This window comes from Anopheles bellator, chromosome 1, assembly GCF_943735745.2.
Source record: "Anopheles bellator chromosome 1, idAnoBellAS_SP24_06.2, whole genome shotgun sequence".
NCBI lineage: Eukaryota > Metazoa > Arthropoda > Insecta > Diptera > Culicidae > Anopheles > Anopheles bellator.
The window spans coordinates 27,871,773-27,932,720 of record NC_071285.1 but is presented as its reverse complement, the minus strand read 5'-3'; the positions used below and the strand labels follow the sequence as shown (position 1 = coordinate 27,932,720).

The 60,948-nt window shown below is 46.4% G+C and overlaps 1 protein-coding gene across 1 annotated transcript; it reads left to right on the top strand.

Moving 5' to 3' along the window:
* Positions 1-4,694: 4,694 nt before the first annotated feature.
* LOC131216291 (tetraspanin-2A) lies at positions 4,695-48,884 on the top strand. The gene is made up of 5 exons (XM_058210743.1): positions 4,695-4,958; positions 34,837-35,034; positions 46,947-47,123; positions 48,243-48,428; positions 48,526-48,884. The coding sequence occupies exons 1-5, from the start codon at positions 4,860-4,862 to the stop codon at positions 48,598-48,600; spliced, it is 735 nt and encodes a 244-aa protein (XP_058066726.1). The 5' UTR covers positions 4,695-4,859; the 3' UTR covers positions 48,601-48,884.
* The last annotated feature ends 12,064 nt before the right edge of the window (positions 48,885-60,948 follow it).

The following is a 60,948-nucleotide window of genomic DNA, read 5'->3' as shown; positions in this document are numbered from 1 at the left end:
GCACGGGTCGGAGGGCGCCATAATGGTCCGGTAGGTTGGACACGGAGGACACGGCAACACAGGGTGCATGCACACAGTAAATTGCAGGTGCAATATATTTTCTGCCTACCCACTCTCGGTCCGGGACCGTCTTGAACACGCGGGACACGGAAGTGCCCGTGAGGGGCCTTTGACGAAGGTTTGAAAGCTTTATGGGGCCATGCCGCGTGGCAGGTTATATACTACATGGGCTCGATAATTGACGAGCCGTGCGGTGGATAGATCACGTTTTTGCGACAAAAATTCGAGTCTTTCGAATAATGGGGTCTATTATTGGGTAACACATAAGCAAGTCAACGGTCTTCGATGGTCGGTGGCTGACGTAACGAACACGAAAAGAATTTGTTAGTGGCTTCATCGATCAGTACGTTGGTCTTGTTCTAGAACTTTGCTATGTTTGAAGGGCCCCAAGAAGGTGTTCAAGTAGTGCAATTTAAGCTACTGCGGAGCTTCTTCTCTGGGATTCTTCGGAAACTAGTCTTAGGGCATCAAACTTTATAAATTCGTTTATCTCGTAACGGTTTCTTCGACAGATCTTGAGACATGTATCCATAAAGTTATGTAATGTAACAATAGAAGCCATCCCTTTTAACTAGACAATGTTGTAATTTATTAACTTTAGAGTATGTAATTTTAAGGAAAAATCCAAAAGATAACGTACAACGGGATAATTAACTGATCAACCTAACATTCGTTATGGTCTATGAAGGACTGAAGGCTGGAACTCGAGTAATACGAACCGTTAAACGGAAAATGTTTTACATGGTAGATAAAGATGCAAAAGACAGTGTGAGAACCTTACCTACTTATTGGGGTGTGGAATATGAACTCTAAAATAAGAAAAAACCAACCCAAAAGCCGCTGAAATTGGTTAGTAATCAGGAACAAAAAAAAACTGCTATCAAAATGACCAGAGAGGTACAAAACACGAGAAACATTCAAACCGTAGAAGACACCAAAAAAAGCCAAAGGTTGATCATTATTGGCCCACGTAGTGCGCGACTGGACATTTGCGTCATTGGTTGGTTGGCTTTTATTTGTTAAGCTAAATTAATTATTTTGGGCAGGAATGGAACTCTTTTTTACTAGTTTTATACATTCTAGTTATGTTTGTTACTTGACTTAGAACAAGTAGACCACTAAAAGACTTAGAACAAATGGAACAGTGGAGGGAAATTCACTTAACAAATGTTAGTCAGTAAAAAAATCAAGCAAGAAGTGAACAATGATGGGATTAATATTTATGCTTCTCTCTCTTCACTTTGCTTTATTGCAGACACTCACAGAGCGGAGCGATGGAACCAGATGTCTGTTAACTGTTTATCTACAACAATCTACCCAACAACCAACAACGCCCATCGGTCAGCCCACGATCAATGCTGCCCCAGTACGGCACGGCATAAACGAACCTCATCTTCCTGGCGTTCCACAGACAGACACCGGACGATCGGTGCCTTACCACACGCAGGACGAAACAATAGTCACGGGCATCAAACACGGGGACGGCGTGCCGTAAAAAACAGGACTCACCCAAGCCAAAGTCCGTCCGAGGGCCGCGCGGTCGAAATCCGTTTGAAAGGTTTGTTTGGCGCAGCAATGTTTTATGTTATTTGCATGTTTCGGTGGACCCACGGGCGGGCACGGGCTGTTCGTCCGCCTCATGTTTTTTTCTGCTTCTTCTGACTGGTCTTGCTCCGCCAAGGGGATCAAAGTTGACCCGTCCGAAGGAGCGAAGCGAAGCGAAAAGAAAACCCCTCAGTAAAATATTCCATTCCGTTTAGTGGGCGAAACATTTTCACCCCCGTGCGTTTTTTCTCCCTTCTTTCTGTCCCCTGACTGCCGCGCCGCGGCGGAAGGTGGATAAAATTTGCCTTAAGAATAGCATTAAATTTAACTCAAAATAGAGCACTATAAAACGTAAAAAGGGCTGCTGCGCTCTTCACCTCTCGGTCACTCCCGGGGTTCCTCGCTGCAAGGGTTTTCGGGGCCGCCAGCGGGAAAAGGATGCGCATAATTTTGCGCCACCCGTCGAACCGTGCGGAAGGTTTTTGAAGAAAACCATACCACCCCCGGTTACGAGGCGCGGAACAGAAAAAAAAGGTTTGGTGCATAGAGCTCAAGTTAAGTGCAATCGTCGAGAATTTAGAGCGCCAGAAAAGGGGAGCATAAAAGAATAAGCGTATTATCCATCCTGCCGACGTCGCATCGAATGTAATGGACGAACCCGTAAACGGATAATTTTGTAAATATTTTATACGATTATTGAACCCCGCGCATCGGCAGCAACTACGCCGTCGGCCTGTTGTTGTTGCTGATGTCGCTGGGCTTGCCGAGGAGCGCGCGCAACGCGAAAAGGATTCATCGCTTCCATATCGATGGGAGAGTCCACTTTCCGTTTTTCTTTTGTAAATATACTACTACTTTCAACTACTGCCGCCACTTCATCTACCTTCGGAAACGTTACGAAATTTATTTTATTTCCATCATTTTTCGTTTTACTATGTGTTTATCGCTTTCACTGTTTCTATTTTTTTTTCAAACTTCCATCACGAATCAATCAGTATACAAGCGATACGATATTATATTTAGTTTAATCGAAGCGACGAAGACATCAATACTCAGTATACAGTGTAGCATGGTTAGGCGCAAGCAGAGCAGAGACGGAGCATCACAACGTTCTTGTTTTCTGTGAACTATTTTTTATTCATATCGTTTATTAAACTCCTCTATACGGCCGCGTATCACTAGGCTAGGGCCAAGTAGACTTTCTTTTGTACATAAGACGATGCTACTCCGTTCCGTTCCGCTACTTTTTGTTATTTTACACTTTTCAACAATCGTGTTTTACAATGATAGCTAAACCGTACGAACTACTCGAACCGATTTTTAATAAAAATTTTAAATATATACCTACACCGATGTTGTCTTTTAGTTAAGTTCCAACCAGCCGCTAGTGCAATATTGGGAAACGAATGAGACAATACCCTCAGATTACCTGATTTAAATCCTAGATGTTTGGGTTTGTACTGCGATTGAAGAGAAATCAATGAAAGTATGTGAGAATATTAACTGGAAGGAAATTTTTAAAAGCATCTAAACATCAAAACTATTACATAAATTATTACAAAAACTAAATCGCTTGCTTGCTCACAAACTTCTTTGATGCTTAGACTATTTCATCCACTGTTATTGGTGAATTGTAGTAAATCCATTAGTTTTGGAACATTTCAGCTGATATAATGAGAATACGTTCATAGCAGATCATAAGTATAGAGCTGGGATTTGAAATCGCTTTGGACATTTTGGTTGAATCTCATTTTCAACCTTTTGCAGTCATCGGGGCATTTAAGTGAAGAGCAAATTTTGCTTGAAGCTTGAGGGTTTTGGTTTCGGTCACATCTGGCCCGTTCGTTTTGCTGGATATTAAAGCCACAAGCCAAAAGGTAAGAAACATGCTCTGAAGAATTATTCGCACGAAATTACTCGAAATACAATTCGAAAAATGTATGGCTAAAGTATACGAGTGTATTAGTGACCCTCCAAAAAGACCTATATCTACATTGTGACAATAAAGTATCCGGAAATTTGTGATTTTAAAAAAAAATGCTTTATTCGATTTTCGATTATTTTGTGGCGTTAGATTGCTACACATGTCAGTGACTTATGGTGAAAAACTCGTCCATTTTAAATTATCACTTAATCTTTGACAGCTATTTTACTGTGCTCGTGTCTTGGTACATCGGCGATTTGTTACTATTCCAAAAAATGGATGGTAAGGAATGTATATCAAATTTTGGGTAGAAAACGAAATTAAGAGCGCGGACGCATTCAAAATGTTGACAGTGGCTAATGGTGAAGCTATTAAGACCAAAAACAGTGCTTATCGGTGATTCAAAAATTTCTCAGAGGACCGAGAAGATGTAAACGTCGACAAGCAAAGTTTGGTCGAATGTGAACAAAGTACCGCTTCGTGGTCAATTTATTTAGGAGAAGGCAGAAATCACCGATGAGACAAAACTCTTTCACGCAAAAAAGCTATAAAAAATTAACTGAGCTTTAAAAATAGCCGAAATTTTCAACATAAGTGAGTGACATATGTAGCAACATTAAGCAACAAAAAATCGAAAATCAAATAAAGCATTTTTTTAAAATCACAAATTCCCGGTATTTATTTGACAGAGTGTATATTTCTTACCTCTCTTATCTCTTATGAAACTTTTCGTTTTAATAAAATAATAACTTTGTTCCAATGGCCACGGCCATGTAATTATTTGAAGTAAAGAAAATTGAATGACGCATCCAGAGTTCCCTTAAACCACGATCACACCACTTCGTCATGTTTAGTACAGGAATGATGGTAGCTTCCACTCGCTCGGAAACCTGTACTAAACCCTGAGTGGTAACTTGTGTAGTGTCCACCCCAAAGCGTGCACTCACGGTTGCGTGCGTGCACAAACACCGTAAATGTTACGAAAATCGAGTGACCCCGTATCAGCCTCAACTCGTCCGGCCCCACCCGGCCCGGGTCTTATCTTATCAGGTGTGCAGCCCCTGGGGTCCCGGTATCTATCGGGCTGTTGCTGCTCAGGTTCCTTCGAAGACACCCCAAAGGTGCGAGCTCCAACGACAGGTGTCCCATACGCAGTCCAGAATCGGTGTCACCCCGTGGGGAACGTGTTTCACTTTTCGTCGTCGGCAAATTTCTTGTGTTCAGGTTGTGCTTCGCAGGGAAAAACGTGACGTGCGTGAATCGGAGCACACAGAGGTTTGAGAGTGGCGTGAAAATTGTCGGAAAACACGAACACTGAACGAATCGAACGATGGCCCGCGGCGAAGGCAAAGGCGAAAGTGTTGCCAGACTGTCGAATCAAATCGCGTGCATCAAGTATACGCTGTTCTGCTTCAACATCGTGGCGTGGGTAAGTAGCTGACCGAACGATCATCACCATCATCATCATCGATCATCGTAGTTTAGTGAATCGTTTCTGGGGATTTGAAAAAAAAATGTAGTTCGTCCGTGGTATGTGGAGTGACGTGAGATCATCGGCATTCGTGGAACGGAAGCGGAGTTTTGCTTCTGGGAGAGTGAGAATTTGCGGAGTGATTCACGCCCCGCAGCATAACGCGACGACAATAGTGGTCTGTGTACGTGTTTGTGCGCGAACGGTTGTGTTGGTGTTGGCGAACGGTGAACGCTTATCACAATCTGCTGCTGATAAGTCGGGTTCCACCGCGAAGGGCGATTGGGAAACTTGGGACTGAAACGGAAACAGCGGACCGGACCGAGTGAGTGAGTTGTCGATCGATCGTTCCCGAAGTGTTACGCGATACGGGCAAAGGGACAGATTTGTCTGTGTTTGTTTAAGGCAATCGGATGGCGATTTTGTGGTGCAATAGCGGAGTAAGTTGGATGTTACCGCGCAAAAGGTAGCTCAGCTCTAACGATTCTATGCGTTGAGAGCAAAATCAGCGTGAAGCGTGAAGAAAAGTGCTCAGAAGCTGAACTAAATTCCATCAATAATTCAAAACTTTTATATTTATTGTTCAGTAATCAATCATTTCTGCTAATATAATTTCTTCAAAAGTGGGGTTTTCTTTCTATTTTACATATCGATTTAAAGGTTTATTGAGGATTATAGCAAATCTTCCCACAAATGGCTATATATTATATTGGCTTGGTGGTTTGACTCAAGGAAGGAATTTCGAATTTCATAGCTCAATAAAGTTATGATGAATTGGTACACTCTTCTTGATTACTTTTACTATTATTTTTAACTCACCGTAAAGTTTGAATTGAATTGAATTTTTCGCATCCCCATAAAGTGGACGAGTGTCATCGAAAAAGGTTCTGTTATTTCAAAAGGAGAAAACCCTAAAAAAGGAAAACTGATCGATGGACGGGCCCGCTCCGATACTGATGCCGGTGTCCTTTCGCCCACCACCTCCCCAGTTTTTGGAGTATCAAGAATCAAACCCGACCACAAATTTCCGCACACTTCTCAACACACGCCGATGGAGATTAAATAAAAAGCCCCGGACTGTGCCGGGCCAAACTCACAACTCATAAAAATGCCGAATTTATGGCGGAAACCATAAAATCGGCGTCCCGCCGGCTGAATGGAAAATAAATATTTCCTCCACCGCCATGTGGACCGGGCAAAACATGTCCCGGGGAAAGGGCCCCACGCTCGGTAGCCGGAAACAGAAAACAGGATGATAATTCATCCCGTTCGCCTCTTCGGCGTCAACTCGCCAACATCTTGCTGGCTGCGGATAAATCGGACGTCGGCTTACAACGGGTGTCGGTGTGGTGGCTCCCAAGAAGAAAGGCCGAAAAAAAAGGGAATCGGTTCGGTTTGTCGGAATTCCAAAAATGCCGTCTAATGATGAAGTGTGCCCTAGCGGAGGGACTTTACTACGTGTTGTGGGTAGGGAAGAAAGAGCAATCTGCCTGCATGCATGTCTGAACGGGTCATCCCGGAGCCCTGTTGGACTCTGCTCTGCTTTAGGTTTCGGAGTCTCAATTTAAAATGTTATGTTTATTGTTTCCATGACTCCAGCATTCCTTGACTCAAGGCAATCATTTGGAACTCTTGGAGAATACGTTACAGTCTACTCCACTTGAAGTTTATTGATTAGAAGTACCAGGACCTTTCTAATACAATGGCACAAGCAGCAATTTTTGAAAGGTCGGATTGAAGGCTCGATTCAAGATTTGTGGTTGACAAACAATTTCTGATGAACAATGCCTGAAATGGAAACGCAATTGCAGAACTGCTTCACATCGCTGCCCAATCCGGAATAATACCATTAATATTCACTTAGGCTGACTTCCTTTAAAATAGGCATTTCCTCCTTAATTTTTATTCCACCTTTGTTAAATCGATGTTCGGCATAATTGAACTGAAATGGAAATCTGTTTTGCTCCTTTCCACGTAGCTGATTCAGACGCATATCCTGCGGCAAGAATCGAAAACGAAAGAAAGTCCTCGTTAAAAATCCTGCAATTGATGCTGTTTCGTGTCCGCCGAAGTAATTGCTTTTTGGCAGCTTCCGGAACATGGATGCTAATGGTAATGAGCGTACCTTCGAATTGAGGGAAACTCGTGGCCCAAGTAATCTGTTGGAAGAAATTAGAGAACGCACGGCACTTTACCAATGGCCAGCTCGGCAAAGTCGTAGGAAGACGGTTCAAAATCCGTGAGCTGCATATGATGGTTCTGGATGATGAATTCAATTGGAGCTACATGTAAAAAGTCTTAAATTAAGGGTGCCTCAAAATGCAATGTTTAGCTGTTGAATAACTTATTTTAATAATTGTAATAATGGTTTTAATATATTAGTTGACATCATTTATCAAAAATGTTGACACATTTGACAAATCGGAGTTGGAATTGTAAGAAAATGCTCTTTATTGATGTTATTTAACATTTGAAACCAGTTTCGGAGATGATCCCTCGGTTTTAGTTTGCCTGCCTCGGTTGCCTTTTGAAGTATCAAACGACCACCACTAACACGTTGTAAGTGTAACAAGTAACGACATCAAGATATCAAGCGATACGGCGATATCGGTAGAAAAAATTTTCCTCGTCATTGTTACCTCGCGGAGTTTTGATAAAATCGTTTCATGTCTGTCAAAGCGCAAGCAATGGTGAACCCGACTCCCTATTAATTGAAATATTGCGATAATTTTCGACAAAATAAATACATGAAAAGCTTTCAGTTTGAATAAAAAGCATATGCACAACGACAGAAGCAGATCGAGAAATAAAGATCGTAGTGAATCGTAAAAGTCAAACCGATCAAATCGAAGACGATTGCTCGGCTGTCGACGATGCCTCGAGATGTCTAGATTAGCGCACCGATGGCCAGTGTGTTTGCCATAAACAGTGTGAAAAGCACCGACTGCTTCCCATCGATGATCGATTCGGTTCGTGGCCGAGTTATGCTGCGAACATTATCGAGGGCTTCAAGCCCACTTTCGTCCGTGTGTTTCGCTGACGCAATTCACCCGCCATGGCACGGTGCCGTGTTCCACCCGTTTTCTTCCGTTCCAAACCCAAAAAAAAAGACGAGACAACACTCCCTAAGTTTCGGGCGTGCACAAGGAAAGCACATTATTTCCACGCGTTCCCAGCGTGGCTTCTGTTTTTATCTGTCTATTTTACGACTTGTTCAACTCTCGGCCCCAGAACCCGGCCCCCGACGGCGGGTATTGGCCGGCCCAAATAAAGTGCAAAGTGTACAACCGATTTTCCGCCTCGGCCCAGCCGGGAAAATCGTCGCCAGCCGGACTCCGGCGGCCGGCCTCGCGAAGTTTTCGCCGCGAAGCCGAATGTGAGGCGCTGGGAAGCAACAGACTGATGGCAGCAGAAAAAACGGATCCACGATCCTGGTGCCGGGCTCGGTAGCATAACCGAAACCGTGTTTCATGAACCGCTTCGCGCTCGTTGTTCTTCGCTGAGCTCCCCCGGTTTTTTTACGATCGGTCTGGAGCATCCGAACCGGCGGCCGGCAGTTTCGTAGTTTCGCTGCCAGCTTGGCCCGGTTCTGTTTCCCGTTTCGTTTTTTTTTATTACATTTCTAGTTTCATGTTTCATCGTTTCTTATATTTTTATACACTTTGGCTCCACTTTTCCAGTCTCTTCTCCCCGGGTTCCAGTTCATTCTGAGCCGGGCCTGCCGGTAGTGGTTGGTTGACTTGCAGTTAGGTTGAGCTTTTTTTCTTCTTCTGAATGCTACTCTCCCCGCAGGATCGGTTTCGGAATCGTGAAACTTTCTGATTTTTTCACACCCCCTTTTTGGGTCCGCCACCGCATCCCTGCCACCGCAGCGTTTGACCCACTTACCTGGCCTGAGGTTCTGGAGGTGAAGATTATGGCCGGAATGGAGGGTCCTCTCGAGAAGTGGTTCGCCCCGTGGACCGAGCGCCCGAGAACGATTTATATGGTGTGAAAATTTATCATCCCTACGTGATCTTTGCTCATCGGCGAAGCTTTTGCTTTACGGTTCTTTTTGAGGAAAAGTTAATTTTGGATTTCCTTTTTTTTGGGTTGTTGTTGAGAACAGTGCACCACCGCATGCATCGTGGCGAATTCCGCGGCTTCCACGTTTCGGGCGAATAGCTGTTTCTGTGGCCGAAGAAGAAGTTTAAATTCAATAAACTTCCTCAACCGTCAGGCTTTTTGGCCAACCGGGCTAACAGCCGAAACGGTCGTGGAAACATTCTGTGGTAGCTGATCGGATTTAACGTGTCGTTCGGAGGTTCTGCAAAAGGGTGAAACGCAGCGATTAATTGCGGGTTATTAATAGGTGTCGCTGGACGGGAAACAGAATAAGAAAGTAGTCAGACACGTCACACGCGTTATTAGATTGTAAAGGAACTCGACTCGAAGGTTTAATGTACGGAGATGCATTAAATATCAATTAATTAAATTCAAACACTTTCTTATGTGCAACAAATCAATTTCATTCGACGATCTCAGAGAAGTTCGCCTATCGCACCGATCAGCATCTGACCACTAATCTCTAAACTAATCGCTAAACATTTTTTATGATAAAATCGTGTAGTCCGTCAAAAATGCTGCCCAACAGTAAACTTAAAACAACAATGAACAGGATTACTGAATAGGCATAAAGTTCTAAATATCGATAAAGCTTTGCTCATGAGTATTATAACACGAAACCTTAAACTTTACTTTTTTTAAAGGATTTTTTGGATCTTTATGATACATAAATGTTTGATTACGTAAGAGTACAGAGATATTCCACAATGGGATTGCAGCTATTTAATAATTCTAAAGTATCAAAATGATTGAAATGAAAATATTTTGATTAAAATCTATTTAAATTACACGTTATGCCACGTGGCATTGAGTCATTTTATCATACATATAACTAATAACTAATAACTTAAAACATCTTACAACTAGTTGACTAGTTAAGTTAAATAGTTAAGGTAACTTTAAAAACTTCAGATAATTAGGTCTTGTATTGTTGGGTGGATAGAATTATTGCATCTATTGATTAGGCCTTCTTTTAGTTTGTTAATTTAAATCGATAGTCTTTGCGTGTCAGCGAGGCTTAGAACGAGATTTGTTGGTGTTCTCCAGTGTAAATTGAGGATCATTTTGAGAATTTTATTCAGTCTGATTTGTATTGATTGGAAGTTAGTTTTGGAGCAATGTGACCACAGAGAAGAGGCATAGGTTAAAAGAGGGAGGAACATTGTTTTATATATATGGAGTTTATTTGGAAAGTTTAGTTTTGATTTTCTGTTGATTAATGGGTATAGCAGTTTGATGAGTATGTCTAGTTTTTTATGTAACATTTCTAGGTGTGGACGGTAGTTAAGTTTATTGCCCCAGTAGTAGCCCCAGGTATCTGAGGTGAGAGGACCATGATATATTTTGATTATCTATAATGATATTTTGTCCAGGTAGGGTAACAACTCGTTTGCTGAATTTATATGGGAAAAATATAGCCTGAACTTTCGATGGATTGATTTTTATCTTCCAATTATTGTAGTAATGTTTATAGGAATTAACGATTTTTTGTAGGTTCTTAATCGCTTTTTTGGTTACCTTGCTTGTTGATATAAGGGCTGTATCGTCAGCATAAATTGCCACTTCACACGTTCTTGTTTTTGGAATGTCGGACGTGAATATATTATAGAGGGAAGAACCAAGGATACTTCCTTGAGGGACACCAGCTGGAGCATTTAAGGATGCAGAGAGCGTATTGTTGACAAGTACTTGATATTTTCTATTGTTAGGATAGCTTTTTAAATTTTTTAATATGTATAGTGGGAAATTAATTTTATGCATTTTGTGTAGCAGTCCATAGTGCCATACACCGTAGAAAGCTTTTTCAATGTTTAAAAAGACTTTAAACTTTACTTAATTAACCAATGCTTACAGAGAAATCCGCGTGAAGATAAACGCGGGGTTTTGAGCGGTTTTCTCTCCGTAAAGCTATCATCCAGCTACTCTTATTTTGGTTGCATTCAGATAGCGGCTTAAAATCTTCCCTTTCAACGCAAACTTTACATCGAGCTCTCATCTGGATACGAATCAGCACGAAAAACGTAGTGCTAACCTGTCTCTTACGGAAATAGACTATCAAACAGGGCAGTAGATGGCGAAGGAACTGTAGCACAGAATTGACCGGATGTTTGTATGGTCACTTCTTGTCTGACTTCTTGTAACATGCACACATGTATCAATCAATCCAGCGTGACACAAGTATGAGCATTGCTTTGAAACGAATTTGTCAAACGTGTCGTACGCCTTCCGAATTCGGCACGCCTGAGCCTGGGGCCCGGCTAGTGGAAAGTATTTAATAAATGTCTTGATACTCGAGAGCCGTTCTACAAACACTAACTTCCGGGAACACGCCGGACCCGGTGGAACACAATTGGTTTCCAAGTTTCGTTACTCGTTAGGATTTCGGGCGACCAAATGGGCTGCCGGATTGCGTTGGACAGCCATGGACCCCTCACCCGCCGCCCCAGGCCAGTCAGGGTACCTTGGAATGCGTGAATATTAAATTCCACATTCCACAGACCGAGCGGGCGGGTGTACGAGTTATGAGCCGTTCGTGGGTGTGTTCCTGGCCTCTGGCATCTCGAGAGCGGTATAAACGAATCGCTGTGAGGTTGCAAGTATTTCATAACAGGAACATTCCTGTTGGACCACTCCATCACCGGCCCATGGGTTATGCGGGGCTCCTGTCCTGACCCTGGCGTGCGCTTCAGCTGCCTGCCTTCCCGATAGTTGCTGAACGGAAACAGAGATCCAAAAGCGGATCCTCACACGATTTGGGGGCTGATTTTAGGTGCCTTGATTGGTGAGCTGTCGGTGAGCAGCAAAAAGAGGAGGCTTAATTTAAACCTCCAACAAAAGGACCCACACCAGCGAAGGAGTTGTAAGATGACGAAAGTTTAAGTTAAAAATAATTTCTCCCAAGGAAGGAATTCCCGGATGGCACTGGCAGCAAGGAAAAAATGGAAACGGTACAAAAAACTGGTTCCGGGCCCCGTCTCCGTTGCCAGCCAACCGGTGGGGTCTGTCTCACGCCGCCAAGCGAAGAAGCGTCGCCGTCGAAGGGCCGCGACGCGAAAGGATACTAATGAGATTATTCCATTAGGAAGTCACTGAAATTGCGACGCTGACGTTGAATGGAATTTAATGAGTGAACGAGCGTGGAGAATTCCACAATCTTCTCGGGGATTTCTGGGGCGATGTAACGCGTGGTGCGCCCAGTGTTTTGGCCTAGAACGCCGGGACCGCCGCCGACAACGGCTTGGGCCACTCTCAGGCTTGGTCCGCAGAAAAAAAGGGGCGGAAAAAAGCGTTTCAAAGAATTTTAATTTCCCATCACGCGTCAGCAGGCCGCCAGACGCGTGGAGTTTGGGAGGCTCTACCTCCCGTTGGTTGCCGCCATATTGGCCTCGGTGGATGACACTTCTGGCACGCGGTGACAGGTGGCGTTCCACTCACTGCCACACACTCGGGGCGCCTATTTGTGATTTATAATTCATACGCAAATGAGGGTGTACCGTGTGAGAGGTAGTAATGAACCCCCGAGGCCCGTTGTTGACGACGCTGACGGGCTGGTGACGGCGAAGGATCCTTGATATGCGCAAGGCGTTGCCGGGCGTTGCCGGGCGTTGCGAACGGCTCGCAATGAATAATCTCGAGTTTGTCACCACCTCCGAAGTACCCGGACGCACCGAACGAACGTTTGCGCTCGACTAGTCCATTAGGATTGAATTGCGATTTCCCTCAAATGAGAAACTCATGTCGGCGGGCAGCCCGTGCGGGGCTCTGCGCAAATTAGTGAAGCTGTGCCATCTTCTTCTTGGGCTTTGCGAAAGAAGGACGACCGGCAAACCGGCGAGGTTGAGCTAAAGAAAAACGTGTGAACCACTCCAACCACTCGGAGGCTGATGAATGGTGGCGAACTGGCGAATAGGAAAATGTTCGGGGATCTTCGTCCCCGCGCGTCGCGTGTAAGCTGGCGGCAAGTTGAACTCACGTTTTTTTTTGTCTCGCTCCCTTGAGGTAATTAGCGCCCAAACCATACGTTTGACAAGGGCTTTCCATTCGATCGACACCCGGACACGGAGATGGAGCTGCGCCACGACGCGGTGTCACTTTCAGAAGCGAGCGAGAGGGACCCGCACAACCCGACCACAAACCAATGGAGCGGAGCTGGGAACAGGCCATTAGTGGTGCTGTCGCTGTCGAGCTCTATCGCTTGAGCGAGTAGCACAAATGTATTGCCACCGCTAAGCAGCTTACATCAGCCTTTGCCCGTTGTGGGATGGGAATTCTTTAGTTTTCGTCAAGAGCGCGTTTGCGATAAGACAAACGATAAGTACGGACGGAGGAGCTGCTATGTTGTCATTTAGGTTTAGCAAAGTTTTGTGGTTCCGGAAAATTCGTACGGAACGTATAAACGGCTTGAAAGTTTAAATGTGTTGTAAACATTGCATACTTTCAGGCGCCACCAATCAACTCCATGATTACGTTATGAATTGCTGTTTGCATACCTTTAGGCGCATGTGTTATAATTTCGAATGCGACCGAGGACCTGCTAGCTGGATGATGAATTTTAATGGTTGCCTCTGAATGTTTGATAAATAAACCATCAATTACATCGTTAGCTCAAATCAAACAAAATTTCAATAATATGGGGAATAGTCAAGTACAGTTGAAAGTTTATGTTTACCTTTTACGCAAAATAGCACATCCGATGTTGTAGCCGTTGAACAAACAATGGCAAACTCCCGCAAGATGCTCGACTCGCGATCGGCGATAACGAAGCTGGTGATTAGAATAATAAAAGGGAAAGGCAAACTAATGATCTCCCTGGACCGGTTGTAGCGTTGCCTAGTGTTTCATACGTTCAGCACGATGCTTCTTACGGTACGACCGACCACTTATCCTTCGTAAACATCTCGTAAAATACGCTTCGTTCACGGCGCCCCCCCTTTGATGCCCCCCTGTTCACCTGATGTCGCCAAATGGGACCTCGCGTTCCTTTCGTTTGCGGGTGAAAAATTATTATGAGTTTGAGCATCTAACCACAACACCCAGCGATCCACTTTTGGGCTCCATCGTCACCTTGGGCGTGTTACGATAATAAAGGCGGTGTGCGGTGCGAGACGCACTCCGGTGCGACTCAATCGAGCAGGACCGGGGGCACGATTGTAAACCATAACCACCGGATCCAAAGTTATCGCAAGCGTTACCCGTACGTAGCGGTGTTATCGTATCGGCCGCCCTGTCATCGGTCGGTCGGTGCGCAAACGAAACACTTTGAGCCAAGCCAAGCAGAAAGAGTCCTTATTTTTTTTTTGTGTCCCAGCCGTATCTCTTTGCAGCTATTTGTTGCGTGTCGAGGAGGCGTCCTTTGACGCACGCACCGAGGATGGCACGAAAGGTTGATAGAAATAAATGGAGCATGGGAAATATTTTGTGGCCCATTTTTAACGACCATCGACTATTAATGGGGCGCTGCAAAAGCAGATGGAGGAGGGCGATCGAAAAAGGACACTCCCGCGAGTGGTGGCTGTGGCGGCGCCCACAGATAAAGTGCCCCGGGCCGTTGAGATGAGTTCCGCGAGAATCGGCCCTTCAGCCGCAACAAGTCACCGATCGACACCGAATCCTTTCTTGGGTGAGGGTAACTTTCTTACCGGCAACAAGCAGTATCCCACTTCAGAGAGAGAGAGAGCCTCTTTTCGGTGTGGACAAAATTTACGAGCAACGAGTAGCACCTAAATCATAAGCACGGCGCTGGCCTGGGTTCGATCGAACGGGGTTTTCCCTTTTAAGGAGAGCCAATCTCCTGCCCGGATCTGGAACGAGGAACCCAAGGATGCGAATGTTTTACGGCAAACACACCGAGCCGAGCAACGATATACAGCATTTTATGCTTTATGCTGCCGTGGTCGTGACTCGGATCCCTCGGAGTCCTTTTTCTTACCGCGGGGCCCGGGTGCCCATGGTGTGGGAGCGAAGCGGGGACCGGGCACCGAAATTCAATTAGTGTAAAAGCCGTCAAAAGGATTGGAAAGTTTACTGGAAAAACTTCTTGATGGTGATGGCGCGCTGGTCATCGGCCGCCCGGGCGATGATGGTTTAGGACCCTGAGCGGTTCCGTTCCAAGCTGTGTGAAATAATTTGTGTAAATGTATCAACGGACGAACTCGGGGCGGCGGGGTAATGAAAATAATGGTTATGAGACTGAGTTTGGTTCGACCACATAAAAATTTGTTGAAAAAGATTATCAACGCTATAAACTCAATTAATAAAGCCAAAAGCAATTGTGTTTTATGCAACAACCCCAAAAAATGGACGAAATAAAATATAATTTTAGCTGCCTTTTAACTTGAATAAAACCATCAAGTCGAGCAGTTTCGAGCAGTCTATTGCAATCCTGGAGGTGAATATCTCGAAAAGAGGCTGACTAACTCGATTGGGGTCTTTATGACTACACCTGAACACCTGAAGGTTTCTGCTTTGATCGCTATGTTATAGTTACTCACCAGAAGGTTGTACACTTCATTCACGTAACCATCCTAGTTTTCGAATAATTTCGATAATTATTACGATAATTTTGAAGCATACGATTGCAAAAACGAAGGTAGAGAACACTCATTTGAAAATCACTGAATGCAATAAAGTAACGGAATTGCTAATTGAAGTTTAAGACAGAGAGTGTAACTTCCACTGCTTATCGCCTCTCCGAAGGGGAATTCGCTCATCAATTGAAACCCACCATTTATCAGCGCCGCGCGAGTGACTTATCAAAAGCCTTTCCGCGCTGGCTGATTAATCATCGGCGTGAAGTGAAACAAAATGGCACCCCTCGAACCGGTGCCCATTTGTAAGTGATTTGCCAAGCACGAGACCGCAGTGAGCCGGCGTCTTATCGTCCCGTCCCGTCCCGCCCAGCCAGTGCACTTAAACCGTGCAACGTCCCGGGCAGGATGGGAGCAAAAAACTGGGTGAACCGAAAAAGGAGCGGCGAGAAACAAAAGAACAACTACGCCAAAGTGACAGCTGCAGTCCTTTCTCTTTGAACTTTTTCTCGCCCACCCTGCGGGGGTTTGCATTGTTGGTTTGAAGATTTAGCAAACAAAATTAGCGCGAAAGTTTCGTTCCGTTTCGGGTTCGGGACCGAATGCCCTGCTTTGTTGCCCGTCGGAAACCCGTGGCGCGGACGAAAGGACGAAAGTTTTTCCCTGGCAACTTTGCTCACGCCCTTCGCGCTCGGCCATTCGAATTTCGCTGAAGCGCTGAATGACGGAAAACAATGGAAAATGTCAACCCGCACCGCGTCCAAACGGTCGGCCAACAAGGTACAGGGTTTTTCTGTAGTTCTGTGTTTTTTTTTTGGTTCGGGGCTTCGCCTCTTCACAATAAACTGGTCCGCAGGACATCGGATTTGCAAAGTGTAACCACAGAATTATACTCAACGTTCAAAGTTAAGGCGTAAAGACTGCGGCTCCGGCTGCGCTAAGCAATAATTTGATTCGGTTTCTGCCGGGCCTTTGTAGTTGTTGTTGGTGTGTGGCTGTTTACACATCTTACAGCTTACCTGTGGCTTAGCCGGGTTAACACCGCTCAAACTATCACTCCAATATTTGTAATGCTAATTGTTTGCTGAACACTTGCTGTTGGTTTTCTTTTTAATCGACTTTCACTCCACTTTTCTGCACTTGATGTTGTGCATGTTGTTCCCTTCGTGGCTTTTGCTACCGAAGTGCGTACGCCTAAAGGTATGCAAGAAAATGTATTCCAATCTACTTCTGTTCTCTTATTAATTTCGATGTACTAAAAAACACTGGTAGTGAAGAATAACCACCATACTTGAAGAGAATTATGGCGGTGCCGTTAATTGTGTTCCGTAGTGGGTTCCGCAAGAAACCACCTAGATAATTTTGATGCACCAGTTCAGCAAAGTCAAACAGTTCCTGTGCCGTTGTGTACATGTAACTAATAACGAACAGCAGTCCGTCGTGTACGGGGACTGGCTCCTGCCATGGGCTTGGATAGCTTGTCCCGTGGCCGGGAAAGCAGCTCCCATCTACTCGCAGGCAAACTAGTTCCCAAAACTTGAAGCCACGCCAAGCTGCCAGTGGCTTTGTTTTGCCCGCAGGACCCCGTTTGGAGGAAAAACAATTTCCTTTGTCTGGGCAAACATGTATGCTGATGCAGACTGCTTTCAATATGTGCACCGGATGGATGGCCCCGGATGGAAGGGCCCTCTCTGTCATCGCGAACCGCGCTGTCACGCTGGCAACCCGGCCGGGCCCGGAGGAAAACCAATAAAATAAAATTAATCGCAATACACAATCTTTTATTGCCCACCATTGCTCCGGTACCGCAACCGAGCGGCCTGGAGATCTCATTTTGATATTTATGGGTTTTCGACGACCAAAACAATATGGCGTCAACGATTCCGAGGAACGGGGAGGGGTCTTAAGGACTTTCTTGCGAACTACAAAAGCGCTTCCCAGGATCTGGAAAGGATCTGCAGTAATCTTCTGGGCAAACACCGGAAACAGCCATCAAACCTAAAGTAATAAGTCGAATGTCAAACGACGCCGATCCAAGGCGGAGATACCTGTCGTAGGGATAAATGGCCCACATTTTCCACCTTTCCCTATCTGCGCCGAGGTCGCTCTGTTTTAATACAAATTACGATGTGTGTACCGCACACACTTAGGACGGTAAGTAAATGGGCCGCAATCAATCAGCGTCCTCTGAGGGTGACAGCTTTCGATCCCCGACGTAAAGGAGTTTCCGGGAGCGCAAACCGGGCCGACAGCCAGACAGCAAAACCCAAACGTCACTCCGCAAAAGGCCCGCTGGCTTAGTCGGTCCGCAAACGCGGAATCGAATCCACGCGGTCCGCGGAGCTTCAAAGAGAATCTCGATCGGCCTGGAACCGCACCTGGCCGCAAGACAAATGGTCCTACGCAGCCCGAAATGCCGACGTGCAGGATTGTCGCAAGGCCGCTAATAGAGTCCACCCGGAGGTGGCGGCCCAGTGCATCAGAAAGCGCTGAGCGATAGATCTTCAGCGTCCCTGGCAGGTTGGTTGGTTCAATTTCGGGTCGGCCATTGTCGTAGCTGAAGTGACGCAACGCCATCGATAGCATTGACACGCCGTTGACTCGGACCAAGCCAGGTGCTCAGAGCAAAGCTTGGCAACCGTTTCACGTTGACGTCCAGCACCGAGGCAACCGAGACCGATGTCGCCGCAAGCCTTCGGTGGATCTAGCGAATTGAGCACTGTGCGAGCCGTCGGTAGAGCATCCTTCTCGGAACCACATACACTCCAAGATATCAGTCTTCCATTCATTACGGTCCGCTCTCGATTGCTGAATGGCCACCATTACATCGGTATCCACCGGACAGCTCGGTAGCAACGCGGCTGTGATGTAAATGATGCAACCACGGCCCGGCAATAACTTGTGGCACTTGCCAGCACTGGCGCTCGTTCCGGATTAACGCCGATGCGCCGTCGGAACCGGTAACCGACAACTGGAATGCATTAATCTTCTTTCATTTCCTTAACGACCGGCTCGCATTACTCGAACGCTCTGGAGATGGAGATGGTTGGCCCTTTTCGGCCTCGGACAGTACATGGTGCGTCTGCCACGCAAATATTGTCTTTGTTGGATTCACGGAACGCGCGTTCCCTTATGCTGTTCTGGCTTCATCGAAGGGAGTCCTTTCCAGGGATGAAATCATAAACGTTGAGATTTTAGCTCAACAACAACCGCAAGATGCCTGAGTGTCATATACACGCTAGAATCGAATTTAACTGAGGTTGCCAAGGTATTGATTTAGCATTTACTTTGCGGTCAACATTGCCAACCTCCGGGATGCGCTTATAGTGGGGTGTTCAATAAGTTTTGCGGTTCAGTATCAGAACGCGCTGCTACTGCCATAAATTATATTATGTTATGTTGCTACATTCTTTATATGAATAGAATTTAGTTTTCATTTTAAGAAGATTTAAAAGCAAAGCTTATGAACGATTGTTGAAAGTGTTAAAAACTCATCGTCTTCAATCAATTCAATAACAATGTGGGTAGCTGTATTTGACCGTGGTCGTACAATCCGTGAAGACGCTAAGGAAGTCCAAAAACAGCAACATTACCTATAATAATAGAACGAATACTTTTGACCGGAGTATTGCGTTTCAGGAAACTGTCGGGACATTAGATGCCGCATTCGCTAACCATGGAACCAAACCACATTCAAATGCAACTTTTTTGGAAACATAAAACGTAAACATAAATTTTTAAAGAGCATTTTCGAAGGGATGAAGTAGATTTTGTGCATTGACTCATCACTGTGGATGAGACTTGAGTCTATGGGTCTATGGGCTGCGCAAAGAATTTTGTTTCTGGATTACTTGCAAACTGATAAAACAATAAATTTCGATTATTGTTGTAACTTTTCAGATCAGCTGAAAAATAAAGTTCTTGAGAAAAGACCCGGATTGCAGTATTACAAAATCCTTTTCCACCAGAGCAAAGCACCTTGTCACAAGAGCATTTTAACAATGTCATCAACATTTTTCAACAAATGATGACGTTAGAATAGCTGTGGAAGCGTATTTTGAAGGCCCTTTCCAGATTCTCACTTCAGGGATTCAAATTATAAATTGGAACTAGTGTATTGATGTATAATGAATAATAAAGTTCGCATTTCAAACCGCAAATTTGTGGCTCTCTTATCGAACCGTAAAACTTATTGAACACCCCAGTAGCGTTCTTCGGTTTCACTATCTCGTTTGCCTGGCTTTACCAAACAACGGTATTCCTGCTGCAATATGTGTATGGAACAAGTTACACTAACCGCTACTGTTTTTAGCAAATAATGATCTTCTGTCGATTATCTTCTACTTCGATAGAAGATTTTTGGTACTTTATATCCTTATCATGCCTTTCATTGTATCCCTTTCTCCATCATTCTTCACTTGTCATAGCGGAATCCTTGTCTTATGTCTTTTTTGTCTGCTCGAAGCTACAGAACGTGGCAGAGATCCATTACCTTGGATGTAGCGAGATAATGACATCATTTTAAGCTCGCGATGGGTTACGACACGGTGCAGGAGCATCATTTGGAGCAACTCTAGAGCCACCGACTCGCAATTGTGTTCGACTTGGTAGATGGAACCATCAGTTCTGCTTTGCGATGACACATGAATCGGAAGGGACGTCTTCTCCGACGGAACAGCTCACTCCCGCCATTCCCTAGAAATCCTGCCGGCCCCCGGGGGGTTTTACAAAGCATCCTCCATTATTGGTGCTGGCAATGTCGGAGCCACCACGGCCACCTTGTCGACCGACCGACCGGCGGATGTGCTTTGATTTTCCTGCACCGAAACCGTGTCCATTGTTCTGCAGCTTCTCTCTATATCTTACCGGCCGGTCCTGGGGCCGGTTCCGGACGCGAGTACTCTTTCCGGTGGCGGTGTGCTACTAATTACCTCTGGTCAGCCGTCCGGCGAATGAAAACATCATTTCATCGCCTCGAACCGAGATGGCCGCACTCGGGCGTGCGTATCATTTGTTTCTCCCGCCAGAGGGCGTTAATTAATGTCACCGGTTCTGCAGAGCAAGAGCCAGAGAGAGAGAGAGAGAGAGAGCCTTTGTCATGGCAACGGAAGCCGGCGAGACTGGCCGGAAAAATCATTTCTCTTTCGATCATTTCGCCCGCAGCCTTCCTGCCCAGGGTCCCATAAAGTCAGCACAGAGTGACAGGATTCGGAGTTCGGCCGGAGTGTCGTTGCCATAAAAACCAAACTCTCGGGACACTAAAGCCTTAACGGGCGCGCTATCGTGGTGACGGCGGACCGGTTAACTTTTATGTTGCTCCTTCCTCTCTCAACTATGGCCGAGGGGGGGGCGATGAAGTCTCGCGTTACAATGTGACTACTTTCGTTCGCCATCATTGGTCAGATAATTTGCCGACTGAGTGTCCGGCGCGCGGTGCTGGAAGAAATGATAATCTTTTTCTTTCGAGACGACTCAAGAAAGGGGTGCTCACCCCCGGTAGCCAATCCAATCTCGGTCCGATTTAAGCTCGCAGGGCGCAGCAAACGGAGTGTGCCATCCAGCGGACCGGCGCTAAGTGGTTCCCGGGATCTCGAGGCTGTCGGGGTCGGTGGAGGACACCAATTATAAAGTCTCGTTAAATTTTACTAGCTCTCAGCTCCACTTATTTCGGATTCGGAGCACCGGTTTTTATGATCGTTAGCCTGGACACTGCCTGGACGGCCGGCCAGTGTCTTGCTGGTTGCGAGATGGGATGGGAAAATGATTTCCATTTTTGGGCGACAAACTTTCACTCCCCGGCCCGAGGATGACCCCGATCCATGGCCACGGCTGGGAACGAAAGTGGCCGCTTTTTGAACGTTGTTTTTTTTTTGGTTCAAACTCTGTTTAATTGAAACAAAATTGTCCCCGGACTTAATCGACGCTCGCTGCCGCTGTCGGATCCGGTGCTACTAGCCCCCGGCAAGATATGACTATTTTAATTGACTTTCGCTTTATTTTGCCTTATCAGAATGGGGATTTGTGAAAGTCAACAGTGAACGGAACCACGTGCATTTGTAATTGCTTTTTGTAAATATGCCGTCCACCGAAACATTTGTTGTGTTAATTTTGAATTTTTGAACAAATAATGCAACCGATTCGTTAGTTGATAACGAGTTGAATAACCCAACGTATTAACAATGTCGACTTTTTTAATACATTTTTTTACATACTTTTCCCGATCGAAATATTTGTGATAGGAACTCAATTTCAATAGGAATTGACGAGACGAGGCTACGAGATTTGTTCATCACAAAAGCCGAGTTCATCTTGACATTGGCTTGGATCATTTTTAGCAATTGTTATTACAAAAATCAATATCTATCACACACTTCTACATTTGTTCCTTCGTTCCTTACACCGCTTTATAACATGCAGTACCTTAAATTATTTGCAAGGAAGTTTATATTCATGCTTCAATCATGTCTCAATTTGTGAGTTCGATTGCATTAATTGTTTTATTGATTTAACTAGCAGTTATGTAGCTGCCGATCCGAAAATGTTTCAAAATATCTGAAAAATCGGTTTTAGTAAATTATAAAAATACTTTCTGATTTGCAACAAATCAATTTTTTCGTTGATCGCGTCTGGTCATCCTGGCAGATCAGTTCTCAGAGAACGTCGCCTACCGCACCAATCAGCGATCATCATCTATCCACTAATCTGCACGGAGAACTAAAGAGGACAACCAGATCTCTTTCCAATCACGGGAAATTTGGCTTCCGTCGCAGTACTACAATATCGATAAGACACAATCGTACGTGTTACGAATAATTTCGCTTAACCTGCCGGAAATTATTAATGGGTTCTGGACCAGCAATCTTGGTACCGTAATGTGGTAATATTTCACAAATTGATTTCGAATCCCTATTTAAACTTTGCCGACTAACATTAATCAAACGTAAATTTTATTGTCCAACGAGACTTTTTGGAACAAAATCAAAAGCGCGTTCCACCGCATGCAATGTCAATTGAAAGAGCCAAATCCTTCAATCGGCACGTCATCAGGTCGTCAGTTTTTGAAGCCCCATTTTCCAATGACTCCAAAGGCCATCCGTCGTCAACCCCATAAATTGTGCTTGACCAACGGACACTGGTAAGCCGTAGCCAGTGTTCGGCAGTAATACCTACCGTCGAGTCAGAGGGCCCAGTCCCCGGCACAAAACACAAAGCGGAACCCTGCAATTCATGCATTCGTAAAAAGAAAACCCCCCAAAACGGTGTCAGCCCATATGTGCGACAAATTCCACAATCAGCACGGGTCGGGTTTGTGCGGCCACTTTACGGCCCTTCCCAGGCACGACCGGTCGTCCTTGCAGAGCGCCAGGAGCCTCGGCCCGTTGGCAACGAACGCAGGGAAGGAAAAAATGGAACAACAGACTTAAATGCTACATTGCCGACCAGTCTGGTCCTGCCTGGACCAGGATTTTTTTTCCGGCCTACGAAGGTGGCCATGGTTTGGAAGTCGAAAATATCGAGTTATGGTTGATTTATTTGCCTATTAGATCGCTCGCTTCCGTTGCCCGGTGGGGCCCGAATCGGGCCGAAAACTGTAACCGGAAGTCAGCCGCGTAAAAACATGCGAAGCAATTTCGAACCAAACCAGCATTACCGAGCTCAGCGGCTTCCGGTTGGACGAGCTGGCTTGCCTCGGGAAAAAAAAATCGGGAACGACTCATCTCCCCGTCTCTCTCTCTTTCCGGATGATCGTCACGCCAGGACCCGGAGAGCATCCTGGAAATCCGGTTCGGTGTGGGCTTTTTTCGAAGGCCCCGTTTCTATGACGGACTTCTTTCTGCTGCTTGCCCGCTTCCCCGGGCCGTCGTCCGTTGCGACGGAGGTCGTTACGACTATTAGCACAATTCAATTTCCGGTCGCTGTTTACATGAAATATGCGTATCGGGGAGCCACCTCACCGTGCACCGAGTGAGAATGACAAACACATAAAGTGGCCCACGTCTTCTTTCGGGGCTTCGGGGGCTACCGGCGGAAACGGCCGCACAAGGATGGCACTCCGATTTCTGCGTCGCGCGAAAGGAGGACCCTTCGTAAAACCCAACGAACCCAAACTAATGGCCCGGTAGTTAGGGGGTAATTTACGGTCGGGCCGCAACACCGGGCCATATGTGTACGGGCCTTCCGGGTGGTTCGGGGTGTCCCACTTTTTTTCCCCGGGCTCAGAGCGTGGGACTCATTTGGGTGGCCGCCCGTGGGCCGTTTTTGTCGCCCGTGTCGCCTCACTCAGCACATTGCGGCCGGTGTGGTAGATGTACCGGAAACCGTGAGCCTTACCTTACCCCCCCGGTGGCTTCCGCTCATGATGACACCTTCACGAAGCTCGACGATCGCAATTAAGTTTTGTGTTTTATGACTTAATTCATTTCTCGTCCTCTTTTTTTTATGTGAGCCGCACGACGGCGAAGGACAATTCGCGAGCGTTTTTATGATCTCGCTTATGCAGCAAAAATAAAAAAACAAAACGAGGAAAACAACAAAGTCAGCAAAAAGAAGCCCCGCCAGCGGAGGGCATGTTTGTGGGCGTGAATTAGGCACCGTGGCCAGTCATGATAACCACTAATTTAGGGGTGACCCCAAGAGGGTTGCCACCCGCTGATGGGGCAGTCCCATTAGAAGCCGGAAAGCGACGGTACCGAAACGCAGCCGCACGTGTGTTGGGCCGCTGTCCGCTGGGTTTAATATTTTTAACGTTTTAATCATCTGCCACTGCGAGCCGGCCAGGGCCAGGGTACATGAAATTAGCGGCCAGGGTCTCATTAGACCCCCGGATGCTCCGGATCATAACTTGTTGAGTGGCGCGCATCCGAGCATAAGTCATGGAGCGTGGCCTCTTACGTAGTCCTTTTTTTGGGGCGTGGTTGTGCGAAGGTTGTGACACTTTATACACTCATCGGAGAGGTCCCTTTTACCGGAAGGATCTACAGGGAAATGATCGCCCTTCGGTAGGTGGCGCGGCGTTTAATTGTGTTCCCGGTGAATCCCAGGAGGGTGACAGAAGCCGCTAGCCGGAAGTTATCCCTGCTTCCGGGGGTTTACTTTGTGATGGATGCTTTCTAAGTAATGATGTTGTTGGAAAGGATTAAGTATGCCACGTTGCGAGTGGAAGAAAAGTAAATGGAAGTGCAGTCTAGTTTATTAAAATAAATATTCCCAAAGTAATAATCTTATTTGTCTTTGTTGAGCAAGTATTCTATCATTCTATTTTGAGTAAGCTTATCGACTTTATTTTGGTTTTGGTTTATTCATTTGCCCATTATGTATGTAAAGGAGCCAGATTGCTAAACTGACAAGCTTGGCAAAATTGCTAACCCGGAAAACGGAGATTAAAAGGAAGTCTATTTATGAGCATTTGGTTGGAACACAGGTTGTATGTCCGGCACATAGACAATAAAGGATCCTTGTAACCCGCAACAGTGACAACAGTTACGCTGTATAGCCTCGATGCCCTGACGTAGTAACTTTGGTGATGCGAGTGCCACATAACGCAAGCGAACTCAAGAATCGGACGGACAAGAGAACTGAAGTCTGAAGTCCATAAAGTTATAATGCTCAAAGTTATACATAGAGTACCTTTTTACGAGCAACATTAACTATTTAAATCGAATATGCCTTAGCACATACAGGGTGTTCCATCACAATCTAACTTTTTGAATATAAAATAACTCCGCTATTTGTAAGCCGATTTTAACATATTGGTTAAATTCTAAAATGTTAGTCTATGCTGTTTTAGTTATGGATCAATTTATGGTAAAATAGTGGGCTTCCTTTCTTTCTTATTTTTATATAGAGTTATACCGCTTTTGGGTCCGCTTTCATGGAATACTCACATGCGTTTAATCGATCGCCTGGAAGCTCTTTCAGACAGTTGTTAGAACCACATTCGAACTTACAGTGTTTCATGCTTTTTGAACGCTTTTAGTAGTGTTCCTACTATTTCACCATGGGTGAGCTCCAGAGCCCTAGAAGAGGCAATAAAAGCTAGCGTTACTTTCCAAGTAACTCCATAGAAAAGAAAAGGGAGAAAAATCCAAAATGGATGCGCCCGAACTTTACCAACTCATCTCAACAGACCCAGACGCATTAATCGAACCCCGATCGCTTTGTGCGCCGGAGAAAGTTGGCCAAAGTTGGGCAGCTAATATATTGGAGTTTGCACTTTTCATCCCTAATGGCCGCCTCGGATTCGGGTTCGGGGTGAAGCCGGAGCACGTCATAAATATGTGCATTCGCTCGCTTCACTCCCTCTACGACGTATCGCCCGCCCGATCACGACGACTGTCAATGAAAGTGAGATGGCGCGCAATTAACGTAATGCAAACGGGAGCCCGGGACTCCTTAGACACATCACCATAACTCATCCCGAAGCTGCTGCTGGTCCCTTCGAGAAGAAGGAACCCCTGGCGGTCCTGGCCGGAGAGAGTCGATTGGTGGCTGAAAATTCATCAGCAAAATTGATTCTCCGTCCGACAGTTAGCTTGAATCCTTTTTTTCCTAAGCCCCCTTTTTGCGACCACGTGCGTGGCAACTATTGGCAATATATGTGGGATATTGGCACCGTGGGCCATTCGGCCATCCCGTCCCTTGGGGTCGGGTTTTATATCACGAAAGTTTGATGCCGGCACCGGCACTCTGTAACGACGGATCGCTATCTCAGGGCCCGGGTACCCTACGCCGTGTGTGCTGCGCGGAGTGAATGATTTATAGGCGTTATTGCAAAAGTATATCCCATCAAGTATTCATCATGGTTCGGGCCCCCCGAAAAAAAAAACCGGCAGTATCCGGGCCTGGGCCTGGTCGTCCGACCCCGGACCGGAGGTCAACCATTTCTCAATCAGTTTTCAATATTATTCGATGAACTCTGAGCTCTGGGGCCGTCTGGGTTTTTTCGGTTCGCTCCCGCCCGTCCCTGAAATGTGAGTCTCATGGTGGGTGAAATTTTTCAATATTTGCCACGTCCACTTCGCGCCGGGACCGTGCAAAGTTTTGTGCAAACAGCGTTACAAGTTACACGGCGTTCAGGCGGATGCGTCGCGTTGGCCGGATTTCGACCAACACTGGCAACGGTGGACCCCAATTCTTCTTTTTTTGAAACAATTTCAGCGTGCGTTGCTGGCGCGTTGTTTAAACAAATCATGCCACACGGTGGAAGTTGTGGGGATATTGTGCACTTCTTTTTTTTTGTGGAGGTTGTTGTTGGTGGTCGGTTGCCCCAAAGACCGCGGAAGCCATTTTATTTTTCCACCATTTTATTTGCCTCTTCCGTTCGTCACTTGTTCCAATGACCGGTTACATTATGCTGGCTGGCTAGCGGTTGGCGGTTTCTTCCTTGCGCGTGTTCAGCGCGGTCCCCCCGAAACGGAACTGTCAACCATGCGCGACGCGCAAAATGCAACGCGTGGAAATGTTATTTATGAGCTTCGCCGGATTCACCGGACCACAGGATCCTCGCGCCCCGAAAGCCACGGCGAAAATCGGATCGCTTCCCAGTCGACCGAAAAAAGAACGAAGCAAAAAACAGAGAGCTCAAAGGACAACGGGCTCCAACGGGAACATCAAAAATGCCGGCAATCTGGGGACGCGACGCGACTTTGACGGATGTCGCGCACTCGGTGGCCACGGACCATAAAACTGGGGCCCGGAATGTTGATGCGCTGATGTTGCTGATCGGAAAAGTAATAAAATTTTAATCGAATTTCATTGTCCGTCTGTCCGTGCCCGCACCGCACAATGGGCCTGGCGGTGGCTGCGTTATCGCGTGCAGCCACCGACCGCTAAGTGACACTAAAATGGTTCGCTTGGAGCGACTTCCGCCGCAATATCCGCCGCCACTCATTACACACCCGGCCAGGGGCCGGGTCGGGATATGATTTAATTTTTCAGACTACGAGAGACTGTGGGCTGTGAAAGTTTACACGCCCCTCACCGGGGTATGTTGTTGTCTGTGGCCGTCCGTGGCCGTCAATTTTCCGCTTGCTGGTTCGGAGTTCTGAACGGATCTCCTCACTCGCCATGTTCATGCCACTCCGGCGACAAGTATACCGTTGAGTTCTTAGAAAACACAACAACAGAACGTGCCCTCGATTGCGAATTGTGACGAATGTGTTTCTATTGCATACCTTCAGGCGTTGCGGTACAGAGTTGAGTGAGACTGTTTAGCAGACCAGGCCTAGAGTTAGTGAGAATATTGGGGTGTTCAATAAGTTCTTTGCCGCAATGACATAGAGCGCTGCTACGAACCTAATTTCGACATGTCACAGTATTTTTTTACAATGCTACAAATCAAGTATCGTGCAGTGATTTAATTTTTATTTTTGAAAGGTTTAAAAGCAAAGGAAAACTTTGAACGAATATTGAAAGTGCATAAGGACTCTTCGCCTTCTATTAGGGAGTTAAAGGGGGGTATTGGAAAATCATGGAATAAACTAAAGAGATTTCATATAAGGCCTAGGCATCTCATTGAGCAGTATAACCAATAGTTTGACTAAAGTTTTGGATTCTTGAAAGCTGTTTGCAAAATATGTGCCACATTCGCTAAAACTTGAACAATACATCAGGTCACAAGAGCATTTTAAAAATTGCAAAAATCCTTGAAATAGAGTTCGAATTGTTGGACTATCCACCGTATTGAGCAGATTTGGCCCCTAGCGACTTCCATATGTCTTCAGACCCAGTCTCGTAGGATCAAGTGTATTGATGTTCAGGGAGGCTAGTGAATTCCAAAAATGTGCCATAAAAATGTGTTTTTCTTATCAAGGCAAAGAACTTATTGAACAGCCTAGTATTAGGGGAGTACTCTTGACGGGAAAAGTCCAGGTGCGAGAAGCAGTTCTACTGGTTGAGTAACGTTTCCAATTGTTGTGTTTAACATTTTGTTAGTGTTCCCTAATTAACTTCTAATTACATGTGTACCTTTCGGGATTTTCAGGGACAATTTGGGGTCGAACCGTTTTTCATTCCTTTCAAGCTAAGGTTTGCTTCATTCTCCTGACTGGTTTATAAATTAATTGAACTATTTGGATGCATTAGCGAGTATTTGCACATAGTTCTGGAAAATATCGTGTTAAGCTCATTAAGCATGATTAAAGAGTTTGGTCCTAATGTGGGTATCTCCACCCGAAACCAGGTGTGAAAACCTTCAACAGTAATCAACGCGTGCTACCCCTCAACCCGCAAACTTTACCGATTGCCGGTCGCCACAGGGCATGTCCCCATGGCTCATAAATGGAAATAAATGACGGTGGGTCCCATCGTCAACCCATCATAATCGTACCCCGGGCCGGTGTCCGGGCGGGACGACAGTCAGTCATCTTTAAAACATGCTAATGATTGTATAAATTTGACAAAATCTTCATATCGAGCAAATAGACTGGGCCGTAATAATTTTACCAGCCAATTCGTCGTCATCCTTTCCGAAGGGACACACGAACCGGCTCGGGCCAACCAAACCTAAGGTTTCAACCCTGGAGCCCGGTGATGCGACCGAATTCCGGCCAAGTCCTGCGGCAAAAAAGAGGGTCGGTGGGCGATTCAATGTGGCCGACGGTATCCCTTTGTGCGTCGAAAGGAAGCCAATGTTAATAATTCACCAAATCAAAAACTCCCGGGCAGCCCGGGGAAGGAAGGCAATTTTGATGGACCGTAAGGATGATGGCTCGGGGATTCCGTTCCTTCTGACAGATTGGCCTGCGGGGCGGGTTAGGAGTGTAAGGGTTTTTGGGGTCCATTCCTTCAATTTCTCCATTACTATTCACCTCGAGGACTGGGGGGCTTCGGCCCCAGAAGAGGGTTGAGAATAAATCTCATTTCGGGATTTTAGAGACAATCGCATGAATAATAGAAGGACAACGGCCACACGCCTGGCCCTTTTGCCGAAGGTACGCTCGGTTCGCTTCGATTTGAGGGTCATTGGTGGCGCATAGCCTGTGGGCCTGACTGGCCGGAGACGGAGTCGGTTAGTGGAGAAACCCGTTCGAACCCGTCATTTGCGTCGTCGTTGGGCTTAAGATGTGGGCCGCTTTGCTCGGGGCACTCGGCGCTCGTTCCCCGCTCGTTTCCAAGATTGGCCTGGTGGGACGGGAAGAAGGTAAGGGACGCCAACGCACCAGATCGTGATGTCTTGATACCCCTGATGAGCGGCAATCCGTCGGGTGCCGTGATTCCTAGCCCACGGTTCTATCGCTCTCTCTTCGTCGAGAAGCTCCACTTGGTGTTGATGCGCTGCGGAGTTCAATAATTCCCGAATCTGGAAACGAACGCTGCCATTGGGGCTTCAATTTGTAACAAATTCAGTCCAAATCCAACACATTTTTTTTGTATCTAATTTAATTAATCTTTGAATATTCATAGGGCGACGGTTCGCTGTCTCTGTTCGTCGGGGGCTTGCACATCATAGAATATTTGTTTCGATTACATCCTCAGCGTGCAAGTATTTCTAGAGGTTTTCTCTTTCTCGAAGTAACTCTAGTTGTAGTGTTTAATACGGAAATTTAATAAACAAATAACCTACAAATATATAAATGTAAGATAACTCCGTCCGTAAATAAATGTAAGAATGCCGTTTGTTGATAATTTACTCAGAATACAATATCGGTCAAATAACCGCCTCCATTTGACACACAAAAAGCGACCCTATTTTGGGCATTGTATTTGACAGCATTTCGGGTGTAATGCACGCACAATTTTCAAAGGTTGCATAGTTGAACGATTATTTTCAATGTAGAGAACCCTCTTTTTCGTCGTAAATGGATCTATAGCTAAAACGGCATAGACTGACGTTTTAGAATCTGGCTGATACATCAAAATCGTCTTAAAAGTGGCAGAGTTATTCAACATTCAACAACAATTTATAAAAAAATACTTTGAGCTACGGGAATTAGAAACCCACACAGCAAAAACGCTACGGCAGTGAAAGGGGAGCCCGACCCAGGCCCGATTTCCATTTTTGGTTTTTAAAGTGAAAATATTCTCCTAATGGTGATTACATCTCCCCCCTGCCAGACGAGTTGATTGTTGATGCTCGAAACAGAACCCACCACCATGGTGCGTTCGAACGAAAGATCCGGCCGTCAAGAATCTGTTCGTTTTTTGTGGAGTTGAACTGGGTTGGGACGGTCAGTGAACGTTAGCCAATGCTCGCAGCGATCGAGTACCGGTTGTTGCAAAGTGAAATATACTCCCCTAATATCAGGATTCCGCCGTGCCTGAAGGACCCCAAGGAGGGGAGGCCGATTGCCGATTTGTCTGTGCGTTTCGGGAGATTGTTTCTCCAAGTGGCCGTGTTGGGGATGAGTTTTACTTTGCGATTGCGATCCCGACAAGATGCTGCCCATTTGTCAGCAACGTCATGTCCACTTTTGATGGCAGGACTGATGGGGAAAGGATAACGGGGCAACCCGACCAGGGACCTAGAATGGAGCGCTTCCGGGAACGACTAGAAGACTGGAAGGCCCCAGTAGAGCAGAGGTCTTTTGCAGGTGTAGGCATGTGTGAATAGAATTTATTAGTGTCCTCTGCGTGTGCGTGTGGACAACTTTGAGTTCCCTTTGTTTGCTGACATCATGCTGGGCGCCCTTGGCTGCTTCAAACAAAACCCGGGCCTTTGGACCACAACAATCGGCTCCACCAGTGGTGCAGTCACCCCAAACTGGTGCGTCATGGTTGAGGGGGAAATTTATACATTTTCCCCGGGGCACCATTCTGGCCATCGTGGAAACCTTAGGCCGTGAACAAAAAAAAAACGACGATTCAATATGGGGACCGGGAAATCGATTCCGTTCTGCGCGACGCGTTCCAGTCGTGCCAGCGGACCGTGACCCGTTTTCTTCGCACGTTTCGCTGAAGATAGCCCAAGGACGCATAATGTTAGCCGGGACACCTTGCAAGATGTCCCGGCGCCGCACCACAGGGAATCACTGTATCGAACTGTCGGTCTGCCGTCCTTTGCCCGGTAGTGTCCGGTTTAGGTCGCTTGGCGAAGGAATTACATTAAGGAACGACCGGGGATCTTCGGGGAAAACGCACGGCTTACCGATAGGGAGCAAGGCGAAGCAACGCTCGAAGGAACAGCTCATGCCACGGACGATCCCAGAGGATCCTCGGCCCACTGGATAAACACAGAAAAAAGGATAAACACGCTACACGCATAGAATAATGTTGGCCACGCTCGCGGGAAAACCAGGAAAACAAATGCTGGGATTCCCACCGGACACAGATACCCGAATCCCGAGTCCGAGATGGTCGCGCGATGCTCGCTGCATGTAAATGAGGGAAAAGGTCCTTCTTTTTTCTGTCAGCGCCATTTTAGATATGAGCAACGTGCATATGAAAACTCTCTAGACATCCTAAGTGTATGTGGCTCAAAATTAACCCGACTCACGGCATGCATCGAGAGCTGTGACTGATTGGGCCACGGAATGCTGCCGGCGTTTCTGAGAAGCTCCGCCTGGGACATGCACCAAGAGCTTACCAAGCCAACTTCTTACCGGCTTCGTTTTTCGAACGCTCAGAAGGGGTGTGATCGGCAACATTGCAGCGGCCGTGCCGTGGCGTTGCTGCTGGGTGCGCTGAGTGACAAAATGATAATTTGAAAGTTGATTAAAAATTCGACACAACTTTCCATTTCGATGCATATGAAATGAGAAGCACGGCCATGATTTGGGTGCGAAAGTTGGAGGGCACGCACGCACCCACCTGAACCCCCCCCAGACCGGCAACCGGCATTGACGGTTGGTGGATGATAGGACAGTTATACGACGGGCATGGCCTTGATGTGAAACTTTAGCGATAAGAATCTGGAACCTCTGGTGTGTGTAGGTTTGAGTTTTGCATACCAAAGGGACCTGGGACTCATTTGAATTTCATCAGCGGTCGCGCGTGTATTTAGTTTTCCTCCGGATCACGTATCTAATCCTTGCCGGGCTTCGGTAGTGGCTACTTAGGCTTATAGCCACCTAATGTCGGAAAGCTGCAGCTGCCGTCGGTCCAAAAGCCTGTTTGATTGGAGATTGCTTTCAATCAAGAAAAACATGCCAAAATGCCAGTATGGCCAAATGTGAATTCGAAGTAGAACTTTTCTGTGCTATAAAGGCCTCTTCACACCAAAATGAAATGAACGTAACGTAGCGAACGACGCGTTGTCTCGCATGGGATTCTATGGGACCCTTCACACCGGCGTCGACGAAAACTTCATACGACGACGACGAATCTGTATGAAAAGACAACGCTCCTTTTGTGTCGCTTAAAAACTTTGGCCAAGGTTCGTATACTTGGTTTTTGGGTGAGAGGGGCGAAGTTTGAAAATTCAAGACACATTGAATTTTTGGTGCGACAATTAAAATAGTTTCATGATGAATTTGTGTTTGTATTACAAGTAATAATTAAGTGAAAATTATTTTGCATGCTTGTGATACGAAAAAAACGTCAATTGAGTAATCTTCGATTATTTTTTAACTACCCAAGATGTCTAATTGTTTTCGCCCGAACGAGAGGGCGAAAGACTTTTCCGTTGCCTGTCGCCGCCGTTCGTAACCGGTGTGAAAGGTCCGAAAAAGCGTCGCGTCGAAACGCACGTAACGTTCCCGGTGTGTGGGGCGCTTAAGGTTAATTCAAAAGTTTTCGAAAGTATGATACTCCATACTATGATGCGAAGCTCCATCTGCCAATGGAGTTTCTGACGACGAATGGGAATGACGTTGGCCACTGTGGGCGATTACTTCAAAAAAATAGGTATTATTTTAGCAAAAAACACAATATAATCTATGCTTTATTCGGTGTATTTCAAATTAATTAAATTTTGATTTGAACTGCATTGTGTATTGCATACCTTCAGGCGTATTTCATTTCGTTGATTCATCAAAATAGATTGAATTCTTGCAAATGCGTTGACAAAAAATGACACACACTACACATTAATATATTAATTTTTACTATTTGTTTTGTAATTCAATCATTAAACAACCAAACCAACAAACAACAACCGCATTTTGCGTCGGTTAAACACGAAACGGCGGAGCATTAGATCTTTCGACCACAAAGGTTTTGTTCCTATGCAACGGCGAGGTGTTGTAACCAGCACCAACAGTCATCGAGACTACGGCACAGCATAGAACCATGGAAGAATTGTTAGCTCGATCGGAAACAAACGGAGCCGCGAGATAAAGAAACACATTTTCCACACGTACGGACGGACGGGGATGGAAACTGATGGCAACTATCATTTGTTTACCGAGCACAAAAATGCGCACTTCATGCTGATTTACATAATATTGCCGTCCGTAGTCGCCCACTCGGCGGGGGACTGTCCACCGGCCAAGCGCGCGTCGGTTTCTCCCTCGTTTCTCTTCCTACCGCTCGCAACCCACCAGGGGAATAAAAGACGGAAAAAGCGACTCCACCGGCAAATGGCTTATTTCAGGATGCATTCGACTGCTTCCGGTTCGGCTGACAGCGGGCGGAGATAAATCGCATTGTTGTTTAACGCTTGCCTGGTTGCGGTCGCCCGATCGGAGCAATCGCAGCGACGCGGTAGCGCCGCACACTGCACTGGTCACGGCGATGGAGCCGCCCGGTGGCCGACGAAATGGAGTCGCCTGGTAGTTCACCAAATGGGCATCGGTTTTCTTTTTCTGTTTCCGTCCCCGGGCCGTGCCGTTCCTCCTCGGAGTGAACCGATAAGCTCGGTACACAGGAGCGCCCCCCCGCCCGTCCGCCGGGGTAAGTCAAACGTAAGGGGCGAAAAAAAGGGGAAAATGTTAAACATGACGCCGGCCCAACATCGAATTGCAGTCACCGGAAGTTCAGTGTTTTCCCTCGCTGCCTTGCTGCCAGGAAAAACCGCACCAGGTCCCGCTGGGCACGGTCAGGGAAATTCAAATTACTTCCTGTTTTGCATTCATTTGTTTCATCCTAGCCCACCCGTCCGTCCCGCCGGGCTGGGAAGAAGGACTTGGTATCGACCGGCCGGCGTAGGTGTGCGTCGAGCACGATCAATGTCGGGTTTTCTGGACTCCTCCCGTTTGCTAAGAAAAACTGCTCGAGGATATTGAGTGTTGCAGTGTGGCTAGGCACATTTCATCGATACACACGATAGCATTTTGCGCACACCGTTACAACGGAACGCCCCTGACGTTTTTTCTTTTCTTCCTCCCCAGATTGTCGGTGCCGGTCTGTTCGCCTTCACCGTGTTTATCCGCGCTGAGCCCGGGTTCGACGAATGGATTGCCATTCTCGAAATCTACGAGTACTACATCGGTGTGTACATACTGATTGCAGCCGGTGCGTTGGTCATGCTTTTCTCGTTCCTCGGCTGCTGCTCGGCGCTAATGGAACACTCGTCCGCGCTCTACCTGGTGAGTATTTATCTGCGCTTTTGCGCTATTCAAAGTGATTGCTTTTCTGCGAAAATTTTGCTTTTAGTTAAAAAGGTTATGGAATAAATTGAAAGGGTACTTAACAAAAGCCATTCCCAATGTACGTGGTGTGTTCAAAATGTTCTGATATTTTGAATTTATGATAGCTACGTGTGTTCGATTTTCGATTTTTTGTGGCGTTGTATTATAACTCATGTCACTCACTTATCCTGACGATTTCGGCCAGTTTGAGTAATCAGTCATTTTTTGACAGCTGTTTTGCTTGGACAAGTTTTGGCGCTTCTTTTGCTTTCCTTTAGATCCTTTTAAAACCGATACAAAAAACCAAAATTATTTTTACTAAATACTTTCATAAAGATAGATTTCCATAAAGGGCTACGAATAAAAGTGAAGATAATAATTCAACACATTTTATAAAACACTATTTTGAATTTAAAAAAGAAAATTTGTATAGTTGATTGGTCCGCAAAATTTTTGTTAGTTGTTAGTAAAAATTAGTTCGGAAATAATTCTGTTTCTGGAAATAATTCTGGAAAAATGCTGATATCCATAGAATTACCTTCAAACGATCGATCGTGGAAAAAAATCCAGTTTTGATTCGTTCCTGGTATTGCAGCTTGAAAGCAACCAGGAAATAGTCGAGTCTTTAATCACAACTCATAGCATAGTTTTCAATTACTTTTAAAATGCTTACTAAAAATCAGTCGGTTATTAATTAAAAAATCGATGTTTAAAAAAGAGCTCTAAAATAAGCGACTATTAAGAGGGAAATTTAACCCTATCTAAAGTTGGTCAATTTTTTTGCAACAACAATTTCCATTTTGCAACCTGGTCTTTTAGAAAGCAAAATATCCAACTAGTCGCTTCCGAAAAAGTAAATCGTCACAAAACCCCGAAGTAGTTTTTAATAAGCTAAAGATCCATAAAGATCCATAGTATTAGCTATTGAAAACGAAAAGCTGTAGTGAATGTATTTTGGAAGTAACAGTTTTGGAAATAACAATAACAACTTAGTTTGATTTAAACCATTAGCAGAATGCCCTAACGGCATTTTGGCTGACCTACTTTTCCGACGAACCAACGCTCCGAACGTCCAAGCCACTGTCCAAGTCCAAGGAAAAAGCTCGAAACCGAAACCTAAACGACACCGCCAACTTGTCCGGAATGTCTCGAAACAATGGTGGCCGGCAGATCAGTATGCGACACCGCGACTTGCGTTTCGCTTCGATCGCTTTCAGATCGCTGTCGCTGACAGGTCTAATGAACGCCATCGAATCGCAAAAACCCTCGGCTGTCGGTGCTGAATAATGAATTTCGGTATGCCGCTTGCCGGTGACGTTCGTGCCACCAACCACCCCACCGAACTGACAGCCGATCGTCCGTTTCTGGGCCCGTGTCATTCTTCGGCGAGCCGGCGAGCAACGATATGGCTTGCGGTGACGGCGCCGGACTATGAAAACTTTGAACCACCGCCCGAACCGAGGGCCAAAGTTTTCTTGGAGACACTGCAAGTGTCAGCGGCCGGTGTGATTGCAACATATGCTGACAGTCGGCAGTCTTCCGCTCCCAACCATTGAACTGGTAGCTTAGCCCAACATGACACTTTGGTGTCAATTAAGGCATGAATAATGTAATGCGCTGCGGCCTGCAGCCAGCCCGAGATCATCATGAATTCAGGAAATACTTTTCTAAGAAAGAGGCGGGCTCGCCGTACGGGGAAGAAAAACAAAGCACCGGCCAAAGGGCACCGGCGCCGTCGGGGACACTCCGCAGCGACAGCGAACGTTTGCAGCTGACAGGTTTCGGCATCCACAGGACGGCAGACTTTTGCAGAAAAACCAATTTCAATAATCAGCCAACCGAACTAACCGTAGCGACGCACACTTTACGAATCCGACGCGCGCCGGTGACTTGTTTTGTTATGATAATGGCGCACCCTGAAGGACCTCCCCGACGGACGCCAAACGAGCCCAGGACCTGCCGGCTGCCAGCCTGCCAGCCTGCCAGCACCGATTACAATCTTGTCCGGCGCGCGCGGAAAGAAAACGGCAAACGCATAACTTTAATTGCTTTCACCATGCAGCAGCGAACCGACCGACCGGACCGGAACTGCAGAAGTTGCCTGGCCGGAACTATTACGGACCGTTTTGTTTGCGAATTTGGCTCGTGCATCCTTTCTTTATTGGTCTGCCGCTTTTTTCCTCTGAACTCTTTCTGAAGCGTCCCATCGTTAGGCACGGAGCACCACTGTCGCAGCGGTCGCTGAAAGCGCCTTTCGGGATCGAGTGTTTTCTTGCGCATTTTCCACCTCCCTTTCCGCCGGTGTAATGATGCGCAAAATGGCCTCGGAAGATAATGCACCCGGTTCATCGATGTATGAAGTCGCGCTTATACGGCCATTATGCCGGGCCGACGGTGATTGCAAATTTGGCACCGTTTTTGGGTCGCGTCCGCGTCGTCTCAAATTTGTTTGTGCAAGATTGTTGATAGTCACAAGCACCGCTCGGGGTGCGTGAAAAATCCAACACCGGATGTCCTTGTACCGTACATTTTGAATATAAATAATGTCCAAAATAACATTACCAACAATCGGTTGCACTTGAAAGCCGTCAATGTTGATTGTAACATACAAATATAAAATTAATAAATAGATCCGTTCACATTCGCCTAAAAGTATGCAATCGTTATGTCACACTATCGTCAATCCATTTGCAAGATTACTGTTTCTACCACAATAAATTATGTGAATGCATTCGCTATGCACTTATGCTGAAGTAAAGTGTCAACAAAACGCCAACCCAGCCCGAAACCGGGGCCAGAATATTGATTTCTTGTGAATTGATTCACTACTCCGAAGTCATCGCGCTCCCTGGAGTGCAATTTCGTGGCGATCCTTGCATTTTGCTTTTGTGGTTACCCGCCAATCTGTTGCCAAGCTGGATCGAATACATTATGTGCCAGTCAAGCATTAAACCTTCGCCGCACCAGAAAAGTAAAACCTACACTTTCGGGCACATCCCGCCGGGGTCCGCTGTTTGACAACCAGCGTGAAACAAAGCGAGTCTTCGGCTCCGTCGTAGTTACTTTCCAATGTGGCTTCTCCAGTGCAGTGGAGTACAGGAGAAAGTTTGCCATCGCAGCTTCAGCACCGGGGTGCATTACCTCCGCCAGCGGGACAGCCTTTTTGGGGAGCGGCCGGCATTTACTGTACGGAAAAAGGACGAAACCGGGCCGGGTTCCTGTTCTTCGACACAAAGGCGGGCCCGGAAATCGAAAGAGACGGCCGGAGCACCGCCGACCGCCGTCAAGCGGCTTAAATGAAACCGAGAAAGCAATCGGTCCGTAAAGAATGGGCCCAGAACGCCGGGTGCTCAGGTTTTGAAACCTTCGTTTTCCCGGCAACCCTGCCCCTCCCGAAAACATTTCTCAAGCCAAAAATACCAAACTCCCTGCCGGTGGAAAGTGCCGGTGGAAACATAAAAAAGCATCGCCAGAGTGAGGCCAGATAAAAGCAGCGTCAATGTTTACCAATATCTCGGCAGACGAGACGCAACTTGCATCTTGTAGGGCCGTTCATTGCATTGCCTAGTTGCCACAGGAAGCATCGATCTCGTCCTCCCCTCGGAAAGCGGATTGTTTGCTGCTCTTTGCCCTTTGCGATGATCGAACTTCTTTCGAACTGGAGTGTGCTTTTGCATAGATGCATCCGTACGAAGTAATTTAAACTTTCGTTGCCAGCGCTGGAAATCCGTCGCTTGTGGTGTGCTCCGGGTTTTCTTGGAAAATACGGATGACGGTCTCTACTACTACGGGCTCCCTTTACTTGGCCGTTGTTCCTAGTTTTTGAGCGATTTTCCAATGGGTATGTTGGCTCTGTTTACGAAACATGATAATCATTTCAAAAGTTTAAAATTGAACGAGAAGACATTCAATGCTTTCAATCAAAACTGAGCTGAGAACATACGTGAACAGTGCGTTCGAACGGAACGATTCTTGACCACCGATGGGGACTTCAACACAACTTTAATCAACCCCACAGAATGCTTCGGTCAGCTGCCTGCCAACCACAGCCCACGGCATTTCTTGAGGCTCCGATAATTAATATCAACCGGCCGTCGGTCAACCAGGATGCTAACCACCAATGTTGGGCTGAGCTATGCTGGGCTGTTTGTTTGGTGGGTGCCATGTTTATCACCGCCGTGTGTGCCGGCTATCGGTTGTCAATGTTTAAAACCGATGTTTGTACTACATTCGGATGACTTTCATCGGTGGCCAGCTTGTTGACCGGAATAATGCGATGCTTAGAAATGGCAACATTCGCCACACTGCCACAGGCTCTCCATTCCAGAAGTTGAGTGGTTCGATTTGTGGAAACTTTCGGACGAAACGCGGGACCGAATCGTGTTTCTGCTCCACACTCACTCTTATTAGACAATAAGATAGCTATGTAACCGACACAAACAATCGGATTGGCAAATCGCTTCACTTACTTCTTCCGATGGCTGCTTCTCGAGTGCTTCCCTCACCACCCCTTCTGTCGACCCGTCTCGGCGGGCCGGCCGGCGTTGTAAGATTTAGAGTTTCACCCGAGTAATGCCAGAAACGTTGTGAATCTCGTTTATTTCTCGATTCTCGCCCTCCGTAATTCTGCGTGCGATAAAAGCGTGACACGAAGAAGGAAAGCGTACGTGCGCAGGAAGCGGCGATCGGATCGGATGGTCCGCGGCACGGAATGTGTTTCATACATAAATTTTTATTATTTATTCTCAACAGTGGCCCGTGGGTGCCGTAGGCGAACGGGCTCCTGGGAAATGGGAACAAAAAATCTGTGCAAAACGAAAGCTCCGCTCGGTGGCGGGGTGGTGAAAAATTGTCCCATTGATGACGTCGGCAGTTCGTACGTCGAATAAGGATGAGATCGATGCTACTCGCGATGGGTGGTTTGTTTCTTCTCAATGTTTGTTCGTTTGAATTGCGAATACGTTTTGAATTGCGATATTTTATCAACACTAAAGAGCAAACGATGGGCTTGGTAGACACTTGAGCCTCTTTTGAATAGCTCGCAGCGGGTGATGTTCCTACGGCGCCTAAAATGCTGCAATACCAGTTTCGAAATTACGCTTGTTTATTCAAACAAAGAACGAAAGTCAAGCCAGAAATCCGTAAAACTCACCCACTTATTTTCATCTTTCTGAGATCACTGCCTAATTAGCAGAATCGAATCTTTAACCACCCATAAAGCTGAGTTAAATTCCTCGAAACGTCGAATCAACTATTGGTTCAAATGCCGACTGCCTTTATTGAGAGCAATGGCATCATTATGGTCTCGAAATAAAGTACGATTGGAGCGGACACTGTGTCTAAATTGCTGCCACAGGCACAAACACGGCGCACGGTAATCGAATTGTCTAGCCTTAACCTCAACGTGCATTCAACGGAACGCCTGGAATCGGTTAGCTATTAGTTAGCCAGCACGTGTGTCCTTAAAAACGCTCCCAGACCCAAGGGACGGCACGTAACGGACGGAAGACCTGGGCTGCTTTCGGGGCGGAAACTGGATCATTTGGGCACACACCGTGCACCGTGATGATTAATCAATTAAGTTTTCATAATGGATTTATGAATAATGAGCAGTTGTCAGATGTCTGGACTAGCTGTGCGCCTAGACCAACCACAGCCGGTGCCGGACCAGGCCCCGGACCAGGCTTATTGTAGGTAGCAAAAGTGCTTCGAAAACGAACCAAACCAACAAAAAAAAAACGAGGGAAAATGCCCTGTCCGTCGCACTCACTCACAACCGAGAGAGCGAGAGAGAAAAGTCGGGAAATCGAGATGATAACAAATGAGAAGAAGAACACCGATAAAAAAAAGTGCACCAGACCAGAGACCGCCAAACCGGTAATCGGGAAGTGAGGCAGAAACGGGAGGACACAGAGGAACGCGAGAGGGAGAAGTGGGGAGGCCACCGACTTGGCCGGCGATGAGCCCCGCGTGCCACGGAGAGATGATGAAAAATGACAAAAATTTCCAATCACATCACGGAAATTGGTTTTCATAACATCCGGTTCGTGACAACGGGCGAACCGCTCCGGAATGCGGGAGAAGATGCTGCGAGGAATGCGCTGCGCCTGGCTCTGTGGTCCTCCACAGGACACCAGGGTGGGCCCTGGGTCGGATTGACCAACGTGGCCCGGTCCGGCAGCCCGGATGGTGGCTGTCTGATGTCTGCGATATTGTGTTGGCTTCGGCGCGCGAAGTACCCCCCCATTCATGGAGTGCTTCCTGCTCCCCGTTATGTAAGGACCTGTTTTAGTTAGGCAGGCACACCGGGTAAAGGATGCACCCCACAGAAACCTCCTGTGAGGGGGACGAAAAAAAAATCGCGATAAAAAGTGAAACAAAGCGGTTTCGAAAAAAGGACACACAGGAACAGAGAGAGTTTCAGGCCTCGGGCGGAGTCGAACAGACCACTCAGCCGTGCGCTCAGCTCCTTTCCGGGCCTGATGGGGACAGATGGGGAAGCATTTTTTTCTTCCTTACGTCTGATTCTTCCACCGGTAGACCGGGTTGTCGCATTGCCGGCAGCTATTGAGGTTCCTTCAGTAGCAGCAAAGCCGAAGCTTGGTGTTTGCTGTTAGGTGGCCAGTTTCGAACCAGTGGCTATCCCAAAAAAGCACGAAAGATCTGGACACCCGTGGCCAAGATTGTTGTAATTTTTACTCACCACCGAGCCGGACGTTCGGTTACTCGGGGGAAACAATTGACAACTAGTCGAGTGGCCTCGCTGGTCACTGGTCGAGACTGTGTGGGTGAAGATAGCCGGCAGTAACTCTAGATAACCGGAAATGAAAAGATTGTCCGATCGTGATTCAGAAGCCCGGGCACTGCAGCGCTGAACATTTCGAACAAACGACACTTGAAAGCTGCTTTCAGAACGCCCGGCTATCTGATGCTATCCGGAACCGGAGAACCCAATATTCTGGAACGGGAAGACTCTAGAATATTTTTGGGATTCCTTTCGGGTTTTTTAAGCAACTTCGCGTGGACGTATCAGTTTGACTGTAAACAGTTTAAGCCAATGTACCATGACAGTTCTTACTCCTTGAAATTGTTTCACAGTTCAAACAAAGGCATCAACGGTTAATTTATCAGCACCTCTTCAACTCCTTGCTCAGCGATCTCCCATCAATTTCTTTATGAAGCGGAAGAAAAACGTTTTTTGAAAGCTTGCCGCCATTCAGATCCGAAGGATGCATTGTGCTCTGTACGATACGATACAGCCCATTGACATCGATATGCACTTTCTTCTTCGCCTTGCGATGAACGATCTGAGAGCCTACAGTGCACCGAAATCGCTTGCCACTCGTTGCTTATTCACAGCCCGTGGAATGTCTGGCCTCTTCGTCTACACGAGTTCCTGCGAGTTAAGAAAGTCAATCTTCACTGCACGGGCCACGAAATCCACCCGTAAGCGCGCCGGGTCGGAGTGCATTCTGAGCGCACCGGTAGGCTGGGTTTTTCCAATATTTATGACTCTCGTTCAACCGAGACCCCACGGAGCCCACCAGACTCATCGAGACACTGAGGAAGTTGTGCGCATAATAATGACCCTGGACCCTGTGGTGGGAAGAAAAACGAGTTCGACGAGGAGCCTCCTTCTGCATGAATAGAGGCGGGACCCTGCACCACTTGGCTGGCATGTCGTTTGATGTTGTAACATAATTTGTAAGAATAGTATATTCCTTTCCGTCGTCAGCATGTTACCCGGTCCTATCGGTACGGTGGACCCACTCACGACACCATTTTGTCACGTCCGTCAGGTGTCGTTTCCCGTCCATCGCGAAGGCATTCGGATGGCAAAGGTCTACATACACTCCCTCGGAATGGTATCTTCGGTCGATCAGGAAAGTTCCATCAGTCAACGAACGGGTTGAACTGCACGTTAAATGCTGGAACTTCACTGGGGCCCACATTCCTTACGACCATTAGCTATACATGAGGTGGAGAACCGACCCGGACGGTTCTGGTACGATAGGCAATTTAAAGAACGAAGAACCTAAATGAGCTTGAATACGTTTCAGCTACCTAAAGCGGTTGGTGAAATTGTTCCTGGAATAAAATAATAACTTCATAGTGACTTGGTCAGGCTTGGTCCGTGCTTATTCCATAGAAAAATGAGTGCTGCGAGTAACAATTGCATACATTTAGGCGTGCGTTGCGAATTGATGGAAATGCGCCAGAAGCTATGTAAACTAAACTGTCAAAGTAGTAAATGTGTTCCCTAACCCGTTTTACTTGCTCGTGAGGTAGTTTATATTGATGTTGTGGTATACCTAAAATAATTAAATCAATTCAGCTTCTAAATATTCTATATATAGGGCCAATGTACTATACTAGTAGCGAAGAGTGCAGTCGTTTAGTAATGTTCTGTTCACAGCGCCAGCGCCTTGTGTAAAAAATCTTTTCACTTCGTTTTAAAGCATACTCAAAACGACCGTTAATGCGATCCCATTGAAACGGGGTTTGTTGAAACAAAAACCCGCTCTGCGCCTTCGTTAGCTGGGGTAATAAAAAAAAGTGCTATGCCTTCATTAAACCTATTGACTTTTCAATACCACCTCTTCACTCGGTTCGAAGTGGACTCAATGCAATGGTCAGCGGCGTTGAGTTGCAATGTGCGCTGCACCCCCGACCGGCCTGGACCGACCGGGGCGTTGGTCCGGTGGGTCGTTCCATTAGCAAATATTGAATGGCTTTAGTTGATTGAATTTTTCATCGAGAGAGAGAGAGTTCAATTTGACGTTTTTTTCCTGCTTCTCTCGCCCCGATGAACTGTATGATTACCGGCGCTTCGAAGAAAGGAGCACCGGGGTCCATTACCGGGAGTCCGGTGTCCTTTGGCCGGTTGCGGGCCGGGGCGCCCTCTAAGGCACCTTTCAGCCTTTCAGCACTGAAGCTCTCGGTTCAATTATGGTCCATTTTCGTCCACGGCTCAGGAGCTAGTACAATCTACTCGAAACCTACCCGGCAGCCAGGCAGGCAGTTTTGTGCTCGTAAATGGCCCCAGTCAATAAGCCAATCACCGAGCACGACCACCTTCGCTCCGCTTTGCATTCATTCACCGAGCCAGCGACTAAATTATTATATTCACGCAAACCCTTCCAGCATAAACAGCCCGTCGCCGGTGTAGCCTTGTCCCGGGTCCCGAACGGGGGATGAATTTTTCATAACGCAAATGAAGCTTTAGACGTTACCGAACGAGCACGCCCGCGTTTTTTTTTTTTGCAGAGCCCATTCTCAATCATTTCTTGGGGCCCATTGATCCGTTGTAGTAAAATTGGTATCGGCCCTCGGGACGTTGGGCGTTGCGTAACCACGGGAAGCAGCCCTCGAACCCGGGGGGGAAACTGATGTATTCAGAAGTTTAATTGAATTCACCTGCACCGGCTCGAACGACGCGCCCGAGGGCCGACCGAAGTGAAGTAGTTTGAAAACATGTGCCAGAAGGTGCGAGCTACGTCAAGAAATTGCCCACGATCCGGTTGCGGTGAGCGAGATTATAATAATCGGGTGGTTATACAATACGTCAGCCGGCCCAGGCGCACGCAACCAACGTTCCCGATTTATGAGAATTATTTATCGTTTATTTTTGTCGTGAATTAAACGTCACTACATTATGGCAGTCAGACCCCGACCGCGCCAAAAGGTGCTCCATATTTATGTGTTCAAACTCCGCTTTTGGAACCAGTGATTGGCGGGAACAGCTTGGCGTGAGTGGCCATTACGCTGCCAGCCAAACTGGCTAGAGAAAGTCGAAAGGTAAAATTAACCCAAAAATGGCGCTTTGTGCCTCGCATCGCTCAACATCTCGTTCGTTAGAGGTGAATATTGTGAACAAACTCCCAATCCCATACATATTCAGCAGATTGGACCCCTTTGTAGTACTGTGCGCCTAAAGGTATGCGTGTGAAATGGAACCGAAGCACTTACGCTGCACGTTCTCCTGTTATAAATATAAACTCACGTTTACAGTGCTTAGCGGTCCGTATGAAGTATTTTAAATCTTTCACATCGTTTCACCACAACAACTTGGCACTCTCCGTTCGTTATTACTCGAACATACGCAACAGTAAATTGCTAGGCACCCTTCATAATCCTTTTGTTTTAAAACTCGGCTCGGCTCGCTTCGAAATGCTCCCCACCAAACGAAACAAAAACAGGATTCAGGAAGGTGCAGAGCAGAAAACACGGAGCCACCGGGAGGGGTTGTTTGGCTTATTGACACACGGGGGACACATTTTAATCGCTCAACTCACGACGGCGATGGCGGCAGAGAGACCGCTCACACACAGCTTAATTTATCAGCGGCAGGATAATCGGCTCGTTACATGGCTTAATCATGTTTGTAATTGTGCAATTTTCCAAGTTTCCGCCCGGCGGTGGAAAACCGGCGGAATCGGCGGCCCGGATCGCACCGGGGTGGGTAATTGTTAAACCGTAGCCGTAATTAATTTTTCGTTCGATGGTATTCTTTGTCGAACAGGTGAAACACAGTCACAGGCTCGGCTTCTTTGGGGGCTTCGGCTCATCGGGGCCAGTCAATCGGCGGCAATCAGAGGCTTAATCGATGCCCATCGAGCGCTCGCGGGGTTGTAAAATGTGCGTAAAATATTGATACAATGCAAACAAAAAATCGGAAAAACGCCACACAAACGGTTCGGTTTGTTTCACCGCTGATTATAGCCTCGAGTGTGCGGACAGTTTGTTTGCACAGCTGTTTTTCGTTTTCCCGTTTAATCGAGGCGCAGTATTTAATTACGCTCTATCGGTGCCTGCAATGTCCGCAATTTATAGCTATCTTGTGGCTACCATCGGTGGCACGATGCTACTACTTTTGGCTCTCATTTCGTTTGGATTGTTGTTCACCTTTGAAGGGCACCGGTGGGGTTTGATGATGCTCAAATTTTCGGGGAAATGAATGAACGTTATCAGTTTTTGGTCAATACATTTTGATGGCATCGTCAACGCTTCTCATATATTTCATTTAATACTGAATGATAATTGAACTCCGGCACTATTCATTTTATTTGAACCAAAGTGATGAAGGGTCTAAAGCCACTTATCATGTTGAGCCTCACCACAGATCCCCTCTTATTTTAGTGTAATCTTACAATCATGCAACTATCATCCAAAACTTACTGTTTATTCGTATTGGTATAGTTTATGTACTATAAACAATATTTGAACAATCTATAAAACCAAGTTTGATTGAGACAATATATTGTCGTCTCCTTACAAGAGCATGTCAGTTTGCTGGTTGAAGATACATGCATATTTTGTAAGGGCTTATTATTTGTATTATTTGTAAAAAATCAGTCAACCGGAAACTTAGCCTAATTGACAATTATAACTTAACCTAGAACTTAGAACTAAAACTAATCAATCTAACGAAACGCAAAAACGAAGCAGGTAACCGATATATAAAGAAGACACAGGCGAAAGTAACGACGACGAAACATTTACCCTGAAGACATGAAAGCAAAAACATCACGACACCGATCGAAGGACATATAAAATTAAAGTTAAAAAGGCTTATTGACACTTTAGTTTTCGAACAAAAATATTCATACAAGCGCTGTTTTCATTCCATTCGAAGCTTATGATCCTTATTCAAATAATATCAACGCTCCGGCGGCCACGTGTGTTACTAATTTTAACAATTAAATGGAGAATCGATTTTTTGCACCATTTCTCAACCAGCGGCCAGCGAGTTCTCCACTGGCAACCGTTAAGCTTTAATGATAATCTACTGTCTTTCGATTTATGCGCCCTCACACAGTGACACTCCAGAGAGCGAATGTGATCAGAAACCATTTTAATCCCTCTTCCAGTTCATTGGGACGCAAGTGCTCCTGTTCGTGCTGACCGTGATCGGGTCGGCCATTCTGCTCGACTTCTCCACAATGAACTCCAGCATCCAGCCGCTGATTCGCCACACGATGCTCCGCTTCATCGTCACCTCCGAGCACCCGCACTCGTCGGCCGCCCTGAAGCTGATCCAGGAGAGTGTAAGTATACCCGCCACGGCCAGCTGCAAGTTGCATTCGAGCTACGGCCTCGACCGAGGCAGCCCGGGGCCGGGTGAACCCGGGACTAAAGAGTTTCACAGCACAGTTCATTAATCCATTATTGAAATCAAACACCGAGCACCGAGGCTTAGCTAGGCCCGGGACGAGTCCGTGTCGGCGGAGTGACACTTCGTCACAGGCCTTCGCCGTCCGCAGCGTCGTATCGTCTGCCGGGCTGGCGGAACAATGGAATTAATTGTGAAATGTGAGCTTCTAATGGATATTTGTTTAGCCTCATCCCACACGGCGGGCGATCCTTTTTCTTTCGGTCCGACCCGGCTCAAGTTCCCTAGTGGGTGGCCTGGGTTTGCGAACGTAAGGACCCTTCCCATTTGGTGCTCCGATAGAGGATCATGCCCCTCTATCGATTATAGGCAAATATTAAACAATCATCTTATCGTTTACGGTTTGTCGTTATTGTTCTCGGTCGAAAACATGGCTCTCGCCAACAACCGATAACGGTTCAAAGGAAATTTTAATGTTTTAATTTAAAGTTGCAAAGTTTGCTACAATATCAGAGTCGCGATAGGCTGACTCTTTTCGTTTTGCACCTTGTTCGAATTAATTCAAAATGTTGTTGAATTATTTTTTCATGCGCAATCAAACATTGCTTTCAATATTGCCTCGGCAGAATGACGTAAAGGTATGACGTAAACATTAAAATAATTTAAATATTGTCCATTTAATATTGAAATATTGTTCAATGTCATCGATGAACTTCAACAGTAAACATCAAGTCCTGTCGAGAGCCGTATCGCAACGAACTTGTGCCATCGCCGGCGAACCGTAAGCAGCTTTCTGCTGATTGAACAAATGCTTCCATTTGCCCGTGGGTAACCTCTTTTAAGCCCACCCAACTAAAGTGGGTCCCTTTTGGAGCTTGGTTAATTAAGGAAGCCTCATCATGATCGAAGAGAGTGGGCGCTTCTCGATTGGCGCTCTTCTAATGAGCGAGAGCTTTTTCGCGAGGGCCAACGTGACCACTTCCAGGACACGGCTGTCCAGCCCAGCGCTTCCAACCTAACTGCTTTGAATGCTTCGAATTGTGGTGCGTTTCAGATTGGCTGCTGCGGAGCGGACGGACCGAACGATTACATGGTCATGCGCCAGCCGTTGCCGCTTGAGTGCCGTGACACCGTCACCGGAAACGCGTTCTTTCATGGCTGCGTCAACGAGCTGACCTGGTTCCTGGAGGACAAGTCGGTGTGGGCCGCCATCATGGCGATGATACTGGCCGCAGTTCACGTGAGTTGCACTACCCACCTTCTCGGTGTGGTCCATTACCTCGGTATGTCCATCTGACTGAACGTCGTCCTCACGTTTTTTTTCGCATCACACGCAGACTTGCAACGGCGTGCTGGGCATCGTCCTCGTGCAAGCTCTGAAGCGCGAAGAGGAAGCGATGAACCGGCGCTAGAGGCCGAACCCGGCACTTCCAGGCCGATCACAGAGAAGTAGAAGAGAGACCCGACCACAGGCAGACAGCAACAGCAACAACAACCAGCAAGCAAAAAACAAATCCATAGACGAGCATGACGAGCTATGACAAGCGGCGTGCGGTGTTATCAGCTACAGTATTTAGGGGCTACGAGTGTAAGGTGGTGTCATTGTTATATTTTTCGTGTATTTCTTTGTGTTAAGGTCAGTACCTAGCAGTGTCAGCATTTTCACCCATCTTAAGAGTCGATTTATGATAATAAAATCCACTAGGCTTACGTACTGCTGTTATCGTGTGAAGTTGTTGGCCGAAACGGGAGATGAACGGAATTGCAGGGACTTGTGACGTTGCTTGAATGAAAAATTGAAAAAAATGGTTGCATACATGTAGGCTGAGTTGCATACATTTTGGCGCATCGAGAGATAATTACCTACCAATGGATGCCATGTTAGGATATAAATGAAACGGAATGTATGGTCCCGTGGCCGTGTCATTAAGAACGCTGATACCTATTCCATATGTTCTCCTGTTGTTTTGGTGATATTTTTGCGGAGCCCCTGGAGTGTCTCAACTTGAACAGGATCGAGGCCACGTTTTACACATCCTTTCGGCGTTACGGTTCGGGAATGATATAAACTAACCGCCATGCAGTCTACGATGGTGAATAAAACCAAATTAAAGCTTATGCTTCCATCAGCACGTAGCAGAGCGAAAGATACCTCCAACCGTAACCCATTCTCAGAAGTCGTTTCCCGAAGCGAAACAGCTTTTCCTTCAGCGCCCTCGCCCAAGTGTTCAAAACAAAAAGAATTATTAGACGCCGGGTCGGTGCCGGGTGGCTGGTGTGCGACCTTTTAACTGTGCCCCAGCCACCGGCCCACCACAGGGAGGGGCCCAGCTACACCGAATGGCGTGTAAATCCTTCCTCGAAAAGTCAAACCAACCGCCCGGTTGCTCCCGCCGCGCAAGCGGAGACCCGGCCGCTTCCTTCTCCCGGCGTGAGGAGCAATGTTTTTGGGGTGATAATTTACATAATTTTGCCTTACGCAATTCGTTCGCCAGCTCCACCGCGCCAGCTGTTGCCAATCCGGCGGTGGTTCCTGCCACCGTCCTCCGGCTGTACACTACTTATGCTTCCCAAATCCCGCCGGCACCCGGCATCAAGGGGTTCCTTATCTGAATCCCTGCGGAGCACAACCTTCCGGGCTCGGCGACGGAGTTGGGAAAAGGAGTTGCCGTTGTTTTCGTAGCTGTCGCCAGGTAGCTGCCGTTTCTGCTTTTTTTTTTGTCAACGAAACTTCACAACCCGAAACGTCCGGACGGCCGGGAAAGTAAAAACCCTCCCCAAAACCACCCTTTGTTTCGGTCACACGGAGTCTGGCTGGCACGTTCACACCTTGCCCCTGTCGGAAGCACTCCGGCGGTCACCACGCTCCGGTACCGGTAACATGCCAACCGCTGGCGCGCAACAGCCCAGAAACCTTCATCAATTTTTTATCCTAAAAGTGGATTTAAAATATCAATTGTGGGTTTGAATAAAATATTTTAATAACCCCAATTGGTGGTAAATAAAATATGAATCTTCAAGTGGTCTGGTGGCTTCGCTCTGGTGGCTTCGGCGCCAAAAAAAGACGCTCACACAAATCAATTTTATTGCCCGTTGCTCACGCTGGCAGTTATGCTGCCGCTTGTGGCGGAAAATCGGGCTTTTCATTCTCAACACCCGACAGACTGGTAGATGCTTTTCGTTTTCTTTTTCTTTGAATAAAGAACTAGGCAAAGGCTTCCAACATTTGCGAGCATAAGCGCTATGTTGAAATGTGTAATTATTGTCATGACTCGAAATGAATTAATTATTGTCGATATCAAGTGGAACAGCAACGATCGAGAACGTCAAACACTGCCCAGGTCAGTTCAAACAGATGAAAAAAGAAGAGAGTTTGCATTTGCACTTGTATTAAATTCAAAACGTTGTGTTCTCAAGCTAAGTTGATCCATCCAGACAAAATATCAAAAATTTTAGTCGAAATTATGTTTGTGGTTTTAAAATTATATTTGAACTAGCCATTCCCGGCGTGCGTCTCATTCCTTACTCCTTTCTCGATGATCCGGCATTCGAGAGGATCGAACTTTCTGATGACGTATCAACTTCGATCAACTTTCCTTCTCGCTTCTCGTTGGATGCATGGCAAAACTCACACCAGCTAAACTTGGCTCAAATTCCTTGAAAACTATCCGCGTTTTGCTGAGCTAGTGCAAATTGCAATCAATTTTTGAAAATTGATTGATTTGAATTTTGATTTGAAAAGTGTGATAAATCCTTGATTTTACTAGGGGAACAGGAGCGACTAGTAGGTAGCACCAGCAATAATTCAATATCTGACCACTAATCTCAACGGAGGAGCAAAGAGGGCAGCCAGATTTCTTTACAATCAGGGGTACTTGGGCTACCTCCGCGATGCAACATGGAACCCTATTGAAAATATCGCTGGAACTGGTCCTCTTCCGACAGGATTTTTACGCTGACGGACCATGTTCACGCAGTTGCTGATCCAAAAATGTAGGAAAATATCCGAAATATCAGTTCATTAAATAAAAACGATTTCTTGTATGCAAAGAATCAAATTTATGCACACTGCACACGGTTAAATTCAAAAGCCATAGTCGTCAGTAATATACCAATTCGGGGTTTTAGTACACTTCGAGCAACATAGTTCGAGATATGCGGAGGTAAATCAAGAAAGTTATGAAAACTGTGTTGACTAATTCACTGCTTCATTCATCCACAGCCTGACTGACGCGCCATGCGATCAGCCTGTTTGGGTCAGTCATGCGTCACCATCAGTATCATCATTGTATGCACGACGACTACAGACGATCAGATATTCGTTTAAATTTGAGCTCCATTTCGGTACGTCAACTTGGCGAAATATCGTAGACAGGACTATAAAATGGTAGCTTTAATTTGGGATTAAAACTGTTCTCCCGCTTCGCACTCGGATAGCTAGCACATAAAAGCCGCAGCTGGTTCGCACACGATAACTTTAGCCCGGTGAGCCCTTGCTCGATCCAGACGAGCTTGGCCGCCGCCGATGAGCCGCATGCCATTAGAAACGGTGCTCCGAACAAAGTTATTAACTTTTATTCAACAGCGTGCCGAAGCCGAGACGGACGGACGGAGCCCAGACTCCGTGTGCTGTGCTCCGGGACCGACCCCGGAGGAGGCGATGGGTTGGGTTAGCAATCTTCTATTTATTGCTTGTACATTCACACCGTCCCCGGTGCAGTGCGGGCAAAAGGTGAAGGACCTCATTAGAAACGTGCACACTTTCGGCCCGTCTATTCAGCGCCATCTCAAGACACGTTTTCCCCATTGGCGGACGGGAAAATGTTCCCCATGTGTGAGTGCGGTGCCGCCTGGGAGAGCGGGCGACGACCCCCACGGCCACCCCGCCCTTTTACCACCCACTCACCGCCCCGGGCACCCATTCAGCGCCAAAGCGCTGCCATTCGAGAGTACGGCGTCTTTGAGATCGGCTCCGTCTTCGCTAACAAACGTCTTCGGGATGCATTGTGAAGAGCGTAGAGCCAAGAAGCGACGAAAACGGACCAACCGGGAGCGGGGAAAAAAAAGCACCCGAGACCCGACTAAGACATGGTTTGCCCTGCGCCTGTGACACTGCCCGGGTGGGGTTGCGGTCCTTACTTTGTGCTCACATGCTCATATCGGCCATGAATATCCGAGGATGTAAACAGCGATTTCATTCCAGATCCAGCGCAATCATAACCGGTACCAGGTCTCGGCACTTTGGGGTGAAAGCTTTCGCCGGTGGTTCCAGAATTCGAACGACAAATCTCAACCGTCTTCAATGTAAATCTTAAATCGTTTGTTACCATATGTTTACGCTCTTGCTTATCATATTTTAAATTTTGACCAGTTCATTTTATTTAATTTATTAGTTCGATCGACCTGTTTGTTTACGTACTGTATTCTTATCCATTGCTTTCTCTTTTATTTATTTTATTCACATACTTTTATTACATTGAATTATAGCTTTGGGTAAATATTTGCCTCTCTTGATCTGCCTTCTCTGCTCTCTAACTAACGGAAACGAAATGCTTACTTCACAATCGAATTTTAACCACCCGAGAGCCCACTGTTTGAAGGTGCCCCCGAAACCATGTACGCGTGTCCTTCGACGATTGAATGTCTCAAAGCTTTACACCTCGTCGCCGGCATCAAGACGCCGCCTCCCCGTTTGTGCCCCCTTCCTGTTGTTAGATGTTTTCCTTTGCTTTTAACTCAAAGCTGCTGCTGCTGCCGATGTCGGTCGGGATGTCCTGACGACTAAGCTCCCTAGCGTCGGGGATCTCATGCATTCATGTACGTAGCGGTAATATCATTTCTTTCTCCGCTAGTAACGATGTCAACATTAAAGCGTCGTCGTCGTCATCGCATCCCACAACTGCCGTCCCCTCTCGGTGTCACTGCGAGGGTCAAAGTGCGCTGAGTGCAACCGAAAAACCGGTGACCGGCACGCCGCTCACCACACCACACACGGCTCAGCTGCTTGTTTATCCACCCGAGAGATCCGCTGCATCTTCTGCACCACCAAGGCCAGTCACCAGTTTCATCGGCAAACAAACCTCTTACGCGACGTCTTCTTGATCGACGCAGAAGGTGCCGTGGTGCCGTGCCCGTCCCATTACCTTCGCCCGGCGCAGAACACGATGGCCGTTTGCAGTGCAGCGGTGTTTGGTGGCCGACTCACAGCGCATAAACATATCGCATCTGCGGCTAACGACACTTTGGTGCGGTCTCGGGCGTCTCGAAGGGGCGAACACGAAGCCCGAGAAGCGTTAACTCATGTTTCTCATGCATCGATGCGGAGCATAAAGTCGATGGGTTTGTTGCTTGGCAGCAGTGGTTCTGGGGGGATAATTGGGATCCTTGAGAAGATATCGCGATGGAAGCGTATCACAATCACTCATTAACGGTAGCGACTCGACCGGGGAAATGGTGCAATTCTGTCGCCTCCGTCGCCCCGGTTATTGGTGAGAGGATGGATGAAATGGTTTTAAGAAAAGCATAACCATGTCGAGATACTTTTTATGGAATCGATATAATTTTCTAGACAACGAAGGCGATGTGCTTTAAGAGCAACGTCTGTTTTTATGTGTTAATAATTTCAAGTCTTGTATGAGTTTGGAAGTTATTGGGAAAATGTTGTTGGATAATTCCGTGCTTCCGTGGTGCTTCGAATTGCATACATTTAGGCGCCAGTTTTTAATTAGCACGGCCAGCGACACCGAAAATTAGTCTGACGATAACTTCAACTACCAACTTGGTAAATTTAAAATTGAATTTGTGACCTTTTGCTTCTTATGTCGCTATTATTTCAAAGCTTAATTCGTTGAGAGGCATTGTGAACAATATTGAATCATAAGTTTGATAATATAAGAAAATTAATAATATTATTTAAATAATGATACAAGAAATCTTTCTAGCACATGGTTTTAAATGAATAGTGAAAATTTGTATAAAACACAACGCATTTGGATTCCTTTTCAAAATTTATTTTATATTATTCAAAGGAACTTCGTAATCATGGAAGATTAGATCGGGTGACTACGGTACTCATTCGACCTTTTCGTTGAGGTTTTGCCCACAAACTCGGTCAAAATGGAAACTGAGCGAGCTGATTCCTATCTAACTCCAAAGCTGCTGCTGCTGATAATTGTTAAACACCTGTTCCTTTATTTTAGCAATTTCAGCGTCTCCGAAGTTCAAACACAATTTAAATTTTATCCCCGAACAACAATTTGGTTCGAACTAAAACTCTATTGCTCGATGAAATTGATACTAAGCTATCGAAAAACATTTTCAATGACTTCAACCCAAACCTAAGAGCTCAATTTTAATCTTTCACCGCAGTGCAACGAGCATTAACATTCCACTGACATCGCGCAAGTAGGCAATTTTTTATCTTAAAAATTAACACAAGACGCAGGACGAATTAACATTCGCAGCGGAACGGTGGCAAGTCACGTGGCGGCCGCTGCTTTACGATACCCTGAAAGCCGCTGAGAGATTACATCCTTTTTATATTTTCTTGCCTTTTTACACCATCTCCATTCGCGTGCTGTTTGTGGGTAAATTTATATTCAAATCTGCGTCGCACTTTGATGCATGTTTCCGGTTTCCCCGCGTGCCCCGCATACCCCGTTACCGGGCCCCGTGTTCGTGTGCGACAAAATGTCACACATGTCCTTCGCCAACACATACACGTGCGCCCAAGCGCGCTCTCGGGCAAAGTTTTACGGCCTCACATAACGTGTAAATTTTTTACCACCACTAAGAGGAACAAAATAATGCACTTTGCCGTGGTGGTTGCAATAAAATTTTATCCTTCCTTTGTCTCTGTTCCGGGCTCCGTCTCCGAAGCATAATTTTCATCCTTTTTGCTGCGGACCAAGGGCGCCACGATTGCACCATTTGCGGAAGGCGGAAGAGAGCACGAAAGAACGTAGAAACGGAGGTACCCAAAGCTGACATCACCGATTCCACACCGATTGACAACGGATACATTGTGTCGGAAGAAGGAAGGAAGGAAACAAAAACGAGTCCTAAAAGGAAGCACTCGTCATCGTCAAGGATTTTCATTTCTTTTTTGTCTGTAGATTGATGTCCTTAAGGAGCCATCGCTACGCCAGCGCAGCGAAAACTTGGAAGCCGGAAGTCGTCGCAGGATATGTGGCGATAAAATTATTATGTTCGGCTGTAAAGCTACAACTTTACTTCGGTCTTCACGCGACGCCGCTGGTCACGACGGCGCCCACCGATGGAGTGGATTAGATTTTGAAGATTTGATAATCCCCGTGGCAGTAACAATGACATCGTATTGGGTGCGCGTGATAGAGATCTGCTGAGCGAGACAATACGGGAAGACTCGGCAGCAAGTCGCGTAGATAAAGTTGTTGCCGGGAAAGGTGAAGCTGGATCCTGTGTGCCGATGCAGCCGATCACGAGCAGGGCAGGGCACGAGCATTTTATGTGCCTCCTTTTGCCGGTGTCATCGGTTTTGGGATGCTTCATCATAAATTACAAATAGGGAGGGAATTTCAATTTGTAAAGTGTACGCGCTGCGCACGTGAGGTTCCGCCGCGTACACCTTTGTTTGCTGCTGTGTGCGCTGTCGATTTTATGTCCACGTTCAGCCAGCAAATCGAACTCGTGTCGGGGCTAACGAAGTGATTTCGCTGCTTCATTTGTGCAGTTTAAGGTTTTACGATGCCACTTTTTGAGGGGCGTAAAATGTAAAGCAAATAGAGCTTTGCACAAATCGTTCGTTAAAAGTGCCGAGAATTATGCGCACGACTTACACAATGCACGGCACGTGTATGTTGATGGTTCGACGTTGTTCAAATGAAGCGATTAATCCCATTTATTACCTTCGTTTATTCGGGGTGTTTTTTTATTGATCTAAATCATTCTAAACAACCGCGGAATCGGGACTTAAAAGAGTTCGAGTGTTCGTTTATCGAGACTTTCCCGATGCTGTCGATGCACTTATGAACTGTCTGTTTCGTGTTTTTTATTTGTTTATTTATTTCGTTTAATTCGTTTACTTATTTATTTATTAGTTATTTCGCACAGTTTTAGGAATGGATAAATGACCGAAACTGCAACTATGACAGCTTGAAAGTAACAAACATGGGGAACAAAGTGAAGAAGGAAAATACTAGGTTGTTCATTAAATTCGGAGCCTCGATAACAAAGAGCGCTGCTATATTTGTACATTTAAATCAATTTAAATTTATTCATTAAATCGGCCACTTTTTTTTTACAAGTCACTTAATATCAACAGGTCATAGTATTTTTGACAATGGAAACAATCAAGAATTGTGCAGTGATTTAATTTTTATTTTTGAAAGGTTTAAAAGCAAAGTAAAATTATGAACCAATGTGGAAAAACCATAAAGACTCTTCACCTTCAATTAGAGGTTCAAAAGAAGCGATACTTAGTTTAAATGTGGTCGTATTAGCCTTCAAGATAATCCATGTCAAAAACGTCAAAAAAACAGACACAACACCTGAAATCGCAGAAAAAATACAGGATATCGTATTGGAAAATTGTCGAACCTCGGAGAGATATTGACTATAAGGGCTTACCCATCTTTTTGAGCAGTATAGTCAATATTTTAACTGCAATATTGAGTTTCAGAAAGCGGTTTGCAATATGGAACAAAAACGCATTCGTACGCAACTTTCTCGGCAACATTTAAAACTTTCTCAAAATGATAAAGTGTATTTTATGCATTGAATCATCACTGTGGATGAGCGTTGAGTCGATCACCATGATCCTGACTCAAAACAAGAGACTAAGGAAAGGTGTGAACCCGGTTTTTCAACTTCTAAACGAGTTCGTGTCCAGAAGTCACCCATAAAGGTGTTAGCATCAGTTTTTGGGATGCGAATGCGTATTATTTGCAAACTGGTAAAACAATAAACTTAGATTATTGTTATAACCAAAAAAATCATGCATGAAAAGTGTATTTCATCAAATGATGACTTCATAACAGCTGCGGAAGCGTATTTTGAAACCCTTCCAGATTATCACTTCAGGGATTGAATTGAATCGAGTTTCCTTGGAACAGGTTTGCTGATGTTCAGGAATGCCATACTGAATAATAATGCGTATTTCAATCCTTAAAAATGTGTTTTTCTTATCGCAGCTTCGAATTTAATGATCAACCTAGTAACGTAATTCATGAAAGCTGAGTAGAACATGAATAACACTATTGTTTTTCCACAACGTGAATCCAACATTAACATTGTGCATCGTGCCCCGCGAGACTCCGCTCATTAAGACTCGCTAAATTACCGCTCAGCGTTGCGTTGTGCTGTCAAACAGAACGTAATAAAATTAGTCAAAAGGTGGATTCTGCAAACATCGCCGCTCCGCCTGCCCCATCGCCTGGTTCCCCTTCATTACAACTTTATCGAACCGGAGCGCAGAGCATCGGCACTCCATCATAGTTTAGCCCATCATTTATTTGCAGCTCCAGCAAAGGGGTTCAAACATTCGTCCTTGCGCGTGGTGGTGGCGTGCACGGCCGGAAGCGGCCCCGCATTTGCCCCATTCGAAAGATAATCTAATACCAGCGTCACCGTTTCCGCGACAAACGACACCCCGCTCATCCCTTGATTTTTGGTGCCGCTCCGGTAAAATGTAAATAAATCCTAATGATTTTGGCCCGCCCCGCCACACGTCAAAAGACTGTTCCGCGGCGGTTTGTCCCCGCGAGGCCGGTGGCTGGTTCGGAAACAGTTGGCAACCCGGCAACGACCCGAGTGTTGATGGTTAGTCGGTTGTTATTTATTATATCGTTAGTTGCTGCACGATTTCAGCCCTAATTACGAGAGTAGAAAGCCGTGAAGGCCTCCCCCCACCCCCCCCGGCAATGGAGTGGGTGGCCCTTCTAAATCCAACCACAAAGGCGACCAGCACCCGTGCGCGGCCACGCGTTGCCGGAAGCTATCTGTGTGAGATCGGAAATTTATGCAGCAATAACGGAACGATAACTTCCACCTGTGCGAATGTGCCAAGCCCGGGTGTGACTAACGGGCCCCCGCGCCAACGTTCGAACCGAGGTCCTTTTTAGCATATTTTGCCAATTAGCGCATGCCAAACCGAACCGAGGCGGCAAACCCGAAATCGAACCTCCGGAGCACACTCGCCCAAGAATGTCTCAATCGACCGGGTTCGGTGAACTTCACGGAGGGGCGGAAGGACGGGTGGCAGTGGTAGGGCACTGGTCGCCCAGGTGATAGCAGCCCAGGCTTGGGGACCCAGGCCTGGCGTCCCCATCGTCGTGCAGACCTCATCGTATCGTGATCTTGCGGTTGGCGTTTCCAGCGAATCGCCCAAAGTCCTCGTCGTCGTCGTCCTTCGTCGTCCGCGTCGTCGTTGTCGTCGTCTTTCGGTCTTGCAAAGCCGCAAAGCGAAGGGGTCTTCCTGGGTCGTCTGCGAATGGAACGACTTTTTGATTTATGCCTCAATTTGTTTCCCCAGAATTTCCAGCCAGAGTCTTCGAGTGCGCCACTTTTTTCCCGGAAGTTCTTCAAACGACTTCTGATGGCGCGCCCGATTGGAACGGGGCGGCAGGGATGAGGCGAGCGGAGGGGAGCACGGTGGGCCCTTGTTCTCCGCGGCCCAGTGGCGGGTCCGGTCTGGGCTTACCTTTCAGCGGAGCCATCCAAGATTAATGAGGATTGTTGTTTCTGCTGCTGGGGTTTCACTTTTCGATCACATACCGTTCGGTGTGGCCGTTAAGGCGGAGCTCTCGTTTCCCCTCTCGGTGCTCATTTGTTATTCATAACGGATCGTAGTTTGCAAATTAATTATTATTATCTTGGTTATTCGCTCGGACAGCCGGCGACCGGGCTCGTGTGCGGCGCCGGTGGCGGCGGAAGCCCGCGCCAGGATCCGCGGGCAGGATACGTAGAAGGATTTCGAGACGACGATGCTATTTTAATACCCCCACCGACTCGTTGGCCGCCGTGATGGTTGCTTTTTAACGTTTTGTCGGTCGATTGTCGGGTGGGTCATTGATTTTTTGTTTGTTTCTTCCTTCTTTGTGATGAGGATTTTCCGTTCCGTATCGTCTTTGGAAAGATTTGGGAGCGGTTTTTCCGGGCAGTTTTCTGCATCGCTTTCGGTGACGATTGAGATGTTAGTGTTTGAGATGGCGAAACAAGCTTCAAAGCATTTTTAGAAAGGTTCAGGTTCGTAAACATCGCTAACTGACCGATAGTGTTCCACGAATTGAATCTGTCGGCATGCAGTGCAATGCTTAGAAAGTGTGGGCCTGAGTGTAGTCTCGAGCTATAAATGTTGTTAACAAACCTCTATAACTCAAAATTTGTATCGAAACTTGAACTAATTTTAAAAAGTGGACAAAATTATTAAGAAACTAGACCAAGATAGGGACCGAAATTGTTCAGAAAGCCCCATGCGTATTAAACCAAAGCATTGTTGGCCAACGCTATCAGATTTACTCTTGCCCAACGCAATTTTGAGCGAAAAAAACATCTGAACAGAACAAACGTAGGTAGCCCACCGAGATTGGAAATGAAAAGAGTACAAGTACTGGATCATTCAGAGTACAACTAGGACATGTCATTCTACTGTCTGAGGGAACTATTTTGCCCACATCCTATGTCGAGACGGTTGAAGTCGGGGTTCTACAGGACCGTTACAATCCCAGTACTCACACACGCAGCTGAGACATGTGTTCTGTTCAAAATTGACGAGATCCTACTGATATCCTGTACTTCACGACGACGTCACTGTTGTGCAGCGAATACGTCCCCCCAAGCTCTGGTAGGCTGGTAATGTCGGATTAGATTGACGAACGATGAACCGAATCGCAAAGTCGCTTAAATGCGAACGCTGGAGAGTGTGCCTATTGCCGGTCAGAACCACTTCGTAGTTATAACAACCGGAAAAGTAACAAGTAAGCAAATACGACATAACAGTAAAAAGTTTGCGTATAATAAAATAAAGTTTACCGAAAATTGGAATGAAACGAAAGTAGGATTAATAAGTCGGTTTGAATTTGACAGTGATTATTTGTTTATTGGATTATTTGGATTAGTTGTAAAGTTCGCATTCACTCGCCGCGTTCTGGTGGTTGACAAATGCGTTAAGTAAAGTTTAATCTATTCCTCAAAAGCTCCTCAACCGTACCGGGGTCAATAGCATCTTGTCAAGCGTTAATATAAATGACATGTTTGCGCTTCGCTTTGATGAGACGGACACTGTACACAGTTTTAAACATGTTCGATATGGCAGCGCTTTGATCACCTTCCGCCTGTGAGCAATCAAACGAGCAGGGGGAAAAAAATGGAAAATGGTATATTATTTTAAATTATGTTTAACATCCAGATTGTAGCAGAGGAATTAAATTCAAACAGTCGCGCAGGGCCCTGGCGAGCGCTCTGCCTAACGATATTTAAATACCCATCGAACTTCAAACGGATGAATAATTTTTGGACACCGGGCCGAATGACTGTAGGGATGTAACGGAATGCGCGCTGCACAGCGCTCGGCTCGGCCACCGTTTCGACCGTACCGGTTGGTCTTCAAGGAGAAGCCAACCTCCGGTGTGCTCGGTGCATAATGTTTCCAACCAATCTCTTATTTTGGATGGAGATTTTTCTATACATTTTCAGCGCACCGTACAGTCGAGCCGAGTGGCGTACCTTGGCGTCCTCGTTTCAATTCAAGCGATTCGAAGGATACGCTTTCGGAATGCTGCAAC

What these genes read in the sequence shown, in the direction of transcription:
- LOC131216291 (XM_058210743.1), top strand. Translation starts at nt 4,860, where the DNA reads ATGGCCCGCGGCGAAGGCAAAGGCGAAAGTGTTGCCAGACTGTCGAAT. An exon ending in GCTTCAACATCGTGGCGTGG is followed by an intron (nt 4,959 to 34,836) that starts GTAAGTAGCTGA and finishes CTTCCTCCCCAG; the next exon opens with ATTGTCGGTGCCGGTCTGTT. An exon ending in TGATACTGGCCGCAGTTCAC is followed by an intron (nt 48,429 to 48,525) that starts GTGAGTTGCACT and finishes CATCACACGCAG; the next exon opens with ACTTGCAACGGCGTGCTGGG.